At 39.7% G+C, this 66,840-nt stretch overlaps 6 protein-coding genes across 7 annotated transcripts; 4 read left to right on the top strand and 2 right to left on the bottom strand.

Annotated features, from left to right (window-relative positions):
• Positions 1–3,874: 3,874 nt before the first annotated feature.
• On the top strand, positions 3,875–7,964 carry LOC108048497 (chitooligosaccharidolytic beta-N-acetylglucosaminidase). Its single transcript, XM_017129226.2, has 3 exons — positions 3,875–4,129; positions 5,979–7,516; positions 7,588–7,964. Exons 1-3 carry the CDS (start codon positions 3,993–3,995, stop codon positions 7,767–7,769), a joined length of 1,857 nt encoding a protein of 618 aa, XP_016984715.1. The 5' UTR covers positions 3,875–3,992; the 3' UTR covers positions 7,770–7,964.
• On the bottom strand, positions 7,898–10,941 carry LOC108048498. 2 transcript variants are annotated; one of them, XM_017129228.1, is made up of 3 exons: positions 10,737–10,941; positions 9,660–10,183; positions 7,898–8,839 (listed from the first exon to the last, which is right to left on the bottom strand). In XM_017129228.1, the coding sequence occupies exons 2-3, from the start codon at positions 10,133–10,135 to the stop codon at positions 8,032–8,034; spliced, it is 1,284 nt and encodes a 427-aa protein (XP_016984717.1). In that variant the 5' UTR covers positions 10,136–10,183; positions 10,737–10,941; the 3' UTR covers positions 7,898–8,031. The 2 variants fall into 2 exon arrangements, with proteins under 2 accessions (XP_016984717.1, XP_016984716.1); XM_017129227.1 differs by having other exon boundaries at positions 9,660–10,202.
• A 1,064-nt stretch (positions 10,942–12,005) lies between these two features.
• On the top strand, positions 12,006–13,982 carry LOC108048500 (ribosome biogenesis protein NOP53). The gene is made up of 5 exons (XM_017129231.1): positions 12,006–12,238; positions 12,301–12,474; positions 12,542–12,862; positions 12,989–13,390; positions 13,490–13,982. Exons 1-5 carry the CDS (start codon positions 12,111–12,113, stop codon positions 13,884–13,886), a joined length of 1,422 nt encoding a protein of 473 aa, XP_016984720.1. The 5' UTR covers positions 12,006–12,110; the 3' UTR covers positions 13,887–13,982.
• On the bottom strand, positions 13,890–17,714 carry LOC108048499 (RNA cytidine acetyltransferase). Its single transcript, XM_017129229.1, has 5 exons — positions 17,404–17,714; positions 16,586–17,033; positions 15,247–16,525; positions 14,222–15,191; positions 13,890–14,124 (listed from the first exon to the last, which is right to left on the bottom strand). The coding sequence occupies exons 1-5, from the start codon at positions 17,604–17,606 to the stop codon at positions 13,998–14,000; spliced, it is 3,027 nt and encodes a 1,008-aa protein (XP_016984718.1). The 5' UTR covers positions 17,607–17,714; the 3' UTR covers positions 13,890–13,997.
• Positions 17,715–17,996: 282 nt separating this feature from the next.
• LOC108048465 (probable U3 small nucleolar RNA-associated protein 11) lies at positions 17,997–19,267 on the top strand. Its single transcript, XM_017129139.1, has 2 exons — positions 17,997–18,594; positions 19,009–19,267. The coding sequence occupies exons 1-2, from the start codon at positions 18,109–18,111 to the stop codon at positions 19,213–19,215; spliced, it is 693 nt and encodes a 230-aa protein (XP_016984628.1). The 5' UTR covers positions 17,997–18,108; the 3' UTR covers positions 19,216–19,267.
• Positions 19,268–24,536: 5,269 nt separating this feature from the next.
• On the top strand, positions 24,537–36,903 carry LOC123037952 (ataxin-8-like). Its single transcript, XM_044460843.1, is given in 2 exon segments — positions 24,537–24,623; positions 36,568–36,903. Coding segments are annotated over 2 exon segments (423 nt in total).
• Positions 36,904–66,840: the final 29,937 nt, after the last annotated feature.

Raw genomic sequence — 66,840 nt, forward strand, 5'->3', positions numbered from 1 at the left:
CTGCTGATTCCCTTTCAGGACCTGATGTCCGAGTTGGGCAAAAGTCATTTGGCCCGCCCACATGTGTGATTTTCCAGAGATGAGCGCGTGATAAATGTGTAAAGTAGTGCAAAACAATTGGTTAATTGGTTAGTAAGTTCTACTAAAAAATACAATTATTAAATATAAATTTTTCAGACCATATGTTTGAAAAAAAGGCAAAACGTATCCTATGGATTATAAAATAAAACTTATATTGTTTTTATCTACACAACCCATTTAACCCGATTTTACCCCCTATGCAAAAATTTTAAGGAAATAAATTTAATTATAATTTTATTTTATTTTATAATAAATAATATACTTAATAACGCAAGCTAGTACATTTTTTTGTTGTATTCAAAATGTAGGGAGTTTTCAAGTACTGGCTAATAAATAAAACCTTATAATATCGTATCTAAGAAAGAAATTTTTTTTCTAATATTTTACCAAATTAATAGAATTTCTATCATCACAGATGGGTTTCTAAAAAATAGGTGTTATGCAAATCGAAACTATCGCTTCACCCACATCCAATATCCAACATCCATCTCGATCGCCCCATTACAACACTCGCACGTACTCGTTTTTAATTATTATAATTTTACATTCTAAACACAGAAACTCACACACGCTCACGGGCAACAACAATGGGCATGGCCCAAGAATAAAGAGCGAAGGCGGCGCTATCGCATAATTCAAAACTCATTTGGAAGGCGCACAAAAGGCGCACATGGAATTAAAATGGAAATGGAATTGGAATTGGAATTGGAATCCCAGCCAGCCCAGCGACCACATAATAATACATATTATTAATAAAAAAAGAGGGGGAGAGATGCATGGGCAGGAACCACATAAGAACTAGATGTGCGAATGCCGAATACAATAAAATAATAATCAACAATGCCCAGTCACACACAAATAATGTTTTTTTTCTTGTTTTCAACATTTTCCACGCCCTTTTCGATATCATAATGAGGGTGCTATAACAGTGCGTTTTACGGCTATAAAAATGTTTTGAGTTTCGGAATTCATTAATTGGCACACTTAAAATAGATTAATTGATTTAATATTTTTAACTTCTAAACGATTTTGTCAAAAAGTTAAATTATACTTAATTTGATATCTTAATAAATCATTGTTAAAATTTGCCGTAATTACCAAACATAACACAATTTTTGTAATTATATTTAAATGATATTTAGTTTTTTTCAAGTATAACCAATTTTAGGTATGCACTGCTATACCATCCCATAAATGGAATATACATATATTTTAAAATAGTTTTCGAGCTTAGTTGTTTGTAAAAAAATGTGTTTTCCTTTTGCCTTGCGATGGTGGTACGAACTGTATGTGGGAGTTCAAGATAATAAAATAAATAAATGCGCAAACAAATCTAACTCATTTACTTATAAACTTTCCTTATCTTGTATTATTGTTCCAAGAATATTTACCACAACAACACAGCATATAGCACACCATTACTATTCCAATTCGTTTTGCAATTGGAATTACCATACTTTTAAACCGATTTGCAATGGCTTATCAATTTCTCCAGTCAATTTTCTGTTGCTATTAGTTAAAAGGCTACACATGGTAAATAAATGTGTTCAAATATTTTTATATGAATTTCTCTTATCAACGAAGCACAATTAGCATTATATTTTCTAGGAATTCTTACTCATAGAAAAAATTAACACTAAATTTTAGAAATTCGCCATAAAACTTTATATTTTCTAAGTCCAAGAAAAAATTTATATTTGCAAGGAATTTTTTTCTGAAAACAATAAAACTCTACTTGAATCAAGAAAGTGTTTCACAAATGTAGAAATTGTCGCGATAAGCTAAATCGCCCTAAATCTAAGAAAAAATGTCTATATTTTAGGAAAAATTTTCTTTTTTGTAGAATTTTTTTTCTTAAAATGGGGAATTCTGCCCTAAAATATAATTTACCATAAAAAATAGAAAAATTTTCTCGAATTACCCATAAAAATTAGATAACCCTAAAAAAAAAAAAACGTTTTCTAAAATATAGAAATATTTTCTTGAATAAAGATTTAAATTCTTAAATATGGAAAATCTCAAATATTTTCGATTAAAATAAAATATTTAAGATTTGTAATATTATTATTTAATTTTATTTGTCAATTGTAAGTAATGATTTTTATTTTTTTAATCTCTTAAAGACAGAAAAATAAATTAATTTAAAAAAACTAATTTTAACTCATTCAGACTGTATAGTTTTTGAAATACACTTTCAATATTATAGATTTTGTTTGTTTTAAATGTTGTTATTTGTTATTAAATGTTGTAAAATAAGAAATATACTAATTTTTGCATTGATCTTCGATTGCACCTACCAACCAACCTCTAGCCAAAAGTTTTCTACCAAAAGAGCAAAAAACTGGTTTCCAGTTTTAAATACGACTTCGAACCTCTTACCTAAATACATAAGTATTCGTAAATGGCTTTGAAAGAATTCCTTTTAATCAGATCAAAATAATTGTTGTTTAAAATTTCTTTTTTTTTCTGCGATTCTTTTGCTTCTATTTGGTGTTTTGCTCGTTGTCAGTTTTTAAGCCCCGATATTTGCTGTTGTTGCGGTTCTTGCACCGTATACATATGTATTTTTTCCATTTTATCACTCACCCCACCACTTCCGTATGTGGGCCACTCGCCAGGGGGTGGGGGTTTTATGCAGAGTGGGGGATATGCTGATTCCAGACCTCTGCACAGGAACAAACAGTGTGGTACTTTACCAGGAATTAGCATTAAATAATTTTATTTTAATATAACTTAAAACGATGGAATACAAGTTAATACTACAACATGCTCAGGGAGTAATATATTTTAACAATCTGTAGACAACAATTGTTTTCAAGTTCAATCAATAAAAGATAATCAATAATATAAATAAACTTAAAATCTCTTTATATGCCAAAACGCTGAAGAAAACTAAAACTGATATCAAAAGGATATGAAAAATGAATATCAATTAGAGAAACGGTAAAAATTAAGAATTTCTCATGCATATAATTAAAAGTTATTTCAATGGAACTTACAAAAAACAAGAGAGAACGCTATAGTCGGGTGCCCCGACTATCAGATACCCGTTACTCAGGTAAAGGGAGTGCGAGGGAGATGGAGATAAAAACTTTGATCATGCATAACTTTTTAACGAATGGTCCGATTTGAAAAATTTCTTCAACATTTCGATAGGTATTGATAAACACAATAAAACTGCATTTTTACTTTTCCGAAATATTTAAATTTTTAAAATCGTATATAAGCGATTGTGGGCGTTAAAGGGGGCGTGGCACCTTTTTGAAATAAACTTGCGCTGCGTAGGAACTCCTAGAATCTGCATGCCAAATGCCAATCTTCTAGCTTTTATAGTTTCCGAGATCTCAGCGTTCATACGGACAGACAGACGGACAGACAGACGGACAGACGGACAGACGGACAGACAGACGGACAGACGGACATGGCTATATCGACTCGGCTAGTGACCCTGATCAAGAATATATATACTTTATAGGGTCGGAAACGCTTCCTTCTAGCTGTTACATACTTTTGCACGAATACAATATACCCTTTTACTCTACGAGTAACGGGTATAAACATATAAATGATATGTGTACCTTTTTATTTAATATAAAGCCACGTTTAGTTCTCTAAAAGGACCTTTTTTTTTGCTGTGTAACGTTCTCTCCTGAGCCATCGCTCTCTTTTCGTTCCGCTCATCAATTGGTGATAAGCTCGGCTCTCGCTATTGTTGTTGTTGTCGCTGCTGCTGCGCTGCAAGTGAAATTTCGCCGGATTTATTTTATTCGTACTTCCCCCGTCGCTTTTTCGATTTCAGTTTTGCTGTGCTCGGCGAGCGGAGCGGTGGGTGGTGGTGCATAAATTCGAAATACCAAAATAAAAACATATAAAAGCGGGTGGCTCTTATAGGAAGCCGTTAGAAAGGAACGATGCGGTTCAGCGGCTACAACCGTTATCAGTGCTTTTGCTCCGCTTTTGCTTCGCTTCTGCTTTGCTTCGCAGTCGGCGCTGCGTTGACGCGGGCAGACGACGCCGGCAGTGACGTCGACGGCGGCAGCGCCAGCAGGTTTGTGTCCCCGCTCGACAGGAAATTCCAGCAACAACAACGGGAATTAACTTAAAAATTAGAAATAAAAAAAGAACAAATGACATTAAAATTTAAAATGGTTTTAGCTCCGAACAATTTCCCTTGAAAGTGTATAGAAAGAGAATCTACAAGATATTTTGAAATTATAAAATTTGCATTTCTCCCAAGTAGATTTGTGTCTTTGCTAGGCAGGAAATCGCAGCAACAAAAAATGTTCAATCGAATCAATTAAAAAAACAACAGAAAATTCCACTAAAATTACGTTCCGCGCAACTGAGTTACCTTTCCATTTAAATTTAAATTAGCATTCATCCAAAGCAAGTTTGTGTATCCGCTAGAAAGCAAATCACTGCAACAACAACAACTGCAACAAGTGAAACCAGGCTCAATAAACAAAAAAATTAGAAACTTAAAAAGCAAAACCAGCTGGAAATGCAACTGTAACTGTGCCAAATGCCATTTAAATGCGAAATTACATTCGACCCGAGTGAATTTCGCGAAAAGCTAAACAATCGTTGGAAAGTGTGAAAATAGGGAGAAAGTGCCATAATGAACTTATCGGGAAAGTGACAAAAAAAAATATTTTCTTCAACTGATTTTCTATACAAGTACAAATTTTAATTTTCCAATTGAAAAATGTCTTAGTTAAATAGAACTGCCTAAGTTCAGTTTAAAAGATAAATAATATAACACTTTGTGTGAGTTTTTTTTTTTTTATTTTTTGTTCAGTTGGTCATAAAGTGCAAAAAAACAACCTGATAAATAATACTCTTTTTTTTTGTTTGTTATATATTTGAAATTAGTTTTAGTTGTTTCATGGATATGTACAGATGTAAGGGATTTTACAACTGTGAGTTCAAAAAAGCATTTTTTTTGTATCCCAAAATTATGAAATTCAGAACGGTTTTAATGAGAACCAAATTGTATTGGTTTCTTAATAATAGTTTTAAAAACATATAATTTCCGTTAAATCATTCATCAATCATCACTCATCATATTTACATATACATATGTATAAACAGATGACAAAGCTCTTATCTGTTCTTACACATACTTGGAATGTGGGTATAGATAAATATGTTATTTGCGATTTTAATATTGTTTTTTCCGTAAATGCCTCGTAAAACTGATAAAGGTTTATCGTATAGAAATGCATCCATCGTTCAGAATGAAATCCATTCTGATACTATCTGTAAAACGTGCTTAAACTGAAAGATCATATAAAACTTTTTATAAAATACTTTTTGTCTGACGAAACAAAAATAATTGTATTTAATAGAAATAACAATAATAACACAGGTAACAAATTAACCACTTAATGTAAATAATTTTAATATCACTTTTTGAAAACCACTTTTAATTGTTTTGTTTCACTTTCTTTCTGGTTATACAAATTTCCCTACTTCTCGTTCTAAAAATTCCCCTAAATATTCAAAATAAACGTTATGTTGTTTTAGGAGTTTTTAATTTATTTTTAATTGATTCTTAAATAGACCGAATAAAGCTCTTATAAGAGATGGCTAGAGTGGATATACATAGTAAATAGTATCAATTGTATACTAAATAAAATTAGCTATTTAGCTACGGGAAAGCATTAAATTGTCACAGGTCTTGTTTTGGATCAATAAGAATTTATTCAGATGACAAGCTTTTTATTAAAGATACCGGATGTCACTTTGTTTTCAGTGTGGTATCCTGCGAAACTGAATAGCTAAAAAAACCCACAGGTTCTGATATAATTAACCACACCCAGTAAAAAACCTAGTGACTAGTTCTCAGCTTGCTGTGATACAATACTAATAGCAAATGGACCCCTTTGAATTTCCAGGAAGTGGCTGTGCAGTCGGACGGACATCTGCACCTCGGAGGCGGAACAGGTGGCGGGGCTGCAGTATGCACCGGAGATCTTCGAGAGCCAGCGGGACTGCCGGCTGTCCTGCGGGAAGTTCGGCTCCATCTGGCCGATGCCCACGGGCAGGGAGTGCTCCATTGCGCACGGCCGGGTGCGATTCGATCCGTGGAAGGTGCGCTTCCATGTGGTGGCTCCCGGCGAGGCGGCCACCCAGTTCCTTCGCGAGACGAACCGCCTCTTCGTCTCGAATCTGCTGAAGGAGTGCACGCGGAACTGCACGCTGGAGAGCAGCAAGCAGATCCTGGTCAGGTCGACGGTGAGCAACGAAAGCCTGGTCCTCGACTGGCCCACGGACGAGAGTTACGCCTTGGTGGTGCGAACGACGGACACGGCCACCTTCGTGGACATCCAGGCGACGACGGTGTACGGGGCACGTCACGCCTTCGAGACGCTGAGCAACCTGGTCACCGGCAGTCTCTCCAACGGCCTGCTGATGGTCACCACCGCCAACATCACTGACCGGCCCGCTTTCCCCCATCGCGGAGTGCTGCTGGACACGGCCAGGAATTTCGTGCCGCTGCGGTTCATCCGGAGCACCTTGGACGCCATGGCGGCCAGCAAGATGAATGTGCTGCACTGGCATGTGGTGGACACGCACAGCTTCCCGCTGGAGATTACCCGGGTGCCGGAGATGCAGCGTTACGGAGCGTACTCCTCGTCGCAGACGTACTCGCGCCAGGACGCCCTCAATCTGGTCAAGTACGCCCGGCTGCGTGGCATCCGCATCCTGATCGAGATCGATGGACCCTCGCACGCGGGCAACGGATGGCAGTGGGGTCCTGCCGCCGGACTGGGCAACATGTCCGTGTGTCTGAACCAGTCGCCCTGGAGGAGATTCTGCGTGCAGCCGCCCTGCGGACAGCTGAATCCTTTGAACGATCACATGTACGCCGTGCTGAAGGAGATTCTCGAGGACGTGGCCGAGGTGGGCGCCCCCGAGGAGACGCTGCACATGGGCGGCGACGAGGTCTTCCTGCCCTGTTGGAACAACACCGAGGAGATCCGGGACGGAATGAGGGCGCGCGGCTTCGATCTCAGCGAGCAGAGCTTCCTGCGGCTGTGGTCGCAGTTCCACCAGAGGAACCTCAATGCCTGGGACGAGATCAACGAGCGGATGTATCCGGGCATCAAGGTGCCCAAGTCGGTGATCATCTGGTCCAGCCACCTCACCGATCCCCGCTACATCGAGGCCTACTTGCCCAAGGAGCGGTTCATCATCCAGACGTGGGTGGAATCGCAGGACGCCCTCAATCGGGAGCTCCTGCAGCGGGGCTATCGACTGATTGTGTCCACGAAGAATGCCTGGTACCTGGACCACGGCTTCTGGGGCAGCACCTCGTACTACAACTGGCGCACTGTCTACTCCGCTGCCATGCCCACTGGACGCAGCAAGGATCAGGTGCTGGGCGGCGAGGCGTGCATGTGGAGCGAGTACGTGGACCAGAACTCACTGGGTAAGTTCTCGCACACATAGGTACTAGAGATCGACTTGGATTTAAACTAATGCACCTCCGTTCTCCCCCAGAATCTCGCATCTGGCCGCGAGCTGGAGCAGCCGCCGAGCGGCTCTGGTCCAATCCCAAATCCTCGGCCCTGCTGGCCCAGCGAAGGTTCTACCGCTACCGGGAGCGACTCTTGGCCCGGGGAATCCACGCGGATGCGGTGGTCCCGCACTGGTGCGTCCTCCACGAAGGACAGTGCCTCTGAATTGGTCGCCGCACAATTAGATTAAGCTTAAGCACCAGCACTGTGTACATATCTGTCAGTCTATGTTACTCTGTTCATCAGTTATTGCCCATAAAGACCTGTTTTTAATCCAATCCCTGCAGCTGGTCTTTAGTTAACGAGTGGAGTTATATTTTGTACATACATGGGTTACAAATAAAAAATCCCAATACTTGATGAATTCGATTTGATCATAGAAAACAAGGGCTTATTACAAGGAGAACAGGAATAGAGCGATGATTCCCTACTTGATGTAGCCCTGATCGATGGCATGCTTGAAGATATCGGCCAGTCGCTGCTGCTTGGCTGGCTGCTTGAAGGGGGTGATGTTCCAGATGTCGGTGAGGATGGCGTTCTCCTTGATCCCATCCAGATCGGCCACCTCCTCGTCCTCCATCATCGTCATCGGCAGCGATTCGATGCCCATGCCGCAGCCAAAGCGTCCGAAGTTCTTCAGCTCCTCCTGCAGCGATTCCCAGGAGATGATCGCCTCCGCATTGCCGCCCAGATCCTGGATCAGGTCCTGGGCACTCTCCAGGTAGGCGCGTAGCAACTTGTCGTAGTGCTGCTCCCTCAGCTCCTGGCTCGTGCAGGAGTAAATGAAGAAGCTCAGGTCCAGGGCCAAGGAGGAGCACCTGGCCAACTGGAAGTCAATGATGATAATCTCCTGCGATTCTCCCTGCTCGTTGTACTTGGTCAGAAAGTTGGGCGTCCAGCAATCGCCGTGCCCGAAGACGCTCAGCTTGGAGCGGGTGGATACCAGGTTGATCAGGTCGTCGAAAAGCGGTGCCTGCAGGAAGTTTTCGGCCACAGTCTCGTATTTGGTATCTGGATACACCTGCTTGATGGCGTCCTTGGCCACGTTCTCCGCCAGCAGGAGAAAGCCGGTGTACCACTCGCGGGTGTGTTCGCCGTAGTAGGTCTCTTCCAGCGATCCCGCTGCCTTCTCAAAGTTCTCGTGATCCAGGGCATTGAATGCCAGGGCCACGCCATGGAAACGACCCAGAGTTCGCATCGTCAGGAGGGCATCCTCCAGGGAAATGTAGTCCTGGCTGTAAGAGTGAAATAAAACCGCGTTTAAGATCTATCATTATATTATTCTTATACTAAAACATTAAACGGAAATTATAGGTATTTTAGAAATGAGGAATCGAACGACTTGTCCTTCCTTATATGATAATTTTAAAATACATAATTTACCCTACCTCAATTCTCTATTTTTTAAGTGTAAAATAATAGTCTTTAAATGTGATATCACATTAAGGTCTAACTAATCAATTTAGTAGAATCAGCAAATTTAACTCAATCGTAATTATTAAATTCTTGAGTCAATAAATATGTAGTATATATAGTCCCTTAAAGCGATAAGATAATGCAGATATAGAGATTAAATGCGCTCGAGTTATCAGTTAACAATAATTTTCCTATAAGTATTTTCAAAACATAATATTATTTAGTCAAATATGTAACTGAAAACAACTATATGTGCTTATACATATTAAAAAAAATATAATTAAATGAATAATCTATTATTTCTACAAAAGCAAATCCTTTTTTTGTTCTAAAAGAGAAGCACCAGTTTCAATACAAGTGTTATATCACTTTATTTAATTTCTAACTAAATAAAAATAACAACGAGTCTCATTGTATTAGTGTTTCAGATATCAAGGAGATCAATGATATTATCTTTCTTTTAGTATAACAATGGGGTTACTAGTAAAGTAGCTACCTTCAATATTAAAGAAATCTAGAAATTAATGTATCGCTTCTGGCTACAATTTCCCTAGATTGAGATAGTATTAAATGCAGAATAACCCGTATAGTCATAAAGTGGTTCGTATGTTTTTATGTATCTTAATGGGGACAACTCACCGCACTGGGGCCTTATAGCCCCTAGGACCCACATCCTCCAGGGCGATGAAATCGTTGACCCCATCGCACAGGCTGGCCAGGCACAGGGGAAACTCGACGAAGGGCTTCTTGGGCGCCGGCTGGCGGGACTTCTGGAAGGCCTCGATGGCCGGGATCACCTTGGTGTAGAAGTGGATCTCATTGCGGAAGAATATCACCGATCGGAACAGTCGCCTGCGGTGGAGATTGTCGGGCATGGCCTTCACGATCACGCTGACCTCCAGTTGCTCCTCATCTCGGCCCGCCTCCGCATCCGCCTCCCGCACGCCGTAGATGGTGATCCGGAAGACCCGGCTCAGATAGGCATCGCCCTTCTTGCCACTCGGTCCGAATTTGTAGGAGGTGTGCCGGGTGCCGCCCTTATTCCGGATGATCTCGTCCAGCGTAGCCTCCGAAAACTTGGTCGAAATGTCCGCGAAACTGGGAAAGCTGCTCATCGTGGTGGCGTCCAAAGTGTGTCTGTCGCTGGCGGAGATCGCGATCTGCTATTTGTAACAAATTAAACTATTTCAGGGGAGCGATAACACGGCGTAATCGGCAAAAACAAAAATAGAAAAGAAACAAAAAAGAATAAGTTTTCGTCGTCAAGTCGACGTCTGAATACCCTTGTGGCTATGGTAAATATTTTTATTGTTATTCGATTTAGACAAATTTTACTGATTTGATGGGATTGTTCTAATGACAACTTTGGAATTGATTCGTCTAATGGTCCGAATTTTTAAGCACGATCTATTAATCGTAAATAAATACAATTGAAAAGGTTGTATGCTGCTAAAGTTTACAATAAGCGATTAAATCGCCAAGTGATACTGATCTGAAGTATATGCACATGTACATATGCATTTGTGTGTAAATACATATGTGTACTTTCTAGAGTCGCGTTCCAAACACCTGATCAAATTAATAAGACACTTTGCAAGGGTATGCACAAAAAGGAAAAATACAAAAAAACGCAAAAGTTTGTTTACCGCGTTTTGTTTGGTACACGTCAGTTCTGCCACTGCCGCTGCCGCAGTCGACGTCGCTGCCCGCACTTACCGGCCTTTTTCCACTTCCCACAGTGCGTATTAATTTGGTGACGTTTATGGTTTTGCCCTTTTGACCGCCAGCTCGCCGCAAACACTTTTTTATTCTAATTTGGATTCGGATAGCGGGTGGTATTAAATGTAAAATAAATTAAAACGCACAGCAACAGCTGAATCGCTCTCACACATACACAAGTACACTTGCGACGATGTAAGTGTTTTAAGAATACAAATGAGTGACGGCTAGAGATGCGCCAGCCGGAGTTCCAATCCAGTTTATAGCTGGTTCACGCCAGTTTCTAGCTAGTTGATAGCCAGTTTCCAGCTAGCTTATAGTCGGTTTTTGACTGGCCTCTTGGTTTTAACACACAGTTTTATTATTAACAACAATTTTAAGGTAGTTGATATTATTAAAAGACTTATTTAGCTAAACGGGAAACAATTAAACTGTTTTCGGTCCCATAGCATATTAAGCTATCTGATAAAGGAAGTCGTAAATCTTCATCCTATGCTAGGGTTTTTATCAACATCACATTTTTCTAAGGTTGTTTCCATTTTTTGTATAACTTCCGAAAAAGCCCTGATATCCGATCATTTTACAATCTTTAGAATCCATGCAATTTGAGACAGTGATTACGAATAATTACAGTGAGTCACAAAAGTATTCGTTGCAAAAAGGGTTAACTGATAAATGCCAATTTAAAATAAGTAACCATTTTAAAATGGTAAAAAATGGTTTATGTTTCCAAAGATATATATTTTGTAAAGTATATGACGAAAAAACACGAACAGAAACCGCTTTCCATTGAAAGATATGGATGAAAATATAAATATAAACCGTTTTGCAGGTAGAATTTGGCGGCAAGAAAGTACAAAACCTGTAACATATATTATATTATATAGTAACTCAACCGAACGGTTTATTGAGCTAGATCAGCGCACAAGTTACTAACCTTTAAAGTTAAAACTGATCTATATTATTATACCCACTTATGTAGCACAACTACTATTACTAGTACTTCTACTGTATACCTCAAATCGAAAAAACTTAAAGCCTTTAAACTAACATTAAATATATTGTTTTACCCATTTACGTAGCACAACTACTATTACTGGTACTACTACTGTATACATAAAAATGGTAGCTGTAATCCTTAGATCGAATAAACATAAAGTCTTTAGACTCACATTAAATATTTATAATATTTTACAAACTTAAATATTTAAAGTGTCATCTCTAATTGATGTCTTCCATCTGACTGCTATTTAAACAGTGTTGTAGTACGTCGAAAATAAGTGTTGAGAAGCGTCGGCAGATTGCACGTGTGCCGCTCTGGCACTTGAAATTTGTTATTTTTCTTATTTTATTTTCGAATAATCCGGCGAAATGACGGCTTTAGAGCCAGCCACGAAGAGGAAGCGGATCTCGAAGAAGAACAAATCGGCGTGGCGAAAGACAGACATCCAGGATGTGGAACAGTTTCTGGAAGATCAGCGCCAGGAGGAGCGCGTTGGGTGAGTGAGCGGGTAAACAATGTGGGAATTCGGACTTTAACTGGGTATCCCTCCGTTTTCAGTACGTTCACGGACAAGCAGGACGAGGATCTGTTCGTCCTGGATGCCAGCCCACAGAAAACCAAGGCCACCGTCCTGAGTGTAAAGCAAAAGAGGAAGCTGAATGCCAAGAAGCCCATGAGGAGCCACCAGGCACTTGAGAACACATCCCGGGTTCAGGATCCCATTGCCAAGCGGTAGGTTTCGATGTTAAATCCAACAGATAGTAAACAAAATATAACAAGGTAACTGCAATCCCCGCAGTAACCATGTGCGCCAGAAGAAGAACGGCCGCAACATCGAGCTCGAGGTCTGCAATCCCACCAAGCCACGCCATCGCCAGGCCAACAGCGATCGAGGCAAGTACTACGAGAAGCTGGAGCAGCGACTGGAGGACAAGAAGAACAAGAAAGTGTCCATTGACAAGGACATCTGGCAAGAGGTGGACTTCCGCGACGCGATTCCCGGACTAAAGGACGAGAAGGGCTGGATCAGTCGCGATCTTGCCCTGCACACGGCCGGAAACATTGGCAAGAAGGTGGTCAAAACACACTCCAGTCTGCACCACAAAACCACCAAAGCCAAGTAAGCAGACCCGTTTTTCGAAATCTTAATTCTTAGAGCTTGAATATCAGTAATTTCCCCATAAAAAAAATTTGTATTCAAGTCCTAAAACGCCTTTATTAACTTATTTTTTTCTTATTCCTTCAGGAAGTTCGAGCTTCCGCATCCGGGCATGAGCTACAATCCATCGCCAGAGGACCATCAGTCGCTCATCTCGGCGGTGGTGGACCGCGAAGAAGGCATCATCAAGAAGGAGCAGCACTTGAAGCGCGTGACCACCAGCATGTTCTCCAGGGTGACGCCCGAGGAGAGGGACCAACGTCGCCTTCAGGAGATGAGCCAGGGCATCGAGGACGAGGAGGAGGCGAACGGTAAGAATACGGAGAACGCGGAGGAGGATGCGGACAAGCCCTACCACACGATCAATGCTCCCGTGGAGAACAAGAAGAAGAGCAAGCAAGCACGCCGCAAGGAGCTCAAGCAGAAGGAACTGACGCGCCAAACGGAGCTCAAGAGGAAGCTCAAGCAACAGACTGCTGATCTGATTCGGTAAGAATATTGTGCCAGATTAAAGCCGGCTGTAAATTATGCAGCTGCTTAAGTATAACGTTGGAAACACTTTCTAATTCTTAATTTTTTCGCATGCAGCATCAAATCAATTCGCCACGAGCTGGACGATGAAGAGGAAGATCTGAACGATCTGAAGAAGCGGCGCAAGCAGCGCGCCGAGAAGGCAAAGTTCGAGCCGAAGCGCTTGGGGCGGCACAAGTTCGAGGAGCCGGACCTGGATGTGAACCTGCCCGAGGATGTGGCCGGAAATCTTCGCAACGTGAAGACGGAGAGCAGCCTGCTGAAGGACCGCTTCCACACGCTGCAGCGCAACAATATGTTGCCCACGACGAAATTGGTCAGCCGCAAGAAGGCCAAGGTCAAGCGGTATGAGCGCAACAGTCACAAGGAGCCGGGTGTCAGCTATCAGGACTTGAAGGATCGCCGCAGGGCGGCCGCCGCTGCAGCCAAGGCGGCTGCTGATATCAAGATATAGTAGTTCAGTTATTAGGTTTCTTTATTTTACGGAGCTTACAACAAAATGTACTTTTCTATAGCATTAAAATCCACATTCTTTTTCCCCCAAAAAAAAGGTCATTATTTTCCTCTAGATCAGTGACTTGCCCTGACCGCGTTTCAGTTTCGGATTGTTCTTCTTTTTCTTCTTGGACAGCGGAGCGGCCAGGTCGCGATCTTCAGGCTGCTCGATCGGTCCATCCAGTCGCTTGACACCACTAAAAAGAAAGAGAGGAAGAATACGTTTCACTTCGTGTTGTTATCTACGTTTTTTTAGCAATTACTTATTAAAACGCACGGTATCTGCGCACCTACCTCTTGACGGAGAGCAGCCCGCTGCCACCGCCCGTTCCGTTTGTTTCCAGCGCCTTGGACCAGTCCTCCTCGCTGCCCTTGATCTGGAACTCGTCCAGCTGCTCGGCCTTCAGCCGCTTCAGCTCCTTGCGCTGCTGCTTGCTCAGCTTCTGGGCGGTTTGGTCCAGCTCCTTGTCGAGCGACAGGCTCAGCGGCTGCAGTTCCTCGCCCTTGGACAGATCTGCCTCCGCCAGCATGCCGCCCTCGATGTGCTGTTCCAGAACCGACCGGAAGCTTTGATTGCACCGTTTCATGGCATCAAAGAATTTGGCCAACAACTGATTGCCCGGCATGTTGAGCTCCAGGCCGAGGGCATCCACCGATTTGCCCTGAACGCCCAGGGCCAGAAGGATGCCCTGCTGCACCAGATCCAACTGCAGACCCTCGATCCTGCCCTGGAAATACAGCTGGGCAATGTCCGTGAGCAGATCGATGATTAGCCGGAACTCGGACTGCTGGCGGGCGTAGCTCTCCAGGCGCTGCAGATCGTGTGGCAAAAAGAAGACGTCCAACATAGGTTTGTCCAAGACTTTCAGGGCACTGGATTCCGTGTCCACGGACTTGTTTTTTAGAAGGGCCAGGCAGAGTTTCGTTTCAAACTCCCGGAAGGTCTTGCCCATCAGCTTCAGGACTCTCCTGCGGAAATCCTGGTAGTACAAACCCAACCAGGGCGTGGCATTTGGCGTGTGCAGCATGATGCAGCTGTGCTCGGCGGTCAGTTCGTTGGATTTCTGGCTTAAATACACCGGTACAAAGCCGGCGCTCTTCCAGAACTTCAGCAGTTCGGATGTGAGGCCGTAGGAGGTGCCGATGTAGTCCACGGGTTCCGGACTGCGTTCGTGCAGGCGCTGCAGGAGTGTGGGGATGCGACTGCGTGGACGGATCTGCTCCTTCAGCAGGCTCAGCTCCTCCTCCTCCACCTCCTCGATGCCTGGGCGGAATTCAGAGAGTTATAGAGGCCACAACAAAACCATTAAAGCACTCACCTTTGCCGGCATCCTTACTGGCAGTTGGTCCGTCCTCCAGGTTGGTGTGCTTTCTCGCATAGTAGTCCTTGAGCAACTGAATGGCCCGCTTGCCATAGCCCATCCTCTGGTAATTGGGATGCGTGGCCACCCTCACAATCCGCACGCCACCCAGCTTGGGGAAATCCCGATCGCCGTACTGCTCAGCAATGTTCCAGGGTATCAAATCGCCAGCCGCCTTCTTACCCCTGCCCAGGGAATCGCTGATGCTCTGGGCGGAGATCTGGCCCTCCAGGGCCACTTGGATAACCACTAGGATCTCTGGCAGGGCATCCATCCGCTGCACCGGACCCAGAAGACAGAAGAGATGGTGGGCCGGGGCATCACTCATCATCTGCAGATCGTTGGGCGTGTTCTTGTAGTGCGAGGATACATAAATGGAGACAAGGCGATGGAGAAAGGCCTCGGCTGCCTTGTGGTACGAAAACAGGGCATCCCTGTCCACATAGTACAGTTCACAGGCGTCGGGCGTGGGACAGCCGGAACTGATACCCGGCACCGTACTGGCATCCAGGCACAGCAGGTTGATCAGCCACTTCTCTATGTCGTCGTTCTCCTGGTAGCGAATCGACTCCTCCAGTTTCAATGGCGGCCTCGCATTGTTGTCCTTCTGCAGTTGGGAAATAAGCTTCAGGCTCAGCGATCTGCCAGTGCCTTCGTACCCATTGATCGTACTGGCCATGAACACCAAATACGGACCGATCATCTTCTTCACTAGCGGCAAGGGAATGGCAGCCGCCTCGTCAATCAGCAGCAGATCAGCGGCATTCAGCAGATGGGTATCGCTGGGCGCTATGTACTGGATCGTCTGCCGACTGCTCCTCGTGATATTGATCCTGATAATGGCCTTCTTGTAGTCGGCATTGGTGGAGCGTATAATCGTGTAGTCGGCATGCTCCTGGTACTCCAGGGCATCGAAGCCCTTGAGCACGAATTCAAAGAGCGTGATCAAGTTCTCTGGATGCGGTGAGGTCACATAAACGTTCACATAGCCAAACGCCACGGCAGCGGCAATGGACAAACCCAGGGCAGCCGATTTGCCACGCCCACGAGCCGCCGTCAAGGACATGGGCGGCTTCAGTTGCTTGTCCACCAGTGCCTCAATGAACTGGGCAACGGCATTGGCCTGATCGTATGTCTTGCACAGATTAACCAAAGCTCCGGCGGGCTGCACGGTCAGCAGGCTCTCCTTCAGCTCCTTTAGACTGCCCTCGTTGGGGGATCGACCAGCGCCAGCGGGCTACAAAGTGATGAAAAAGTGTCATTGATATTTCTAAAGGATTTCCAAAGCCTAGCTTACATTCACCGGCTCCACATTGATGGTCTTGGAGCTGAGCGGCAGCACGGTGAGGTCATCGTTGACCACCAGGCAGCGCTGGCAATCCGCAAGGGAGAGAATCAGGCGCTCGTTGAAGCGACACGTGACCGTCTGATGGGCCTCCGTGCGGAACCTCTTGTGCACATCCATGCTCATGGTGTACAGCTGCTTCAGTGACTGCAGCGTCTTCAGCAGCAGGATGATCAGTCCGCCGCCCTCCACCGTTTCAACGGTTCGAGCCAGGAGATTGGGGGTCAAGGCCTCGAAGTCCTGCAGCACACAAACGCCGTAGGTCCTTCCAAGAACCGCATGCGTCTCGGAGTAGTATCTGCCATGTATGGTAGTGGCCACGCGAAAGGAATCGAACAAGTCCGCCTCGTTCACGTCCACTTTTCCCACGGCAATTTTCTTCGCCCGCTTTTTGCCATGGCTAAAAGGTCATAAATATAAAGAAGTAATTATTGAAAAACTACATTCACAAAAACTTCATCCTATTTAACTAGTTTGTATCACTAGTATTACTGATTACTTGTTTGTATTACTAATTTTATAAAGCAGATAGTTTAATTTGTGAAAGATTATAAAATAAGATCTTTGTAAAAGGACATGCAATAGAATGGGTTTTGTAGTAAATACATTATTAGATCATAAGTTAGGATCATTTTCTGTATAGACGACTTTCAAACTCAACGGATTTAGGCTATAGCAATGTAACCAGCTGAGTTTTTGTGTGTTTTGGGGAACGCCCGTGTGCCAGAGGTTTAAGACCTTTGTGGGCCTGTAAGCTGATGGAAACCCACTTGGAAATGGCCTCGTCCTTGTTCTTGTAGCACCAGAGGACTGTGGGTCGCGCCTTGACCGTGGATTTGGTCAGGATGTCGTAAAGGATCGGGACCTGGTCGCGCGCCTTGTCCCCGATTACGATGAACATGGTGCGGTGGCCCAGCTTGACACCGTTTTCGATCATCACGCGGATCCGGTTGTCTATTTTCTTCTTCACCATCCTGCGGCTGTCCTGATTGCACTTTTTAGTCAAATTCTCCGCTTTACCGATGTAAATAATGGAAATTGCGGCGGTTCAAAATGCACGTGTGCGGTTTTGAGATGGACAGTTGGGCGATAGTCGCGGACCTGCTACGAGTCACTGTCACGGGGAATCACGGAGCAATATAATTTCGTGATATATTGCAAGCTTTAATATATTTAAAGTGATTCCTAATTGAATTACAATTATTAAAAATTATTTGCTTCTAATGGGACATTTAAAAAACCATTTCCTGAGTCCGCTAAGTGCATATAGTGATGTTTTACGTTTAAAGTCACAACATTGAAATGATTGAAACTATCGTTCCGTTGCGCATTCCCAATTCGCCCGCTGTACAACTCTGAATAAGGAGGTTTTTTCAACACTGCCTGACGCGCACGTTTTCCAACCAAAACAAACGAGATTTTGTCCAGATTTTGTATTTAATTACTGCCTTAAGAGCGTATCGCATCTTATCAAGATGTCCTCGTGGAAGAAGGCCTCGAAGAGCAACCAGAAGGTGCACCGGGAGCGCCACCAGCCGGAGGCGCGCCAGCACCTGGGATTCCTGGAGAAAAAGAAGGACTACAAGAAACGCGCCCTCGACGCCCAGAAAAAGGAGAAGACCCTGAAGCTATTGTACCGGCGGGCGCAGAACAAGAATCCCGATGAGTTCTACCACCACATGATCAACTCCAAGCTGTCCAACGATGAGCACCGCGAGCAGGACAAGAAGGACGAGCACACGCCCGAGCAGCTGGCCCTCATGCAGACGCAGGACCTCAAGTATGTGGTCATGAAGCGCACCATGGAGCGCAAGAAGATTGACCGCTTGAAGCTCACGCTGGTGGATGTGGACGGCGCCGGGGGAGGGGCGAACCAGCGGATCACTTTCGACGACGAGGGCTGCCAGCAGGCGTTCACCCTGGGCGAACGCCTCCAGGAAGCGGAACAAAAACCAAAGCCGGTAAGTGGACGTCGTAGGATTTCATGTGGGTATCTTTCAAGGGAAACGCCAAACTAGAGGAGGCTTCTTGTAGATTTCTTCTATAAATATGGATTTTGGTTGTTCAAATCACATAAAACCAACCCACTCTAGAGCGTCGAAAAGTCAGGACAGTTCCAGATGTTGTTAAAGCTTTTTAAATTAACCTTTATTTATAATAACTAGCCCCGTTTTATTTTAAGTAAGCTAAAAGGCTTTAAATTGAGAAAACGCATTGATATTATAGTTTAAAAGCAACTTCTAGCTTGCCAGGGGTAATTTTAGAGGATTCAATATGTCAAATACCTAAGTTTCTATCTTGAGAAAAGGACTAATGGTATTATTTAAAACAAGAATTTGAGAACATAATAATTTAACAATTTTCTTTTTTTTTAGGAAACATCGCAGAGCTCCGACAAACAGCAGCGCCTCAACGAGCTCAAGAAACGTGAACACCGTGAAAGGGAGCTGGGCATCGTCCAGCAGAAGATTCAGCTGAAGAACGCGCTGAAGCAGCCGCGTCTTCTGAAGCCGAAGAAAGTGAAGGACGGAACCAAGGAAAGTGCGCCCGTTTATCGATTCCGCTACGAGCGAAGGAAATGAGCACTGTTCGCCTTTTAGGTTCTATATATGTAATAAAGAAATTAAGATTCAATTGGATTTTTGTCATGTTTTTAAGGGGGATGAATGTATATAATGAACCCTGAATACAATTATTTCTTATTAATAGCCTGATAAAAAATAAAAATAAATAATAATTGTTTTGCTTACAATCAGACATACTTAATGTGTTGTGTGGTTCAGCATCAATATACAAATAATGAAATTATTTAAATAATCGGAAAAAAGATGATCATGATGAATAAAAGAGTGCGGAAATCGAAGTTTTAAAACATTTTGCAAGTAAAAGGATTGAAGCTATACTTTATTCGTTTTCGTTAAAAACTGAAACGAATTTAGATCGTCCCAAGACTCAAGCCATTCAATTTTAATGCATGTTTCGTTAAGTTAGGAGCGCTTAGCCAAGGCATAAGCCAGGCATAAAGTTTATGGTTTGAGTCTGTGATCACCAGTTTTTGGACTAAAAAATATAAAACAATCTACAAATTACTTACAGAAATTAATAAATATAAAGAAAATAGACACAATCTTTTAACCCGTAGGCTATAATTTTAGAAAATACTTGTCTTAAAGTTTAGATTTATTATGTTATGAGAAATCGTCTCTTATGAAAAGGATTAAGGTTTACCAAATATTATATTATTCTTATATTAATTTGCACGTTTCTTGGCGGGCCAATTTACATATCATGTTTTATCTTTTTGGATTTTGGAAGGCTATTTTTTGTATTGCAACAAGAAACTGCCTTATTTATTGTACATTCAAAACAAAGTTTTATTCATAAAAATGAATGTTAAGAAAGGATTTCAATGTTCAATTGTAGATATAATTTTAAGAAAGAAAATTTTCTTGATTTGAAGGTTGTTGTCATTATGATTTTGGGTATATTTGAATATATGACGAACTCCTTTTTAAACCATATGTTTCTATCTTTAATTTTTTGTTAAAAACAGTTTTTTATGGAACCGGTTGCACCTTTCTCTTCATTTTGAAAGTGGAAACCGCAGGCGACAGACGGACGGGCAAACGTGCGCCGTATCCTTCCATTGTTGTCGGTCCTTGTTGGCACGATAAAAACATATGACACCATTTTGATGAGTCGCGCATTTTGGCACGCCAAATTATGCATAAAATAGATGGCTGTGTTGACACTCTCCGCAACAATGGGTTACTCGGGATCGAAGGGGATGGAAGGGATCGGATCGGACCGGATCGGTGTATATCTCTGTAGTGCAGCTCACCTAATCGGACTTGTCACGAGGGCATCACAACAAACCGGGTTTTCGGGGGGTGGAACTTCAATAGTAACGCAAAACCTGCACAGATTTTTTAACTAGCATCAATTGGGTTTGTAATTTGAAACTTAACTGCCGAACGAGGGGTGTTCGGAAAATGGGAGTGGGAATGGAAATGCGATTGCGGTGGGCACATGTGTGTGACTGTTTTGGACGAACTCAACTGGGGTTGTGTTCAACATTTTGTTGTTTGTTTTCCCTGGGAGGGCAGGTCAAGGTTTCGCTGAATTAGTTGCCTCACAATAAACTTACAAGTTTCAATTTGTTGCGATCAACCAGAATACTGCTACAAATAAATAAATAAATTACATTTGTTTCTGTATCAAATGTTATACAATTTGAATACATTCATTTATTTATGTTGATTGTGTGGTTTTTGGAATATTTGATATATTTTTAGGTTGCTATTAAATTGCAACAAGCTAAAGAACCTATAGTTCTTAAAGAAAACAATATTCTTTAGTCTTCATAAATTGTTTTAAAAATCGATTGCTTTGTATTTGAAACAATAAATATTTTTGACTCGAGTTTAATCCATTGAAAGATAATAAGTTTAAGTCTTGTTCGGTTTGTCTTTAAGCTTGATATGCATATTGTGAGTTAATCTAGTTGAAATGTTCATAAGTTCATAACAGCCAATCCAAAGTTTTTTCACAACTTCCCACGTTGCCTTTCCCGGAATCGGAATATATGGATGTATGAAGCGGTGTTCCCAAAATAGGATTATACATTAATTGTAAGCTCGTTAAATCCCGTTGAGTGTGAGAATGAATTGCGCGAAATAATTTTTTTTTTTTGGGCGCACTTTTCCGCTTTAAAGAAAAAAAGAGAAAAGAAAGGGGAGTGAAAAGGGAAAAGCGGGGAAACGGAAAACGGGAAGCGATTCTCATGTCAAATGCACACGATTCACGCGTGTCGGGGGCGGCGAAGCGGTGAATTAAGATATTTACGCTAACAAAACCATCAATGATGGAAGGTTGGACCGATCCCCGGCCCCCTTTTCATCCCAGATCCGTCCAGATAGGCGGGTGGAACGGCCGGCGGAAGCGGGAATCCAGGACCTGGACGTTGACATCTCCTGAGCAACTCAGGAACACGCGCTCGGTTGTCAGGTTGCGCTTATCACGGCGGTCCAGTCGCCGCACTTTGGACGGGGTGTACCTTATCGGGGTACGACTGTATGACGGCACAACGGCACGACTGGCGGGACACGTGCGGTCACGTGACCGGAGCTACAAACTTTTACACGTGCGCCAGCACCACCAGACCTAAAAACCCAGACGGTAAGGCCACACAGAGAAAAAGATTGTACTCAAAAGGTATAATTAGCCATGAAATTGTACACCTGAAATACATCAGAAATCTAGAAGTAAACGTTGGACACTCTGCGTATTTTTTAATTAAATTAAATAACTTCTAACAAACTGTTAAATAAATTTTATATATATGTAACAACACAATGGAAAAATACATTTTTTAAGACAAATTAATTATATCACAGGGCCTAATACATATGTGTATATGTATGTTTTAAGTAAAGTAAATTTTTTTATATTAATTTAAACGGCTTTAGAAATATAACAATCTATTAATATTTTGTTGGGACTTAACCTTCTGTGTCTAATGTCTTAATGAATAATAATTACATTCATTTATATGATTTTTATATATTTACAATATTTAAATCTTACAATAACTAAATAAATATTTGATTTTTTAGATTTTAATGGGTTGCTATTATTTTAATTAATAATTATTATAATTATAAGTAATTCTACTCATTTATAAGCGATATAATCGCAATGTAAGCCCCCACATATTATATGGAGTTTTTCGCTCAGTGCTGTTTCCGTTCAATGTCACGGTTAAGGGGGCGGAATGCAAGTAGAACGTGGCTATGGGCGTGGCACTTGCTTGGGAACAGGATGAAAGGGAAATGTGCAGGGAAAAGGGGTTTGGAGATGTCATTTGCAAGCCAATTCCAGATTGATAAACAAATTAAGGGTATTTGACGAGTGGGCGGTCCTGGGGGCGTGGCTGGGAACTAAGAAATGCTGCGACCAAGCGATTGCTAAATGCAAAAAATCTATTATTAGGCTGTCAAATAAAACATTACAATTACATTTCAATTGTTTCCCAATTCGTTTAATAATTGTGAGAAAAGTGGCTGCGAAATTAAAGTTTACAACTTTATAAGACTATTTGTTTGAGCAATAAAAAAATTAATAACAATATAATTTAACTATTTAATAAAAGGCTGTAAATTAGCTAAAGCCCGTAGGAATCCAAAACGGATATAAGTCTAATAAAACAACAAGAAAACCATAATCTATCTGCTTTAGAAGTATCGAAAACTATGACCAAAATTTTGTACTTGCCAAAAGGCAAATATTTTTATTAAAAAGTGGACCAAAATGTTGTTTAAGATAGTTTGTAAAATTGACATATCAAATTTAGGAGCTCTAAGAAACTTTGATAAAAGACTTTAAAACAAAATGATTGTTATTCTATTTCAAAGAGTTTCCATCGTTACAAAATAATATAAAATTAAAAAGCTAATCAAAATGCCAAATCCTGCCTCTGGCTTATTACTTTCATCTTTTTGATTTCGACACTATAGTTTTTTCAAATGCTATCTTTTTCTTTTTGCCTAAGCAAACTTTTCAAATTGGTCATGGGAAATGGAAAACCCTTTCCCCGACTTTTCGCCAGACAAACTGTCTGTCATCATCGTTACAGTTATGATTTACCTGCCCATTTAGGAGCCCTGTGTGTCACTCCAACCCCATAAACCACCCCGAAAAAACCCTAAATGAAAACCCTAACTCAAACCCGAAAACGGGCACGCGTCAGTTCGCAACGATCCCTAACAATGCGGGAAAAATAAAAAAAGGAGCAGAGGACACAATCGAGCCCAACCTGAGCCATTAATATAAACGCCAACTGGCAAGTCAACAGGCGCACTAGACAAATCCCATAAGCAAATTCAGTTTACGCAGTTCAGTTCAGTTACCCCCCGGAGTGTAGACCCCTCTTCAGACCCCGGATCCGGGAATTTGGGAATCCGGGGTTCTGGAGGGTTACCCCGCTCAAGTGCAACCCTGTTACTTTTGGGTAAGTCGGAAGGAACGGAACTCGCACATGGACTTTTTATTGTGCGAGTTAACTTTGAAGTGTCGCTGTTTATGGGCAACGGAAGTCCTCGTCTGCCTTCATGGGAGCTGTCCTTCTGGCTTCTTTCTGGACTTATTTGGCTATTTTATTACACATTTTAACAACTACCTCATTCACTCTTAAGGCTTTCATGGAACTTTGCCCCTATTATATCTTAAATTGATTAAAATTAATACATCTTTACTATTCTCAAAAGAAAGCATTGGCAGTTTTGCCCCAATTTCCACTTAGGAATTCGAGTTTTTATTATTTAAAGTGTTAAGAGATAAACAAAATATTAAAATAAATCAGGCAGGTGAAAACTATATATTTATACATATTTAAAATAAATTTAGTTAAAATATCGTTTTATGGTTGATACGATTATTAAGCCATTTGTGTTGCCCTTCAATTTTTGTATTAATGTTATATGTTATTAATATTCACCCAATATAATTATTTTTGTATTTAAAATAGCACCTTGCCTTAAAGGTACTTGATTATATTTTTCATTGTTTAGCTAGTTCTAATTCCCAATTGAGCCACCTTTTGTATGGCAAAACTGTCGTTCCCTGGTGGTCCATCTACCCATCTATCCGTTCATCTGTCAGTCAGTTTGTTCCCGAATCGAGGAGTGTGAGAGTAACCCCTAAATTGACCTTTAAAACTCCCAAATGCGCAATTTATCATTTCCTCACCAGAAAACCCCGAGCACACTTCCAAAATTCCCAGTGCGAAGGGGGTTTCAGCCCACGGATGAGGATGTGGATGTGGATATGGATGTGGATGTGGATTTTTGACAGGGCGGAGCAGAGCAGACGATGTCGACGAGTGCCATCAATCGTTTAGACCACGATGGCGATGGCGATAGCGACAAATCTGATACGAGATTGCGAGGCGGATGCGGATTCAGATTCAGATGCGTCCCCGGTCGAGGATTATGTGCGTGTAAAGCGCACACCCACAAAAATGCTACCCTTTCCACTGGACGACCAACACCCATCGACCACCGACATTCCCCCCGCCCACAAAAAAAACTTGGACACACTCGGCAAAAGATAACTCAACACTTTCAGCACTTAATCCCTGGAATTATGTACCTTTTCTTTCAGTATGTGAATTTTAAATTTATTTTATCATTTAACAATGGACCTAGTTTGTATAGAAAGTGGAGCTTACTTGTACGACGACAAACTTAGCTGATTTTAAACGTGTTAATTGATTTTCTAATATGTAGTCTTACCAATGTATTCAAATTTCACTGTTAACTGGGCAAATACAATTTGTATAATCTTCAATTTATGATATATCTATCAAATATATTTATGCTATGTTATGATTAAAACGAAAATGTGGTAGATAATAATACATTTGTATTGAAAATTGATTTATTTTTTCGAGTGCACCTTGACTGATGTGAATGGGCAAAGTTTTGGCAACACTTTGAACCCGTTTGGGGGCATTCGTCAAGCTCGAAGCGACTGTCATTGCGGTCAGGAGAAGTTCTGGCTTTTTGGGTGCCGGATGGAACTTGGAATGGGATTGGGATTGCGATTGGGAATGAAAATGGGAATGGGAATGGGAATGGAAACTACAGGATGGAGTCGGGGGAACTTACTTCTGACCAAAGGTGAGCAAGGCAAAGTTCATTTGGATTTATTCCGGTAGGAAAAACGCTTGGTTTGCAAATTAGAAAGGGTCTTCGCTTAATTACAATGAGAGATGCAGAATCAAATGGTTTAATACACCATCAAGATGTTAAATGTAAATGATGGTCAATAATATGATTTATGATTTACACAAATATTTTATTTATTACAGGTAAATCATAAAAAGAAACGGTTCTTTTATTATATAAAGTGTTATACAAATTTTGCATTAGATAGTTACATAGTAATATACATTTTAAAAATGTATATTTGTGATTGCAATTTTTCATATATTTCTATTACTTTAATAACTTTTCATTTTAAGTAATGCTTCTGCCACTGTTCATAGCCCTTAATTTGTCTTACCTTCCTGTTGCCGTTCCCTCCCCTCACTTTTAGCCTCTTGTTGATCCTCTTAAAATCTGGTTAACCATTGTAAAATATCCTACCCAAAAGTTGCATCCTTCGACACACACATTTTTTGCGTGTTAGTTTTTGTCATGTAGAGCCCAACAACTTTGGCTGGCTTTTTGGGTTGGATTATTGGTTTGGGTTGATTTTGGGTGAGGGATTTTGGGTTTTGGGGTAAAATGGTAACAAACATTTGAGGTCTAAGCGGGGGGAGTGGGGGGTGTGTGTGTGTGTGTGGAACATGTGCGAGCGTGTAACCCATTTGGTACACCAACAAAGGGTCGGGACACGCCCACAGACAATCGCCCACCGCCCACCGCCCATAGCCACCTGTTCGCCCATCACCACCCCCTCAGCGGGCGGCCTTCAGTCCTGTTTCCTTTTCATTCTTTTTTTTTTTTCTGTATGTTGCCCTTTGGCTCTTCCCTCTTTCGTACTATTGTTTGGCTGCAAGGAAAGTGTGAACAACATTTTTCATAAATTTAACCAAACATTTTGCGGAGGAGGAGTGGCTGGAACAATGAAAACAATAGAGCGAACAAGAGCAATAACAATAAACGATAGATATTTACCGCAGCAGGGAGGCCGCCCAGAAAGGGAGGGGGATGGGGAGGGGAGAGGGGGGTGGTATTTCGAGGCGAAGGTTATAGCGAACCCTCGAGTCGTTCGATCCACCGGGGACTGGTGGCGTCCCTTTCGCACGCATTCGGCCTTGCCGGGGGAGACAATAACAAACCAATTACAGTTAGATTGGCCGCATATTAAAAATCGAATGAGAAACACATCTGTCGCTGTTGTGTCTGGTAACCCCGAACCCTCATCCTTGTAAGCCCCCCTCCCCGCCAGACTAGCCCCTCCCCGCGCCCCTGGGGGTATGCACGGTGCAAAAAGATGTGTTACTTCCTGAAAACCATGGGATGCAGAGAAAAACTACACTAGTTAATTGCTTTAAGAATATAAAATGTATATCCTAAAATGAACATAAATCATTTTAAAATTCTTTACTTATTATTTCTGTAATATATACATTTATTTTTAAATTAAATAGCTTAGATTAATTTAAATGTTAACAATGTACTAAAATTAATGGAATATTTAAAAATGTTTAAAAAAAACATTTATTATAGATACAAATATTTAAAGTAAGTTAAAAAATAACTTATTAAATGAATTTGAAACTATTGTTTTCGGTGTACAGCTTCCCCTTGGTCCGTTTCTTTTCTTTTTTGGCAACTGTTTCGAAAAAATGGTTATAAGCGAAAACCTGCGGGGTTGTGAATACCCGAAGGGGAGGGCGGTGTGAGCGGAGGGGGCGTGGCACCCAGCGGGCGATCAGAGGCGGCGGGTTGCGAGGGGTGGGGGGGTTTTTAGCAGGGGGTGAACTCGACAAAAAAGCAAACTACAAATAAAATATGATTATGAAATGATTATTATAATTATGCTGGCATCTTCACAGATGTTGTTGCCGTTAACTGTGACCACGCCCCCACACACATCGCGCCCCCCCCCCCCCCTGCCGACCATCCCCCTTTTGATTCTACCCAAAAATACAGGCGAAACCCAAGCGAGCTGGTTAATAATAAGCTGAAATTAGGGCGTGCTGGGCAAAAAGTCCCCATTCGTCCCTCACCAACCTGTGCACAAAGAGAAAATACTTGATAGTTCCCTTAAATGTACTGTCTATTTGTAATGTCATATTTAGCTAATGTTATATAGGTTCTATAATGTTGTAAAGAAAGACTTTTTCCATATCTTTCCGACATCATCAAGTAACATCATTATTTAATAATATGTTTAAGGATTGTTTTTTACATATTTCCTTTTATATCTCAATATATATTTTTTAATTAGCTGCACTATGACAATTATTCTTAACTTATTTTAATATTTACGGTAATTAACACTTTATTTTAGGTATATTTTTCAGTGTATTTCAGACTCAAAGCAGAAGAAGCTCCTTCTTTATTTTGTCCCATAAAAGATCTCTAAAAACCAGCACGTCGCAGAATTCCCACATATTTTCATATTTGTTCCTTGAAAAAGCGTGGGTGAAATAGGGGGGCTGGAGAAAGGGAAATGGAAGGCTAAAAGGGGCGTGGCGTGGGAGTGTGAGTGTGTGTGTGCCTTTGTGTCCTTATTATTAGCAGAGGAGGCGTTGAAAATCCTCTTAAGGTAAACTGTGCATTATTAATGAAGTGCAGGACTCGAAAACAGCGAAAGGGAAAACGAAAGGATGGCGAAGAGGTGTCGTATTTGTTTGGGGTTTCACTTTTGTTCATCGGGGTCATGGGTTAAAACAATGGCCACAGCACAATATTATAGATGGGAAGCTTTATGTCAATAGTTGATCCATTGGGTGGAACAACGTTGTGGCAATGCCATTTTTTAAACAAATTGGAGCCAAATGATAAATTATAAATTGGCTGAGACAATAAAAAGTATATATTTATGCATTTTTATGTTTATAAAAAATTTCTTAGTGTTTTATTATGTTTAAGGCACTACAAAATGATTTATTTTGAATAAAAAATTTGAATGAAAAAGTAAAATATTTTATGGCATATAAGTGGTTTTGTTTTATTATGTCCACCTTTACAATTAAAGTTTAATAAAAAACTTTTATAATATTTAAGAATCTCATTACTTTTGAATTAGTTGTACCTCATAAGTTATTCTTGTATATTTCCATTGATTATTTTTAATTCTAAACTCTAAAAATTACAAAAAATTACTTACTATGCCCTCCTATTTTCGCTTGAGTTTTGTAAACTATACTATTATTTATAATAAAAAAATAACAAGTAGTGCCACGTTAAAAACCAACAACGTGTAAAGCAAATGAAAAATCGGTGGTACATATATTATTATTATTATATTATTTATACTTCATCAAAATCATTAAAATTGGAACTTATGAGACTATGTTTTACATGTTAAATTCCACTTTGAAAACCCTCATTTAAAAATCAATCAAAATGTCCTGCGAAGAAAGCACTTCGTTGCCAAGTGCCTTTCCAGGATAATACTCGGTTCGGTCCGCACTCGATTGGGGGAAGAGATCCTCTGCCGACTAATCGAATTAATTGCTTAGACCCAGTGAGGCTTATAACCACCTAATCAGATGAGAACCGCAGATGAGAATTTATTCCTGGCCGCATCGCAATCTGGTTATAATCTCGCGCTGATTACAATGGTCACCGGCCTTAGCCTTTTTATTTTTTTTTTTTTTTTTTTGTTGGTCCGGGGAAGTGAAGTGCGAGATTGGATTTCGCCCGGCACCCACTCTATTGGAATAGCCTCCCCCTTCTTCGTTCCGCTGGAAAATGTTCAATCAAGTGAAGTTTTTCCAAGCTCCGGAACTCAAGTCAATAATTCACCTGTTCAACTCGCCGCTCGTGTCCGTTTTTCGGCCACTGTTTAATATTATAAGTAATTTTTAGCCCCGCCCCCCTCGCAGGTAAAGCCCCCCGCCCTTTTGTCGTGGAGAGGGGGTGGGGGGTGAGGGGATTGTGAAGCGTTTTCGCCGCCTGTTTTGTGATGTGGAAACGATGCGCATAAAATCAGCGGCGCGTATGGCAGGAAAAGGGGGTTGGGGGTTGGGGCAAAAGGGGGGAGGTCTTAAGAGAGAGGAATAGAAGGAAGGGGGGGGGCGAGGGGACGGTGGAATTGGAAGGAGCAGGAGGTTGTCGACACCAAAGCAGCCTGGCAAGCTGGCCACTAGATTTCCCACACTGGGAAAAATTATGCAATATTTTATGTATACTACTAAAATTCAGCGGAATGTGTGCTATTGAAGACCTTTTTAGATAAACTTAGTTTCACAATAAAATAAAATAAATTTCAAAAAACCGAAACTGTGATTTTCTTTATTCCAATTACTTTTTATCCTTAAGGTTAAGCTACAACCATCTTTAAATTTAAATATTAAAACAATGCTATGTATTTACAACATCGCAAAATATTTGAGATATATGAACTCAATCTTATTTTATTCTTAGCTTCACAAAAAGTGGAAAGGAAGGTTAATTTTGATATTCACAAATTTTACTGATAGTTAGTTTATAAACCACCAAACAATTCGAACATATCTTTCGGGTTACGTGTCTATTTTTTGTACCAACTAAATACTAAAGGGTTTTGGTATTTTTAAGCTCGTGAAGTGCCACCTGTTTTCTCGCAGTGCCTCCGTCCGTGTTCGCCTGCCCGTCGTATCAATCAAAACAACGCGAACGGAGGCCCAACCAAGTGGACTGTTGGATGGACGGGTGGATGGATGGACAGACTGATGGTTGGAGGGATGGATGGATGGATGGACGGATGGATGGACGGACCTAAGCCAAAGATTTGACATGGATCAGTAATCTAATGCCAGATTACGTATACGCATGGCGGGACCCGCAAACTTTGGACCCTGCCAACCAAACCAACCTCCTTGTCGTCTGTCTGCGGCTCTGCGGCTACGTATCTGAGTATCTGAGTATTTGTGCTTGAGTGTGAGCGAGTCAAGTCCCCCAGATGCCACGCCCCCCATCCCGGACAGCCGCCCCCTCGGTGGGGCGTCTGAAGCCAAAAGAACGACAAACGAATCCAAAGCTAAAGCCAAACCAAAACCGAACAGAACAGAGCTGAACTGAACTGAACTGAACTATGTATAGCGAACCGAGACCCGGCATGAATGAATGGATGAATGAGCTCAGCCCGGCTCAGCACAGCTTCGAGGAAGTCCCGAGGAACTGGGAGTTGGAAACAGGGAGTTGGGAACTGCGAGTTGGAAGCGAGGTGATGGGAGCCTGGGAAAGGCGCAGGCACACTGCAAACAATTTTGGGGGACCAGATGGCCATTTCCTTAAAATACAAGACTATAGTCTACTATAGTATACTATCCCAAAATCTATTAAAACTACCATTATCAATAATAACAACTTTGGATGTTACATAATAAATAAATAATAAATAAAATAAAAAAACTTTCAATCAATAATTGGATCACTTTTTCGATAACTGATTTTTTTCGGGTCTAAAATAAATTTTAAAAATATGTTTATTTAAGTTTTGTGAATCAAAGGAAGCTACAAAGAAAGCATTTTATAAGATATCTTAAATGTGCAACTGAAATAAGTCGAAATACAGTTTTTAAAACGTGTTTTTTAATATTTGCTGAATCTTGGCATCCAATTTATTTGAAAGCTTTAAGTTAACAAACCAAACAAACCAAAAATATTATCCGAGTAAATACCTTACCCCTGACAACATATACATTTAATTTTATAAGTGCAGAATTTTATTTATACAACAAAATTTCAAGCCTACCAACTTTTCTCTCAGTGCTTGACTAACCATGGTCGTTGCTGTCAGTTTGTTCAGCCAGTCGAGAGTTTATATCGATGATGACTGCGCTGATATAACGAAGGAGCTCCATCGTTGGCTGTCTTTCGTCTCTCGTCTGAATCCGAATCTGAATCTGAATCCGAGGGTTCGGCACTCACACTCACACACACACACAGACACAGGTGCGGCACACAGATACAGACACTCACACACACACATTGGCAGACAGCGTCATTGGCGTTTGGCAAGTTTTATGCTTGTTTGGGCCCGATTTCGGTTAGCCCCGTCGTCAGCGACCTCCGTGTTACCCTCGCACAAAGTTATTATTCAGGGGGGAGGGGGTGGAGGGGAGAGGGGTGTTTGGCAGGTGGGACCGGGGTCAAAGGTAACCAGTGATGGAGATGCCACACATTTATTTCTTACCACGATTGGGCTCCGCATTAATGCTCACACAAACCCTGACAAAACACACAAAAAACTAAGGCCAATAAAAAAGTCTTTTGGATTTTGTAATGAAAAATTAAAAAACATTTTGTATTTTATTACAACGAAATACGCTATTGTAATAACAATTATTTTAAAGCAAAATTTAACTATCGTCATTATTTCTTTGTCTATATTTATGAAATAAAATACATTTTCACTTTTTACAGTTGCCCCTCAAAGTATCTACACATTTGTGGGAATAACTAGATGGTTATTTTGGAGTTCAAAGATATTATTCCATGGAACTTTACTCCTGGACCTCTGATATGGCAGATGGTAGCTCCGATTGAGCCCCAAAAAGACAGGCTGTCTGTGTGTCAGATATCCTTGAATATATACATATTGATATGACCAAAGATAGGCCGACGTTCACTGAAGGACAGGAAGAGGGTTCGATGGCATGGCCGTCAAAGCGTGGCAACCACCAATGCGACCCACCCAGAAAACCACCCAAAGAGACCCCCACCCCCACCCCCACCACTTGCCACGCCCCCCAGTCTCCATCACAGTTGACATGCTACGCCCACAAGCAGAGGCCCCAAATATATACGAATATGTATAGATATTGTACATTTATATATTCGTGTGTCCATGTAAAACAAGTGGATGTCGGCACTGGAAAAAGTTAGAACTACACAATATTACTTAAATAATTCAAAGAAATAATTGTTATTACTTGCTATAAGATTTACAATTGAATGTTGCCATTATATTATGATTTTCTAATTAAAAGAGTGTATAAAATATAATTCGTGAGAGGAATACAATATTTATACCTTGCCATTAAACCTTAAAATAAATAAATCTTGAAATATCGACATTATATATGATATTTAAAATCCAAATATTTAGTTATTATTGCCTGCGTCTTAAATTTTAAAAAATAAAATTGTAGTTAAGGTGAAGGTATTTAAATCGCTGCAATATTATAAATATTATTATTATTATTCTTGATTTGGTTTAAGTATTGTACTTTCTTTAATATTTGAAATTGTTTTAATGCATTTCTTATCTTTCCAAGATGGAGTTTTAGATTTCTCACAATATTTATTTACAGTGCACCGCTTCGAACTATATTTTGTTTATATCCGGCTGGTATTTTTGCTGTGCTCGGCTTTACTGCCAGAGAAGTGGGAATTTGCCTTTGGTGCTCCAATTTGGCCTTATCCTTGTCTGACTGTTTGCCCGCACCCCCCCCCCCCCTCCCCTCTCCCCCTTTTCCTTTTCCATTTCCATTTCCTTTTTTCCGATCCTGGTACGTGACCGAATCGTCGTTGCACGTATTTGCTGCTGCTGATTTGTGGAACTTGCCTCCTTATATAAGCATAATTCCTAGAGCAAAGTTCGATTGGCAGCGGAGGAAATATGGAAGAAACAGGGGGAACGGGGGCACGGGGGTCACCTGATTGACATTAGTTATTGACATTCTTTCTTTGCCTGCGAAATGCATATTGTAAAGTGCAGTTTGATTCGGTTCTAAATCCAATCCAGCTTGTCAACTGCTTGAAAAAAGATCATAAAATGGGAAATAGGAAATTAAGTTTGCGACTCAATTTTGTTACAGCTAGATAAGAATCGTATTCATTTCTTTCCGCTTTTATTTACACAGAATTTTTAGGAACAGAGTCTTAAATTATTTATTAGACCTCACATTTTAGGATTAAGTTTCTGCCAGCCATCAAATTATTAAAAACTAGGACAAAAATACTTAAAATAGATTTCCCTAGGGTTCACTTTTGAATGCAGATTTTTATTTTAAAATCAAGTTTACCATATTTGTCTATAAAATAGTGTATCTTCATACTAAAAATAGTGTCTCGTCAGGTTTTCCGTGTTGTTTTCCCATTGGCAGCATTAGCATATAAATATTTGTGGGGCAAATGGGCGGGAATGAAATAAGGGCTGTGATTCCAGTCGCATCTCGTGGTTGGATTCTGGATTCTGGATTCAGGATTCAGGACTCTGGATGCTGAAATCTGGCCCCCAAAACGCCTGCGACTGTGATTTATGCCCCCCCCCCATTTAGATATATATCTTGTAACGATGGCAAGGACTCTGGTTTACCTTTCGCCAGGATGTCGGGATGTTGGGATATGGGGACGTGGGGGTGTCGGGGGAGGGATATATCCATCAGGCATTACTTTTATGTGGCAGTTGTGCTGCCGAGGCGAACTCGTAAAAGCAACGCAATTTCGCATTCACCCTGACACTGACTGATGTGCCGTTGCTGGAGGTCCTTGGGCCAACTCCTGGAACCTGGATCCTGGCCCCTCCCCCCACCCCCTCCCCCATCCCCTCCCTACAGACTCCGAATCCGAGCCTGAATCTGAATCTGAATCTGGTTCTGCTTCTGGTTCTGGTTCTTGGGCCTGTCATTCATTTCTTATCTCTCGCCTTCGCCTTGAATGTGTCTCTAGGCTGTCATTCTGCTTTCGATGAATATCTTCCACGGAGGGTGGGGGGAATGGCTGCGGAGAAAGTGGGAAGAGTGGGAGAAATGGCTGCGGAGAAAGTGGGAAGAGTGGGCGGGAAGTGCACCGGCAGAAAGGTACCCAAAAATGTCAATTAAAATGTAAGATTATTATAACCAAACAGTTAGGAACTTAAATAACTAAAGTTCAACAAAAATGTGTTTTTTTAATCAACGAATTTTTTTATTGGGCTAACAAATATATCGTAAGATCGTTTAGTTTTCTTAAGTTGGGTAAAAAATTGTTAGGTAAACATTTTACACACCCAAATATATTTTTGGTTAACTATCATGTTGTTATAAAAGTGGATTCAGGGTTACGTTTCCCAAAAAAAAAAAATGTCAAACGTATAAGTGAAAAACTATTTAAATTAGGCGTTTTAATCTTTGATTGTGATCCTGTTGGTTGGAGTCTTTAAAATATTTGTATTAAGCCTTATTCTGTTTTTCTCTGTGTAGACGCAGGGAAAGTGGCAGTTGGAGTGGGAGGCCAAATGGCAGCTACACAGTCGTCATCGTCAACGTGTAATCATCATCGTCATTGCCATCTCCCTCCTCATCCATCTATCCATCCACATCTACAGTCACATCCACATCCACATCCTCATCCTCAACTACATCCTCATCCTCATTCCCGGCCAGCAGCCATCTCCATTCTCGTAAGTATCAGAATCAGGAGCGTTGTCGTTGTCGTCCTCGCGAAATCGTTGTGTTCCAAATAGCCTCATTGAGTCGGGCCTCACCCAAAACCACCGCCCAACTCCCCCTGCACCGAGAGAAAAATGCTGTCATTCAATTATAATACAAAAAAGTAAGTCGCTTAAACTTAATTTAATACAAAGCTTTCTTTATATAGCCGTAAATTGTCTTTGCTTTGCAGATATTCAACCGTTTCTACAAAAATGTAGTAATGTCTTCTATATTTAATTAATGATATATTTAATACAAAATATTACAAAATATTTAATAAAGCTTATCGTTGGGTTTTAAAGGCGATAAATATATATTTTGAATTGGTTTACTCTTTGGAACATTTACGTTAGATTTTCCCTATTTTTATTATAAGATAGTCGTTTGTTACATCGGTAAAACTATGTTCAGTGACTGAAATTCAAACTGTGCGTTTGGCAGTGACAACAGCAACATCTTTAGGAGGTAGTAATACACTTAACAAAAAAAGTTATACGTATTTCAAAGGTGAGCGGTTAGAGAAGGACAAGTATAAAATTTAATTTTAGAATTCCGTATAATTAGTTTCTTAATGTTGATCATGGTAAATTTACCCTGATTAGATACTTACTTTCATTCCATAATCTGTGCTTTCAAAGGTAAACTGTGGTAACAGAGTTATTAGCACCTTATTTCTCTGAGTGTACCTATAACTTTGGCAATGGCTGTACTGTAGTATCAGCTCCAACATCGGCGGCAGTTCCCGATGCTCTTGTTATTACAACAAGCACAAGTTTTTATCACCACCGTCACCCCCAAAATGCCAGTCAGCGTTGCATCGTCAACAGCAGCAACATGGTATTTCGGTTTTTCGGGGGGAGGTAGGTAGTACTTGGGGATCCGGGATATATATATATATATATATTTTTTTTTTTTTTTTTTTTTTGTTTAAGGGAGTGGGGGTGCTATTGCTGGGAGCCATGAGCCGTGAGCTTGAGATTTTCGGCTTCAGGCCTCGGGGCAACGTTTGTCCTTGCTGTGTGTGCTCAGCTTTTTATTTTTTTTTTGGAGTTTATGGTCTTTGTCACACAGACAGAGACACAGAGAACTCACACAGACACGGCAGCCAGTCAACTGTTATGTGCTCAGCCATTGAAACGTTTTATCAAAACTACCCATGGCACACAGCCTGTGGGTGTGGGTGTGGGTGGGGAAATCGGGATGGGGGCCTTTTCCCAGCCCGGAAAAATAGTTGAAAAGCCATAGAACAGCAACCTGTCGTCCGAATCCGAGTTCGGACTCGATTCTCGACATTTCCAAAGGGGAATGGGTCCAGAACCAAGAGGAGAGGGGTTTCAAGAGACCTAACTGAAGGTTACAAAGAAAACATTCATTACAAAAGAAGAGTTTGAAGCCATCATTTTACTGCCAGAAAGGAGGCAAATAACTATTGTATTTAAGGGGGCAAATAACTATTTTATTTAATGTTACAAACAATTTAACTAAATATTGTACGGCAAATATTAAGAAACAATGAAAAATTTAGGAAACAAAATGAAAATTTTAATTTATTAGCTTACCACAATATTTTAAATATAATTTAGTGTTTTTTTAACAAGGCCTAAATTATTATATGTTTTAAGGTCATGTTTCTTAAACTTAGCCAAGTATCCTTAGATGCATTGCAACTTTTTGTTTTAAATACGAACTATTAGAAGAGTAACATTTTGCTCACAGGATTTTACTTGACAACTTAATAACAATTACGAACTTAGAAACAATTTTTGTTGGTTTTTAAAGGCAACCCTCGTTATAATAGTTTTTTTATTCGTGGCCATGACCGCTGTTTGTTTGTTGTCGTTGTGCCTTTCAGATCTGGGAGCAACAGCAACATCAACAGCAACAGCAACCACAGCGGAGCCTGATATTGATGGCATGTCGACAACAACACATGCAGCAGCCATGGCAACAGCAACAACTACATAAAAAACAGCAGCAGCAACTGTATCAGGAGCAACAGCAGCAGCATCAACTGCAGCAACAGTACCATCAGCAACAGCATCAGCAGTACCAAAAACAACAGCAGCAGCAACACTAACAGCAACACCAACAGCAACACCAAAAGCAGCAGCAGCAACAGCAGCAGCAATATACAGATTGCCAACAACAGCAGCAACATCATCGGCAGCAGCAGCAACAACATGAGTGACAACAACACTGCTGGGCCACAAGGATGTGTTGCAACATGCAATTGCAACTGGCAATGTTGCACATTGGGCATTCAGAGTGGACTGGGAAAGCTGGAAAATCAGCAGGTTGGTGTTGAACAGTATATATGGCAGAATTTCTGTGCGTTACGAACACAGCGAGTCAGTGAGAAAGAGAAAATAGCAAAGTCGACATTTGTATTCGCATAACCTTAAAGGAAATTATAATATATTATTGATATATAATTGAGCATTAGATTATTCTAAGGATTGTCATTTTGTTATAATATTCCATATTCCATTCCAACTTATAACAATGTACATCACCACATGCAACCGGCAGTCGATTTGAAGAATTAATCATGTTGACAATCACAAAGAGAACTTGACTCTAATTATGAAAAAACATAACTGGATGGTTGCCTTCATTTTCACTCGGTGGAGGAAATGAAAGACCAATCAATTAGACAGTGGCTTAAATTTAACGAGGACGGAAGCTAACTTCGGCAAGCCGAAGTTTTAATACCCTTGCAGACTTTGCCGAAATTGCTAAAACTGAAAAAGTAGCCAAAGGAATAAGGTATACATAAATAAACTAGATTTTCATCGTTTAATGTCAATTGCTTTTATACTGCAAAAATGTCATATAAAAATAGAAAAAAAGGGATACTTTCGCAGCCTTTAACTATTTTTCCTACGGAAGCTATAAGAAATAGACGTCCGATCGGCAAGCGCTTTTACCCTAATCAAGATATGCGTAAATAAATAAGACTTGGAAAAATTTATGTCAGTAGCTTACACACTACGCGAAAAATTCAGAAAATCATCAAATTTGGACCGATTACACCCTGTTGTTCCTATGGGAGCTGTAGGATATAGACGTCCGATCGTCACGTGCTTTTATCATAATCAAGGTATGCATAAAAAAATACGATTTGGAAAGATTCATGTCAATTGCTTATATACTGTGCGAAATATCCTAAAAATCATTAAATTTTAACCTATTTCACCCTATTGTTCCTATGGGAGCTATAGGATATAGACGTCCGATCGCCAAGCGCTTTTACCCTGATCAAGGTATGCATAAAAAAATAAGATTTGGAAAGATTTATGTTAATAGCTTTTACACTGCACAAAATATCTTCCATTCTTGAAAGTTATATCCGATTGTTCCTATGGGAGCTATAGGATATAGACGTCCGATCAGCACGCGCTTTCACCTTGATGAAGGAATGTATAAAAAAATACGATTGGAAAAAATTTATAGCAATAGCTTTTACACAGCGCGAAATATTCTGAAAAACATAAAATTTGGACCGATTTTACCCTATTTTTCCTATGGGAGCTATAGGATATAGACGTCCGATTGCCACGCGCTTTTACCCTGATCAAGGTATGCATAAAAAAATACGATTTGGAAAAATTCATGTCAATAGCTTTTACACTGCGCGAAATATCATCAATTTTTGCTAGATATATCCGATTGTTCCTATGGGAGCTATAGGATATAGACGTCCGATCGGGGCGATTTTCAAACTTGATCTGCGTACACATGTTTTAGGACGCGTGTGAAAGTTTCAGATCGCTAGCTTTTAAACTGAGCTAACAAACGGTATTGAAACAGACGGACAGACGGACAGACGGACAGACGGACATGGCTATATCGACTCCCCTATTGATCCTGATCAAGAATATATATACTTTATGGGGTCGGAAACGTCTCCTTCACTGCGTTACAAACTTCTGACCAAAATTATAATACCCTCTGCAAGGGTATAAAAAGATACTGTGATCTAAGGAACTACTGGCAATCGGTAGCGTTTCGGCCTTAAAAAACCAAAATAGCTCAACAGGCGAATACTAATTACAGCCACTTTGTAGGAGTCACTTTTGTCAGGGTTATTCTGAATTTGTCCGACCTTCAGGAATGGAATCCACCGGCTTTGCCGAAAATACATAGCATCTCACACCTCAGAAACCTTGGATATTTCGCTCACATTTTTTCTCCCCCTTTTGATGCTGAATTTAGCCTTCAAAACGGGGGATATCCGAGTTGGCAACTCCAGGATTTTCCTCCACATTTCCCATCAGCTCTATATTCCGGTTCTGCTTGCGGTAGCTTAAAGTATGGTAATTCCTTTGGCACCACCCAACCTCCCAACCTCCCAACCTCCCAACCACCCACATTATCCTACACCAAGTCAAGCCACAAATGCGACTTTCGGTTCAGGTTCAGTTTCAGTTCGAGTTTCGGGTACTGGGCTCTTTTTTATGGCATAGATTATCATAATTATTGTAATACTTTTGCATGGCTTGACTTTGCCGGCGAAACCACCACCACCACCACCCTCCCTTCTGGGCTTTTGAGCTTCAGTGATTTGCATTTTTTTTCCAGCTCTTCCTTTTCCCATATTTATGTGCGCTCGGCTAGAGATGAAGATGGAGACAGATATGGGAAATGGCAGAGGGAAATCGCTGCGAGGGTTATACGCCAGCACATAGATAGATGACCTGTGCGCCAGCGAGGTGTTTCTGCAGCTACTGTGCCACCAGTAACAACAATAACAATTCCCCCGGGAGCCAAGGCGATCCCAGAAAAGCCGAGTCCACAAGTTAGCATCTGCTAGGAAAAACGCTGTCAGGGAGGAAGGAGCACGAAGATGATGATGTGGCCGAAGACGCAGATGATGGGCCCCAGGTGGCGACTCGATCTCAGCCACCAATAGCACATGGCTATGGTTGATAACCCACTCCGCCGAGTCGCTCAAAAGATCAATCAAAGCAAGTGACTGTCCGATTCGGGGTGATGCAGCATGTATGCTTATGAATATGGCTAAAACTATTACAAAGTACCAGACACATTCGGTTGCCGAAAAAAAAAAGATTCAGTGGAGTAGATCCGACTCAATTTATTTTTCTAATTATATCAATAATATTATAATCGAAAATACTGGAATCCCAAGTACCTAAGTAGTGTACTTAGGATATCCAAGAAGAACCAGTTGGGTGGACAATTAAAAATTTGTTATAAAATTTCACTTCCATAGTTTTTTAAAAAAATGTTCGTTCATACGTCTTATGAAATATATTTTTGCCAAATATCGAAAAAAACCTGATATTTAACATCGATTTGGTAAATCAGAAGGCGCTCAGGCACTAATGGAAATAGAATATGACTAAATTTATAAATAGTCGATTAAAAGAATCAGTAAATTAGGTACGACACGCACCCTTTGAGACAACCAAATAACTTGAAAGGGCAGAAGAGTATGACTAAAATTATAACAAAGTACTGCACCTACATACCATTTACATTCGGTAGAGGAAGTGAAAGACCAACCGAGTAGGGAATTGTTAAAAAGTATGACTAAAATTGAAAAATATACTGGGATGACCATGTACCATGAGCAAATGATAAAAAATCAGTCCATTACGGAATAACAAGAATCGTAAAATAAAAAGTAAGGCACAGAATGTGGTACAAAGGCTGGCACATAGCAGTCAAGATAGTATAATAAGGAAAAGTTTAATTTAAAAATATATATTTGTTGTTCAGAAGAGAAGATATTCGAGTCGCGACTGAAGAAATAACTACAAGATATCGAAGTTCATACCAATTGTCAGTGTCAAACGAATTTGCAACACTGAGTAGTAATTTAGAGTTGCCTCACACTTTCCTATCGAACGTTTTGCAACACATTTCATAGCGTCACACTATTTACTTATGGACTTAGACTTAAAATTCTAGTTTTAATATTTCCAAAGCAGCAAGTTATGACTTTTAGGTTAATAAATGTGTACATGTGTAAAATATTTAAATGGCTTTAATAGTAAATTTTTAATTAATTGTTGCGAGTCTTGTGCTATGATCATTGACCCATAAAATGTTATAAGCTTGCAGAAAATATTTAAATTACACTGAGAAGTGCATAAGCAACCCATTCATTTAGCCGGGAATAACATGTATTGGACTTGCCGTACTTTCGATTTATTTCTGAGGGCTGTGATTTTGTTTTTGATATAATTGGCTTATCAGAAGTTCGCTTTTCCCCCAGCAACAATTGCCACTTGTGTCGGTCCCGGAGTTTTCCCGCTGCCCGTTGACTTTGGCATTTGGCAATTGCATTTAGCGCCAAATCAAATCGTCTGATAATCACGTTACAAAAGCCAAATGCGCCGAAATTAAAGCCAAGAACGCGGCATGTGGGCTCGGGATGAGGGCGGTGGACGGTGGACGGAAAGGGGTGGGAAAAGCGGCTGGATCTGGCGAATGGCAACTGTGTGAGGCGCGCAAGGACATCGAGGGCTCGAGATGTCGACGGCAGGCGACAGGTCAACCCCAAATAGAGCTCAAAGCACCAGCCGCGACCCCTCGACCCCTCGACCCCTGCTGTGATTTTCTGCCAGCTCGCAAAACTCCCGCTGGGATCAGAGAGATGCGCCGCGGCGCCCAACTCGCTGGTCGCCGCATCTTCCTTCGTCCTTCGTCCTCGGTTTTTGGTCCTTGGTCCTTGGTCCTTCGCCCACCGCACCGCTTGTCGCTTGGCTTTGACATGCTCCCACTGCCCGATTTTCCATGTTCCACGTTTCCCGACCTCAAAACCAGGAAGTGATGACACAAAGTGCTGAGCTTTTCCGTAGAATTTTCGATTTTTCAAATACATATCTTCTATTCAAAATTTTTGGTGGCAATTTTCTTTTTTTCCTGTATCTTTTTTCCAGAATCTTGTGAGTTAAGTGTGAAACCTTTTTTTAGTATTTGGTTTTAAGTGATATTTAATTGCTCGGTAGACACATTGATTTTTGGATTGTTGCAGTGTACATAGTGCTGTTAGGCGCACAATAAGGCATATATTTTGACCTATCGGCTCTAATTTGGGCAGCTATAGCTTCTCAAGCATAAATGCAAGATTTTTTGCTTAAATCAATTATTTAAATAAAAAATAATATTGTGGAGTATGAAAAAAACAATAAATTAACAATAATATTTTCTATTTTTTGTTAACTACCTATATAAATGTATTGATATATGGTATTTTAAATTACTGTGACCAGCTCATCGAATCATATAAATGCATACAAGCGAGGACCATGATAAAAAAATAAATAAATTTTAATCGACACTTTATTTGATTGAGAAATAGTAACTCGTAGTCCAGAAATCGGCCTTAAAATGTTTAAAACTTAGTTAAACTTTTCCATATTTTCATATTTGGTAAATCGTAAATTATTCGTCTTATCTTTTTTTTGAGGGTGAAATAGAGGTCACTGAGGTCCCTTGCCAAATCTGGCTATTTTTTGGCAACTCTGTCGCGGAGTGCAACTCTAACCATCCGCCTGTTGTTTGCCTTGCCGCACAGGGACATGTGCAACACTCCGGGGCATATATGTGTACATATGCCATTCACTTTTTCGAGTGTGTATTTCACGGCCCGTCGACCGCCCATTCCCATTCCCATTTCCCATTCCCAATCCCATTCCCCCGTCCAATTTCCATTCCCATTTCTAACACAGGGCCACCCTGCCGTGCGGTCCACCCCTGAAATCGTCGAAATAAAAAGGGAACTATTTTGTTTGTATTTAGATTGCATTACTAAGCAAATTGCGGAAAAATTAGCGGCTGATTTGGGGATCATCTAATTACAAGGGCACAGGGCCAGATGTACGGGAAAAGGGAAAAGGAAAATGGGAGAGGGGAGAGGGGTGTTCAGATCCGTGGACAGAGACAGACATCGAGACAGGCTATATATCACATTACCCTGATTTACCGCGGATGCTGACCAGAAACGGCCATATGTGCCCTTAAATGCATCTGTATCTTTTTTATTTGTCCGTCCCTCAACAATTGCCTCACTTAGGGTGAGGTTGCTGCGTTTAAATCGACCAGAGGAGCGATTTCCTTTATTCGATTCGAAAAAAATGTTAACAGGTGAAACTGAGTTGAAGATATAGTCAGACACATTCCTACACATTCAGTGAGCAAGTGAATTAAATAAAAAAACTGGAGGCTCTATATTGACATCTCCCCCAATCGCATTTCGATGGCAAGGTTATGGGGCAGCCTTTTCAAGTCTAAAAATATAATATTTTCAAATATAAGTTACATCTTCTTTGCAACTGCAAAAATATTTACAAAGCAGAATGAATTTAATAACTTATAACAAGAAGAAATTATGAGAAATCTTTTCAGTTTGCACATCAATATGCAAGTGAAAACTTCATATATGAGAGCGTTTTCCCTTAAAAGTAGATTTACGGCGTTTCTGCCATAATTTCTCCAATTTCTTCTTTCATAAGAAGTAAACCTTTAAATTCTGATGGTAGCCAGTATTTAAAAAGTATTTATGTGATTTGTATGCATTTTGGAAGGCAAGTTTTTGAATCTTAATGAAAACTCAAATGCCAATTCGACTTTATCATGGATACAAAAATAACGGAGAACAATGAAAAAAAGAAAAAGGAACGCGGAACAACGCTTATATTTATAAGGAAAATCAGCAGAAATGAATGGATTAAAGAGTGGTGGTCATCAAAGGCAAATTGGATGATCAAACTAATCAAAGTTTTAGTAGCGACATTTTTAATTCTCGAATGATTTTGTATTTTATTAAATTTTGCATTTTATTAAATATAATATTTGTGCATCGAGCCTAATAATTTACTTGTTGACAAAATATTCTTGTTTTTTTCAGGAACAAATTTATTTTTGACTTGAAACTTCCATAAAGATGAATATATTAATTTGAAACATGTTTCAAAACTAAAAAGTACCTGGAACAACATTGTAGCAACATTTCTATTTGGAAGTGAGAAGTCCTTTTAACATTTTTTTTATATATGGTTTTTCCCTTAAAAAAAACAAAATCCACAAATAATTGTGTACTTTGGTTAATTTTTGGATAACTTAAACTTTATTCTGTGTAGGCAAGTTTCTTGGTGAAACAGATCATAAAAACTTTGCCATGTTTGATGGAAAATAACTAGCTGCCATTTCTGTCTCTTTTCCCCCAACTGCCTCCATCTCACTTCCTCCGTTCAACTTGTTCAGCTTTTTGTTCGCAGTCAAAAATCCACTTGAGTGAAAGTTAAACAAGTCGGCGAGGGAAGAATCCCTTGGCTCTCCACCTTTTCTAAGGAAAATCGGGTTGGGGGAAAACAAAATGGGGGGCGGTTAGGGGGGTGAGTGCCACATTTTCTGCTGTAGTATTTCCGTTTTCTCAGTTTTTAACAAAACACAGCCGCGGGCGATTTTCCAAAAATGATTTCGGAATGAGTTTTTCTTTGCCCCGAACTCCTTGAGCCCCCCCTCCCCACCCCCACTTCGGTATTTTCCAGCCCCATTTTCTCCCTTTGTGTTCGGTTGTGTGTGTGTGTGTGCAAAAGTTGCAAAAGTGATTCGGGCATAAAACAGATAGAGAAGGACGTCGGCGGAGGATTGGGTGGACAAGTTGGGGGGGAAATGTGGGTGGCGAATGGGGGACAGTCAGTCAAGATGGCTGCCAGCTAAGTTGTTGTTCCTTCCAATGAAGTGGAAGACGGAAAAGTCGGGGAAAGTCGTTGCAGAGACATTCGACGGCCATCGCTTGCTACCTGGGCCAAGGCTCAATGACAATTTCCCAGCCAAGCTAGAAAAACTCCGGGGGAAACACGTGTGCACCGAAAAAAAAACCTAAGATTTGTAATAAAATAAAAAAAATTAAATTACTTATTTATTCACATTAAGGTAACTTGCTCTAAAAGAATGAAAGCTGCCAACAAATAATATAAAGTACAAAAATGTGGAGAAAAATTCTTAGAAAAATTTGGTTCAGTTTGGTGACAGCATTTTTAAGTCTTGTAAATCCCTTCAAAAATCAATCAACTGGCTCTAATGCAGTTACAGTTCAAATTATAACCGCTTTCGATAGAATAGTAACAGAATAATAACGATAAAAAAAATTAAAAATAATAATAATAATTTGCAACTTTATTTTCAGTGTGGGTGGTAAATATAATGGGGAAATTGCTTCGACTGGGTTTCAGTTTGCTCCGGCCACTTGGCGTGACTCCTGTACTTAGCTACTTTCCCCCACCTGGTTTTTCCTCCCCCTCCCCGAATTTCCCTGGCGATGGGGGCAAATAGGGCGAAACTGACTGGCTGCTTTTGCCACTCGAAGATGACGAAACATTTCACTATCCCCACAACTGATATGTTCTATGCTGGCCGAAAACATTTATGTGTTACGTTCATGAATTCCTAACATAGGACATTTTCAATTTAAAAAGTCCAGTAACTATATAAATAAGGATTTTTATAGTAGTTTGTTCTTAAAGATTTTTGTTTATGAAACACAAACCAAACAATTCTTTATCGACAATTAAACTACAGTCTATCTGCCATAAATCGAACTTCCCTAAATCGAAGTCAAACAAATTTTATTGGCAACATGGAAAATAAATGCTGCTAAAGCTAAATCCAGACCTCTAACTTTTCTTTGTTTGTAGATGGAGGTTCGACTAAAGATAGTCTGGAGTTTAAGAAACAGGAGCTCGGAGTTCGAAGGCTTGTTGCCTAATTACTTGGTAAAACTATGTTTTAAATGTTTTTGAGTAATTTCCAAAATTGTATTGTGTAGTGTGCTGCCGGGAAAACAAGATCCTTAAAGGCGGGCATTTAAGCGGCTCATGTTAAATGGCTGAATCCTTAATGTGTGCAAGTGTGTATATATCACCCGCTGGCGACAGGTAATTGTGTTTCAGTTGCTCCTCCTTATTTTTTCCTGGGCAACAATAAAAACGATGACAATGCCACTTTTTGTTGTTTTCGTTGTTTGTTTGTTTACCAAGTGCTCGAGAGGGGGGTTTTCCTCTTCTTTTTTTTTTTTGGGGGGGGGATGGGTGGATTGGGTGGTGGCCAATAGCCTTGAGAGCCAGTGCGTCCTTCAATCTCCATTGCTTGGGTTGCTGCTGCTGCTGGAAAACTCATTCAAAGTTGAACGCAATTTTTCTTTCCTCCTCTATTCACACGCACATGTGTGTTTGTGTGTGTAAGTGGGTGGGGCATTTCCACCCCACGACTGGGGCGGCATTCATTTCCTCAGCCGTTTTACCTTGACGGTCTTTATGAGACTCCCACAACAGCCAAAACGAAATGTGTATGAAAATAAAAAATGATAAAAGTTGGCAGATAAAAATTACACACGCACACACACACACACTCACGCAGCTGTGTTGCCAATTCACCTGCATACAAAATGGCGAACAACCCCCTCCCCCACCCCCATTTTGTGGTACCTCCGCCTCTGCGGAGTGTTCATCCTTCGTCCTTCGTCCTGGCACCAAAACTCAATTCCTTACCCCATCTTAAGCCCCCCTTTCGCCACCCCAAGAACATCCATGTCGAGAATTGTAATTTTTCCTGCTTCATTTCCTTTGCCATTTTCGCTTCGTTTTTCCTTTTATTTTTTTCCTGTTTTGGCGCCTTCATTGAGAATAAGCATCGACAGCAGGGATACAGTGGGTTAAAGCGGGCAAAACGGGGTTAATAAATAAAGTAAAAAAAACTATCAACGAGCAATTGCTTTCAAAATATTGAAAATTGTACAGATTTTTAAAGGAAAGGTAGCCCGTGAATGTAAATTGTGTATGAAACTTGTTTTCTTGTACATGTGCGAATTGGAAAATAATAAAAATATAGTTAACAAAGGTAAAATCATTATCTAAATAAATAAAACAACTGCTTAGAGTGACCAGTCTTAAAATACCATCTAAAACCATTTGGTATTATGGCATTTTGGCACTATCGCACTAGTAATTTTATTGAATTCAAAATATGTTCTACTAAACCAATGTGATGGAGCTTATTCCCTTTCTGCATCTTGATTCCGATTCGCAGCTCCTGGTTCAATATAAAGCTTCTTTCTTTTCAGTGCCATTTAATATTCCACAGACCCCACAATCCGGAATCCCCTCCATTTTCCTTGCTGAGACGTCTTTGTGCCCATTTCCTTCAGCATGTTTGTTGTTGTGCTTCGACTACTTGAGAAATTTTTCATGATTTCCTTTTTTTTTACCCTGCTATTTTTCTTTCTCCACTTTGACTGCCATGGTTTCTTCTTTTTCCGCTACTGCTGCCATTTCTTATTCTTATAAGCAATGAGTTGTCTGCTTTCCACTTGGAAATTTCTTTTCGTGTAGGTGTATATAAATACAGAGAAATAAATCTTAGGAAGTGAAGAAATGCTTTCAAAAGAAATGCTCATTGAAAAGCGAGAATTAAGTTTCAAAAGAAAGGTTTTATAATCGATTTAAGTTACTAATTTATTAACGTGATTTTGGTTTGTAAATAAAAGAAGTCATATATTTAAGAAACCTTTATTTGCTTAATATTTCTAGACTGCTGCTGTGCACAGAATTTACTTGTAGAACATATAATATCTGTTTGCAGAACGAATGATTTAAGGTGCACGTTGTTTGAGCATAAAAAAAAGGCGACGAATGTCGCGAATGCAATTTAAATATTTGCATTTCGCTGTTTTTGTTTTATTCCACTGGAGTTTCCGCTGTGACGCTGGTAAATCGAGGGAAATTCACATGGCACGGCACGGAAAACGCATTGTTGTTGGCCGATCTTTGGAGGGGAGGAGCGAAAAATGGAAAATGAAAAACGAAAAATGGAAGGTGCAAGCAGCAGATTGCGAAGAAAACTTAAAGCTTTAAGGAATCGCCAGCTGCGAAATTGCATTACTGAGTAGTTTTCCCTTCCAGCTGCTGCCGTTGCTGCCGATTTTCCCTCCATTTTTCCCCATTTTCCGACCACCCACGCTGTCTGTTGCTGGCTTCATTTTATTTTGCGCGCAATGAAATTGAAGTGAGGCAAGGAGCAGGAGCAAAACAGCAAAAACAGAAAGCAGAACACAGAAAACGGGAGCTGGGATATACGAGCAGGGACATTTACAGTTAACTTCATAAAGAAAATTTAACGAGCAACATCCTGTACATGCGGGGGAAAAGCGGGGAAAGCGGAGAAAGCGGGAAAGGGAGGGAAAAGCGGGGGAGCGCAACAAGGATGACGACAACAAGATAAAATGCATGCTCGGGAAAGGCGAATGCAGAAAGGAGAAAGCGAGACACGACAAAATACATTATGCGACAAGGACAACTCGGACGGGATCCACTCAGAAAAATTATGCTAAGCAATTCAATGTGTCAGAGAAAAATATACAGAACATGAAAATATATAATATACAATATACAATTCCGAAGATTTCCTTTTCTGTCTCTTAACAGTTTTCTTTTTTGTGCAATCGATTAAAATGCAAGATAAAATGGTTTCGATAATTAATTTAATTTATTGGATGACAGAAATCATAATTTGACAATAGGAAAATGTCCACATTATGTTCAAGTTCGGAAACTTGTTGATAACCCTTAACCATAAAATATTGCATTTATTGTGTTTAGAAATTAGTAGTATTTTAAAAATTTAAATTTGTAGGCTTGTTTTATTGAATTCAATGTTAGGCGTAGCTTTTTATCAAAGAAAAACTATGGAATTTTTCAATTTTAAACCTACTTTAAACGTTTATAAAGTTGAGAGAACGCGCCTAAGCGTATTTTTTATGAAAAGCCTTTGGTTTTGATTGCCAAAAAGCTTTTGCAGTGTATGACAGGGATATGGACAGGCCATGAAACGGTGGCAAATAGAAGGCCGCCATCTGCCCATCAGACGCTCATCAGGTCGCACCCTTCACCCCCTTGCCCACTGCCCCTGTGCCCCTTGCCACCTGCTCCTTTCACCTTTCTCCATGTCCCCTTCTTCCCTCTCTCCTACCCGGCGTACTCCCTCTCTGTCCCCCAGAAAGAGGCAGCTGCAAATCCTGGACGGACCGAGGGGCGGGGCACAGAGACAAGGGGCAGGGGAGTGGCAGTTAACGAGTTTTCTCCTTTCTCCGTTTTGATGACGCCGAACAGGGTCCTTGCAGCTAGCGAATGGCCTCTGAAACAAACAGTTTGTTATAATATTTCATCTTATCGAACCTCAGCGCTTGCACAATTATTTTTAAATTGAAAAGTAAAACCCTTCATTAATCAAATAATAGACTTGACATAAATGTAAAGGTTTTAGCAAAAACTTAAACTATTTATTACAGATTTAAGAGAGTCATAGTTTTAGTTTTTCATTAATGATTACTGTGCCTTGTCTAAAGTAAATTTATTTGAATTTATTTACCTTTACCTTTAAGTTATTGCTAACTTACTTGAAAACCTTCACCATATTTCTACTCTTTTTTGTTTGTTTTATTACCTAAATCAATAAGAATTCTTTAGCTGAAAGTGTATGTAATGGTGCATTCTGTTTTCGTTGGCGAGACTACCTTCTGATTTTATATTTGTTGCTGCCCTAGTAGTCGCAGTTGTTGGTGCTCTGCCTGCTACGCTTTAAAAACACGATTCCGAGGCCTTCGCAACAGGATTCAAGGGGCCCATCGTTCATCGCCCATCGCCCATTGCCCATCGCACATCGCCCATCAACGGCGTCATCATCAACATGACATCCTGGCAGTCAGCCCTTCCACTCCCCCCACTTTCTGCCCATCCCCTTCCCCTTCCCCCCCTTTCTGCCCCGACCAACCTGTGTCTATCAGTTTGTGTTGCTTTTTTGGGGTTAGCCAGTGACATTCCCGGCTGGTTGAGTGGGTTGAGTGGTTCGAGTGGGAGTAGGATGTGGTGAAGTGCTGGAGTGGGTGGTGGGTGGAAAATGCGAAAATTCAGTTATGAATTCATTTCGAATTGAGGTAACATGATTACCGCTATGATGATGCTCTTCCGCTTCAACATCGTCAATATATTTCGCTTGAGCTGTGTTTATTTACGTGCCCTGCTTGTCGGGAGGGGGTTTTTCGCAGGGGTGGTGCCGGGTGGCCTTGGAGAGGGGGCGGGGGAGGGGAGGGGTGTGGACAGCCCGAAATGAGATTTTGCCACGCCAAGGTGGCGCTGCTCAAATAAACGAACGCCTCGTCGAATTTGTAGCTCAGAGAGACAACAACCACACCCAAGCATCCATACTTCGAAAAAAAATGAATCCAAGTTGTTATACAAAAAAATGTGGACTTAAAAAAAAACAATAAATATAAATGATAACCAATAGCTAATATTCATTATTATTTACTAGGTGGAAGTTACTGATTTTGTTATCCCAAAGATTTTGTTTTACCCCTTAACATTTCCATAAACAATATTCTTTTGTTTGAGACCTTATTAAAAATCAGGAATAAATTTATTGAGTAAGTATTAACAACATTCTGCAGTTAACAACCACCTGATTAATCAATAGCATTTGTAAGAACGACAGTTAAATTTAAATCTTATTTGCAGAGGTTTTCGAACTTTCCTTTAGATACTTTAGTAATAAGGCATATTGTTATTGTATATATACAATATACTTTTGTTGCAATAGTTTGCTATATATAGCACTCCGGTTAAAAATGACATTGTCTTCGATTTAAAATTTGGCAATGTTGGCGGCCACAATTTTTCTGCGAGTGCGGCGGATGCAGATGGCTGGGGAATGGAAATTCGAGAGGGGCGGGGGGTGGCTGTTTCAACCCGGGGGGAGTTGTTTTCCCGCTTTCCCTGCAGTTAAGTGGGGGCGCGCGCGCATCATCTACAAAATGGCTGTCAACAACAACATGGCGTATACGCGTTATGAATACGCATTGCTTGTTTAAGTCCCTGTCGGTGTGCGTGTGTTCAGGGTGCGGGCGTGTGTGTGTGTGTATGTGAGTGTGAGTGAGAGTGAGGGGGTGGGCGGGGAAACTGACTTTGCCCCAGCGGCACTTCAAGTACTTAAAATTTCACACTTTTTTTCTCCAGCTCCCAAGCTTTCCCCCATTTTGTTGTTTGCCTTGTTTAAAGCGAAAAAGTTGTCGCAATTTAACTTGAACAACATTTTTCCGGGCTTTTCACTGGTCTTTTTTTCTTGAGCGTGGAAATAGGTAAAGTTTAAATTGAGTCTATACCAGCTATACTATATATAATCTCAAAAGGATACCTACGGAATTGAGAGATGGTATCAAGAATGTTATTTTGATAAAATGATATCATTTTTTATTGTGCTCACAGGGTTTTTATTAGAGGATAAGATGAAATTGATTTATACAAGTTTTTTGATCCTTTATTATGTACCAAAATAATAATTTAAGAACTTAGTTTTTAATCAAGATTTTTAATCAGATTTCATCTGTGTTTTTCAATTATAAATGAACTTAAGATATTTATGCTAAGAATTGGTTAAAGCTAGATGTTAAGTGCTACGACCAAAGTTATTATTTACTATTGACGACACGGCAATTAAATCAATTTAAGTTTCATGAAAAGCCATAAATAATCTTTAGTCACTTCTCAGTTTCATTATTCAGATTCTCCTTCTAAGGAATTTCTTTAAAGGCATTCAAATGCTCTCTTAAATATGCAGAGTTTTCTGGGTAAATATATAAATATAAAATTCTTGAAACACTTTAAGCTGTTTGAAGTTTATTCACCCCTCCCTCCAACCACCCCCTCCCCCCCTTCGTCTGTCTGCGCTCATCCGATTTTGTAATCATTTAGCCAATGCAAATGCTGCAACTTATCACATGCAGAACAGCAACACAGCAGTTGCCCAAAAATTGCGTAATGCCAAAAATAACCAAAACATAAACCCCAAACGCACACGTACACACGGCCACACGAAAAGTAAATAAATATGCTAATAAATTTTTCAAAATAAATCTGTAATAGATAGCAGATATGCGAGGCAACCAAATAACCAACGACAACTAAATGCAGTCCTAAAGCCCCTGCTCCTGCTCCTGGTTCGCCCCTCCCCCTCCCCCTCGCTCGTCCACCTGTTCCGCCCCCGGCACGCCCCTTGGATAAGGCCATCCCGCTCGCACTATAACCAAGCAACATGGTAAAAGTTTTTAATCCACGTTTGGAAAAATTTTTCACACAAATATTTACACAACTCTTCGCTCTAACGATTTGCGCAAACACGAGACACACACACAAACATACACAGATACACTCGCACACACATGCGCAATTTTTGATGCCGATAAACACATACACACACAGAGAAAAACTATATCAAAATAGTTTCTTCCGGTTTCGAATTTTACCAAGAGCTTAACTGATATGATATATTTTTCATTTTTAAGATCAAATACTGATATTCTTCTGCAATAACTTTTAGTAAAAAAATAGGTTTTCAAGGGTTTCTTCGTCGTAACTTGGCCAAAATAGGTCCCACAATTGTAAGTTAGACTGTCGTGTACAGCTGACGATCTATGTTATCGTTTTCTAGCTGATTTGGAAAAAAATTTTTTTTGCACATTTTCACATTTTTTATAAGGGGTAACATCATGTTTTTTTGCAAAAATGGTCGAAAAATAAAATTTTTCAGGCTTGAATGCCAATTAATTGGGATTTTTATTGCGAGTTCAACGAGGTATGACATTCCATTATTAGAGTATTATTTTTATTGTTATGGGAAAATAACTAAGATTTGTGGGAAGAAAATTCAATTTTTTTTAATAGGAAGTTAACAATCCAATCATATTTTGACTAATTGTTGTCAAGTCCATTTTTGGTTTTTTCATCATTTTTTTTATAGATTTGATTGCAAATTAGGAATCGATTAGGAATCGTATGATGAGTTTACCGAGGTATGACATTTCATATTTTGACCACTTCTAGTTTACTGATACTGATTTTTTCATTAAATGCCCAATGTTGTGCCTATAAAGTATTGCAGTCTTATAAATTTACCAAGTTTTAAAAACGATATACAGATAAATTTCAGTGCACAGACAGTCAGACACAAACCCACACACAGTTAGACAGACATTTTAATGTTTGTAAAGCTTTTAAATGCTTCACACACATAAATTTTTGCTCTTCTGTTTTTCCCACCCTCCTCCAACTTTTCCCTCTTGATTTGCTTTCTCCTTTTTATACTCCTTACTGCAACTGTGTGGTTGTGTGTGTGTGTGTGTGTGGGACAAATGGCAAAACAAATAATAAAGCAAAGCAAAAATAAATATATGAAAAATGTTTAATAAGAATTTTATTTTGTGATATTTTTAGAGACAAAAGAGGATTGAATGGTAGGCCATCAACGGAGAAAGGGAGTTGAGGGCCGTGGAATCTCTTGTTGATTTTCATTTTTGCTGTTTGTCTGCTAAACACAAAACAAATATAAAGCTGTGTAAGGAGGGGCGGGTGGAAAATGGGGGAAGGGCAATTGGGGAAAAACGCCACCCATTTTCTCTCAACATGCGGGAAAAGTCAAATAATCGAGGAGCTCATGTGAAAAATTGCGAAATTTTATTGAGGCATAAAGCTTTTTCCCATGGCAAATATTAACCATTAATAAAGCATTAAAATTTCAGAGCTCAATACGAGCAAATCGTGAAGTTTTTGGTTAAGATTGTTATAATATTAAGCCTTTGTCTGATGAAAATCAATTGGTAAAATTATATGGCAAATTAAAAAAATGTAGTTGGTATTAAGAAATAATAATTTATATACGCTCTCATCGATTTTGTTATCCAAAAAATATCTATAATTTATATTTTTTAGCAATCCATTGTATTGCTATTCTACAACTACTTTTTTAATGTTTAGCTGAAGTCTAAGTACTAACAGTTTAAATGTTCCTTATAAAAAAACCAAGCAATTAACAGAAATCGGGCAATTCATTCACCTAAAGTGAATTAAAGGCTTTTTTGTGTGAGAATAAAATTGAAGCCGCACTAAAAAACGAATTAAATATGCACGAAACACGCAGGAAAGGCTGCCATTAAGTGGATCGGCGGTTATAGAAATAGATGTCTACACAATATCCATATATAGACATCATATTTATGGCCTTGTGTGTGCGTAAATAAATGATGAAATTTTTATTGGTCGTTTGGAGTTGTCTTTGGCCGGATTTTGATTGTTTTTTCTGTCGATCTAAGCGCATTTTGTGTTTGCGGTTTTCTGATTTTTGCTGAATTTCACCAACAAACGAGTGTGTGTGTGTGTGGGTGTGTGTGTTAGTGTGTGTGTGGCCCCACAATGGCAACAACATACAATGAATATTCATATTCATATTCGGGAGTATTCAGCATTGGATTGTAATAAAAGCAAAATCAACACAAAAATCGTAATAAAATCAAAGCAAACAATGCCCCAAATGTGAATGTGAATGTGAATGTGGGTGTTGTGCAAAATCGTATCTGGGCCTCTGTATACTCGCAGCCATATTCATAAATATACATGTGTATCCTGTGGGCTCGTCGTCCCTTTTTCGTCCTCTGTTTGCACAGCCGACGCCATATTTAATAACATATCAATGACTATTTTATTTGGCCCGGAAAGGGTCGGTGTACCCATAAAAATCGCCTCAAATCGATGCATTGCATTGATGGTTTGAGTTTTGAAAATATTGCAATAGCCAATTTCATTTTGTCGCCGCGATTGTTGTGCCTCCAGTTATATGGAGTCCAAGTTGAGTCCAATAAAAGTATCTAAGCCTTTGTTTTGATGGGGTAAATAATATTCAACAGCTTTATTTTATTGGTTTTTCTATAAACATCCCTGATGTTGCTTTAAATATTAAGTTTTTAAAGCTTAGAATAAGGAAGTTGGTGAGTTAGTATGGTTTTACGCTGAGGTATTATTATGAAATTACTCTAACCGTTTAAAATGATCAAGTAAAAACAGTAAATGGCTTAAAACAATAAACATACATCATTGTTCTGGTGTTTATGAAACCGAAAAGCAATAACTGAGTTCTACAATTTATTAAACACTTGACCTGCAACGAAATCCAATCTAAAAGTGAGGAATTCTAAGCCATCAAACCCCATAAAGTCTCCAGATAAAATCCATCAAATCGAGCGCAACGGTGCCAAGCCACTTGCCCCTTTTTCAATCCCCCAGATGAGGTTAACCCCCAATCCCCCCGACGACTTAACCCTTGGCAACCACTAATTGCCAGGGCCCAGGCGCCACGCTTAATTACACGATAATTTCGCATGATTTTAGTGGAGCATTCAGGGCAAAACACTCGCTATATGATGGATATACGTATACCCATATATATATATATATATATATATATATATATATATGCATAATATGTGGATGGGTGGTGCACTTGTTCCCGGGAAATCTTGGATTGACCGCCGAGCATAAAGCGTTTAAATGGAGCGTGCCGCTGCTGAATTTCAGCTTATTTAATGCAAATGAAGCGACCCAATCCGACTTCCAACCGAAGGCCATTTCACAGTCAAGTCTTCGTAGTGTCTCTAAATAAGTGTGTGTGTGTATCTGTGTGTGTGAGTATGGGTGTCTGTGTGTGTATGGGAGTGTGTGCCAGTGTGTGTGACAGGCATGTTGACGGCGCCTGATAGTCATTCCCATTCCCCAAGTTCAATTCCGTACCCCTTTCCACGCTCCATTCTATTCTGCTCTGATTCCTGTTCTCCAGCCGGGTAATACCCTGTAATTAGCGGATTCTTCAGACCGTCGGTTCATTTTTGTTATTCTAAAAGGTGTATCTTTTTCTAAATTAAAAAAGAAATGATTTGATTAATTATGGAAAATTATGCAGATTAATTGGGTTACCTGCTTTGATTTTCAAACTATTGAGCATTTGGAAAATTTTTTAAATAGAAAACAATATACGTTGTTTTTATAAAACCTATTATTTTGTTATATCTAAGAAACTGCCCCAATTTCTTATATTTCATATAGATTCTTTTACATAAGTTGGCACAACAACTTTACTTAATTTCACAAAAAAAATGTTTGCTGCATTTAAAAAATTTTTGAAACAGGTTCTTGTTTTTGTCAACAGTCTTTTCTTTTTTTTTGGTTTATTGAAGATTGGTAGTTTGATTGCGAGTGTAAAGCTGTGCCTTTTAATGATTCTAAATCCATTTACAGCCTTTGTCGTCTTAGAATTTTGTACATTTTGCCTTTTTTATTGCTTAGTTTATCGGCAGCATGATAAATGAAAGTGGGTATCGATTGGGTCTGCAGTCGCAGCCAGTGAACTCCACTCGATTCAGCTGCAATCTAGCCCAATCTATCTGCGTAGACATCTGAAAAGGTGGGGCTACGTGGGCTGATGCCATTCTGCCATTCTGCCATTCTGCTTTTCTGCTTTCCTGCTCTTGTGCTCTTGTGCTTTCCTGCTTTTCTGCTCTTTTGCTCTGATGCTTTGGTGTCGACGACACGTGTTCGCCTTTTTCGGAAAACAGACAGCGGACTTGATGAAAGATATAGACAGGCGGACAGCTTTATTACACGAGCTATGAGCGAATCGCAGCCGAAGATACGCGTGTGTATCTGCAGGATGCACATTTACATGCCCTGATATCTGCAAGTGGGTGGCCTGGATATACGATTGCGGTGGAAATACTAGTGTTCTTATTAACATCAGAATAATATTAATTTTAATTCATTCAAATTATTTACTTTCACCAAAAAGGACTATGCAATCATATTATACGAGGTCTATTTAGATGCAAAAAAATATTTATTGAACATTGTATATCTTTTCAAAACGAGCCAATGAAGTGCTTGTTTTCTTTTAATTTGTATGCTATTAATGTTGGCATTAACTACTAATTTTTTTCCTGTGCACCTTTGCCAACGGTGTGGGTGTGTGTTTGCAGATTAATGTGATGGGTCCGCTCGTTTCGATCAATATTGAAATGAATGCAAATTGCGAAAACATCTTATTGAAGCCGGGGCCAAAACAGATGCATTGATGCAGATACTGCGATACTCGGCTAAATCTAAATCCCATCCAAAGCTCATTATGGAAATTACGGAAAGGTATTGGAGCTACAAAAGGGGGGCAAAAGGGGGCAAAAGGGGGAAAAGGGGGACTTGGCTGAGAATGACAGTCCAAAGTCTCGCACTTTGTTGCCTGGGCAGCTTACATGCAAAAGCCTTTTGGTATTTGGCTATTGTTTTCCCTAAATAGAGATTTAATGGGATTTATCAATGAATTATGGAAATTTCAAGGGCTACCTGGATGGTGTTAAATTTAATTCAACTTTGTGATTACAAAAAGTATTTTCTTTAATTTTGTAACTAAAAGTTTTCCCTTTTTATCTTTTTTTCAAACCAATTCGATATGTGGCCAAATATTAATATATAATATTAATAAATAAATTTAAATTTGAACTCAGTTAATCGATTAGTTTAATTTCTTGGGTCATCAATTGAAACATTGAAATATCCCACTTTGAAATGGGTCAACAAATTGGATTGACTAGTTAATTAAGTGAAAAATTCTATGGCAGTTTTTTGTATTTTGTGGCCCAATTTCTATTTTTTATTTATATTCAAAGTTGCGATTTGGCGGGGACGAAAGACATATGACCATTGCATGTTACGTAACACCACGAACCCTTTGATAGCTACTATCTTTTTTTGTTTTTGGTTTCCCAACGACCATATCGAATGCAAAGTGACAGTTGAGCAAGTTGCCAGCGTTTTGCTTCGGTTATCTGACGTTCGTACCCCTGTCAAGCCCCCTGCCACGCCCCCGTCTGTGCCCCCGCCTCCTCCTCTTGCCACCCCCTTTTGGGCGAAAGGTGTCAAAGTGACAAGGCCTTAATACTTTTTCGTAACAATTTTCCAGCGTTACGGTTTTCGGTGTCATTTCGTGTTGGCAGGAGGGGTTTTTGGAGGGGATGGCGATGGGATTGCGTGCGGCATGCACTGACCCCTGCCACTGTACCCCCACCCCCTTAAATAACCCCCTCCCCCACCACTATTAAGCGATCGCATTTCGGACCACATATTGAGCTTATCAAATATTAACACATTTTCAAGCGCTGACATTTTAGGCTCCCACTCCTTGAAAGCTTTCTAAAGCCCCCCCCCCACGTAACACCCCCTCCCCATGCCACGAACCTGGCGGCTTCCGCTGTTACGTGGCATGTCCCAAGAACCCCCTCTCCACTACTTTTTGCCCCACCTCTGACACATAGACATGGACGTGTCCCTGTTTCTTTTCCTGTCTCTCAAGCTTTGCTTGTCTTTTTTACCCTTTAAAAAGGCCTATAGAGCCTTAAATCTGTAGTTTATATTAACACATACTTTTAAACACTAATAAATTAATTTTATTATACATTTTATTTTTATTTATCACAAATACAAAAGGTTTATTAGATTCTTGCACTATTTGTATATTAAATATTAATAAAATTTAACGAACTCTGAATATGTTACACTAAAATCCTCACAAGAGATAAATATTAAAATCTAACTTAGCTGGGCTTAAATATTATAAATGATAATAACACCAAACTTGGCATATTGATGTATTATATGATTTAAGAGTATCCTACAGAATTTGATGAGAATTAAATACTATACAGTTGCAATATACAAGACTAGGGTATTCCGATTTCGGAACCCCGTGGCCAGACTTCTTGGTGCGTCGCCAGTTGGCATGAAATGACATTGCGTGCTCACTTCCAAATCGCTGGCCAAGAAAAGGGGGTCCTTCGCAGGGGGAAGGGGCAGGGGAAGGGGCTAGGGGAAGGGGCAGGGGAAGGGGAAGGGCTGAACTCTGACAGCCCAGAACAGTAGCATTGCATGTGTGGACGCGGCTGTGGTCGTGGATGTGGATGTGGATCTAGATGCGAAAGGTGAACGGAATGGGTCCGGGACATGCACCTCGATTCCAGTCCATATGGATGGCACTACGGGTTAACGAGGGCAGGTACAGAAAACAAGGAACACAATAAATGTAAGTATTTATATCTACAAATATCCTTTATATTGTTTTTACTATGACATTTTAATTTCCAATAATAAGATGCATTAAAACTACAATGCTACAAAAGCAGCATTATAGCATTACTTGAGAATAAGTAATTACAACTTAATATCTTCATTTAATTATAAATGCAATTTAAGGCATTAGTACTTGCTGAATTGAAAATATCAAATACAAAACCATTTGATCAAGTGTTAATTCTAGTTGCCTTTATATTTTTTGTGCTTATGGAAATTAAAAGTAAGTAAATCATTTATAAAATTTTATGAAAACTTAAGCAGTTCCAATATTATGTTTGCAATGTTTTAACAGGTTAACCTTATAATAATGTAAAAGCTGTAAAATAAAACAAAAATGACTTGAGTTGGAATTGCGCCTCCCCATTAACTTGTTACCTAAGTTTATTGTGACATAATAATTGTTTTACGAAATGGAGAATGGAAAACACACATCAGTCAAAAGTTCAACCACAGAATGTAGAGTTGAAATAGCTAATCAAAGAGCTCCTAATTTTGTGCACACTGAAAGGCAACTTTTCGAGTAACCACTTAACTGAACTAATAAGCAGCATAATGGTTGTTGCTGCTGCCGCTTTTGTTTGGCATTTGCAGTTGCATCGTTTTAATGACATAACAGGGGGACAACAACCCCCCTTCCCCCCTTTCCACCCTCCCCCATTGTGGACCCCCTCCCCTTGAAAAAGCCCAAAGTGTCAGCGTTGTGCCGAAAGCGGAATCCTTTGCCATCCTGCTCGTTTTCTGACACTTGTCAGACGAAAGGAATGGCGGACGGACCCTGGAAATTGGAGTAGGTTTGCGTGTCAGCAACAGTAGCAGTGGCAGTACCACACACTACCGAATCCCCCTGCGGAGCCCCCCCTCCACACACGATCCTCCTGGCCATCTGGACAGACACTGGTCGATGTTCCATTCGGTTCCGGCTCCTTTTCGGCCCTTTTCCCCTTTTCCTCCTCGTCCTTCGGCGTCCTGTCTGCCATCACAACTTGAACTTTTCACTTTGGCCCCAGCCCCCGGGCGCCGGCCCCAATTCGCGTTTTTGGGTAAGGACCTCAAGAATACCCTACAAAATTAAAGCCCCTTCCATCAGAAACGAAATTACGAAATAACAATACAAATTTTTCGTATGCCTTAAATAAAAAGTTTCCAACCCAAGTTACATTTAGTTTGGACTTGTAAAAAATTTTAAATTTAAAAACATAATTTTAGCCAAAGTATTGCATATAAGCATTGTAACTATATTGAATATTTATTGAAGAAATTGTGAATATATTGTGCTGCGGAACAAAACTATAATTTTTGGTTTTTGTTTGCTTAGCATTATCTTGAATATTAGCATTTTTGTTTGCTTAGCATTATCTTCAATCCCAGCCGATTAAATTCGAATTGGATTAGCTTTAAGGCACTTACTTAGGGTATTCCCCGGTCCGTTGATTCCACTCCACTTACCACTAGCACCCCTTTCTAACCCTTTTTCATTTTTTTGTTTCCAATTTCGGGCTCTTTGTTCGACTTGCTGAGCTGCTTTTCGACAGCTTCAAATCAAACATCGTCGCTTTGACTTGGCTGTCATTGCGTGGCACGCACATACCGCTCGTAACGCTGCCCCGCCCCCAAAACCCACGCCCCTCCTTCCCCTGGCCCAGTGGAACACATGACGATAATTGTGGATTCGTAATTGTCTCAGGTTTTGATCGAAAATTGAGTCATTAGACGGCGCTTATGGAGGCAATCAGGTAAACAACAACAAGCTGATCGAAACCACAACAAAAACCAAAACTAACAGTAGCTGCACGGAAAGGCCAGATATACGATTTAAATATATAATTATCTTAGGGTTTCCTAATATTGAGTATTTTTAATATATATATTTTTAATATATTCTCTGAACCTTTTTATCTTATTATACCCTTGCAGAGAGTATTATAATTTTGTGCAACGCAGTGAAGAAGACATCTCCGACCCTTTTACATTACCAAATTTAATCCGATTTCAAAGTGGCATACGTCTAAAGACTTGTGATTGTATCTTCTAAAAATCTGCATTCAAAATTTTCAATTTAACGTTGGTCAAATTTTTGACCCATTTTCATGTTAGTTATTTCTCATTTTCCGATGTGTTGAAATAGAGTGACTCAAAATTGGATTTCTAGAGGTCATAACTTTACCAAATTTAATCCGATTCCAAAGTTGCATACCTCTAAAGACTTGTGATTCTATCCTCTAAAAATCTGCATTCAAAATTTTCCATTTAACGTTGATCAAATTTTTGACCCATTTTCATGTTAGTTATTTCTCATTTTCCGATGTGTTGAAATAGAGTGACTCAAAATTGGACTTCGAGAATTCATAACTTTACCAAATTTAATCCGATTCCAAAGTGGCATACCTCTAAAGACTTGTGATTCTATCCTCTAAAAATCTGCATTCAAAATTTTCGATTTAACGTTGGTCAAATTTTTGACCCATTTTCATGTTAGCTATTTCTGATTTTCCAATGTGTTGAAATAGAGTGACTCAAAATTGGATTTCTAGAGGTCATAACTTTACCAAATTTAATCCGATTCCAAAGTTGCATACCTCTAAAGACTCGTGATTCGATCCTCTAAAAATCTGCATTAAAAATTTTCAATTTAACGTTGATCAAATTTTTGACCCATTTTCATGTTAGTTATTTCTGATTTTCCGATGTCTTGAAATAGAGTGACTCAAAATTGGACTTCGAGAATCCATAACTTTAGCAAATTTAATCCGATTCCAAAGTGGCATACCTCTAAAGACTTGTGATTCTATCCTCTAAAAATCTGCATTCAAAATTTTCCATTTAACGTTGATCAAATTTTTGACCCATTTTCATGTTAGTTATTTCTGATTTTCCGATGTGTTGAAATAGAGTGACTCAAAATTGGACTTCGAGAATTCATAACTTTACCTAATTTAATCCGATTCCAAAGTGGCATACCTCTAAAGACTTGTGATTCTATCCTCTAAAAATCTGCATTCAAAATTTTCCATTTAACGTTGATCAAATTTTTGACCCATTTTCATGTTAGTTATTTCTCATTTTCCGATGTGTTGAAATAGAGTGACTCAAAATTGGACTTCTAGAGTCCATAACTTTACCAAATTTAATCCGATTTCAAAGTGGCATACCTCTAAAGACTTGTGATTCTATCCTCTAAAAATCTGCATTCAAAATTTTCCATTTAACGTTGGTCAAATTTTTGACCCATTTTCATGTTAGTTATATCTGATTTTCCGATGTGTTGAAATAGAGTGACTCAAAATTGGACTTCTAGAGTCCATAACTTTACCAAATTTAATCCGATTTCAAAGTGGCATACCTCTAAAGACTTGTGATTCTATCCTCTAAAAATCTGCATTCAAAATTTTCCATTTAACGTTGATCAAATTTTTGACCCATTTTCATGTTAGTTATTTCTGATTTTCCGATGTGTTGAAATAGAGTGACTCAAAATGGGACTTCGAGAATTCATAACTTTACCTAATTTAATCCGATTCCAAAGTGGCATACCTCTAAAGACTTGTGATTCTATCCTCTAAAAATCTGCATTCAAAATTTTCGATTTAACGTTGGTCAAATTTTTGACCCATTTTCATGTTAGCTATTTCTGATTTTCCAATGTGTTGAAATAGAGTGACTCCAAATTGGACTTCTAGAGCCCATAACTTTACCAAATTTAATCCGATTCCAAAGTGGCATACCTCTAAAGACTTGTGATTCTATCCTCTAAAAATCTGCATTCAAAATTTTCAATTTAACGTTGATCAAATTTTTGACCAATTTTCATGTTACTTATTTCTAATTTTTCGATGTCTTATAATAGAGTTTAATAGAGTTGTTAATATTGCACTGTTATAATTTATTTTGAAGTGGAAAATAGACGAATCAAGCACTTGATTTAATTGTTTTTTTCGGTCTGACTGTTTTTTGGAAGATGTTTCGATTTTCGCAGTGCTCGCCTTATAAACGATCTGCCCCGTCCACAAAAATTCACCCTGATGATGCCAACGCGTGTCTAAGCCAAAAGCACAGAAGCATTTATCACAACTGCAACGACAGTTACAGTCGCAGGCCGAAACTACAATTACAGTTTGTTGCTCAAAATTCTGGACATGCCAACATGAGTGATGATGAATGAATGCCTGATGAAGGTCCGTTGGAGGGGTGTGATGAGCGGGATGGATGGGATGGATGCACCTGACCACGCCCACACACCTCTGCCGCCCCTCTGGCACACCGGTTTAAATGCCATTTAATGTTAACAAATTCATTTTTGGCGACAAACGGAAACGGAAACAACGCAAACAGCAAATTCTCACACACGACCAGGCACAGTGGGTTGGAAAGGCGAAAAAGTGATTATATTTTCTGCAACTTTAAATTAAATTATGTCAATGAAGTTTTTCAGCTTAACGAAATGGAAATTATTCATTCCCTTAAAATGAATAATACAAATTTGACTAAGTATGAACATACATAAAGCTAGCATCTTAAAAGTATTTTTTCAGAGCAATAAACCTGAATTGTGAACAAAACATTTAATAATCGATTCCTTAACAGATGTACGGATAGCCACCTAATGTAATAAATTCTTCGACTACACAAATGACAAATCAAGTTATAGGTATTGGGAATATATAATGGGTGTTTAAAGTACAACTCCATCCACAGTGCGGATGTTGCAGAAAATAGTAGCCTGGCCTCTTCACGTCCATCATTCACGTCCGCCCCCTTTGACCTCCGCCCGACCTCCGCCCCCGACCATGCCCCCTTTTGGACGACGGGCGGCTGGGCTGCCAACTGATAAACGAACGTCACACGTCAGGACTTTGGGCGGTTGGCAGGACGAAAAGGACAGGACCAGAGGAGAAACTCGTCCTGGCTCGACGCTTTTGTGGATTGATGGCCCAGGACAGATTGAACGCCTCACACACACACACACCCACACACACACACACACATACAAAACACACTCACTTACAGGGCAGCTACTGATGGACATTTAATATGCGTTTTAGACAAGCCACTGGCACACGAGTGCAGTGGTGTGCGTGCAGCCGCATCCGTGTGTGAAGTGCAACACATCACAGGGCAACGCTCATGAGTACAGTGAAGCCCAGCCGGTGTTGAATTTTCAAGTCATTTGGTCTGAAAATACAGAAATTACGGTGAGTTAAAGGTCTGATTTCGAAAACTCTTCTCTAGTGTTTAGTAGATATAGAAAAATATCGAGTTATTATTACCAAATATATGATGAATGCAGAATTTAAAAAAAATATAAATATTTTAACAATGTAATATATATATCGATATAGCCATATCGTTTAAAATTGAATCTTACATTTTTAAGCAGTATCTACATTTCAACATAGTATTGATAATAGATATTATTAATGATGCTAATATCGATACTATAAAAATATGTCCAAACATGTTGAAATACAATAAAAATGATTGAAAAATAATTAATTAGTCAGACCTGTTTTAAATCATTTTTAAATAAGATTCCGATATGCCTTAGTTTCTATAAGTTATGGTAAGATAGTTATTAAATTCAAATAAAACTTAAAGTTATAAAAATATGAACGGAATGAAAATTGGTTATTGCTTAAATGCAAAAACAAACAGTTTCGGGTGGTAAAGAAATATGCAATGATTTTGTTTAACTAAAGGTGAGATATTTTATTTCTTTGAGCTAAGTGTTTTGTCTAAAAATAACTATTTTACTTTGTATTGGCACATTTAGGTGTCACATTCGGGGCTTCACTGTTGCGTGTATGCCTGTCCATGTCCATGTCCATGCCCATGTCCATGTCCATTTCCATGTTCGAGTGCGTGCCCCGTTTTGCAACGCCTGCAGATATATGTGGCTATATGTATGTGGCCATCTGCGGATATATGTATGGGGCTATATGGCTATATGGCTATATGGCGAGCACGAAATTCGTCATGGCCACAGTTGCTCTTGTTGTTGGTGTTGCATGGGTCTGCTGCAGCAACAACAGTGTGGCATTGTTTTGCATTAAATGCTATCTATGTTGCCGTGTCCACTCCCCGTATGCAACCCCCACCGCATTGTTTTGACCCCCACTGGAAGCCCCCTCCACGACGCCCCTTTCATTGTTCGTGGTCGTGTTTTCGGTCGTAGGTGTGAATGCGCGCACATGTGTCGAACAAAAGGCACTGACTTGCAACCAACCCCCTTTCCCATTTCATCGCCCCTTCCCCCCCGACACACCACCACCCATGTCCATGTCCTGATGTGCATGTCCTGGGCATCAATAATGTGTTGTCCCGATATTAGCCACGCATATTAACTTGGCCGGCGATTAAAGACGATGCCGCACAGATGAGCTCCTTGCTAATGGTCACGAGATCCCACACTCACATTAAGGAAATTTAACAAAAAATACAAGAAACAAGTGAACATAATAGACCTTTTTTTATAAAAGATGTATACCCTATTAAGTACGTTATAACCAACGTCGAAATAGGATAACACGAATGAATAATTTATAAGCTTTATTCAGATAAATGAATATTTAAGTTCTATTAAAATCATTTGAGTCTTCTAAACCACAACTATTTGTAAGCTTAACCCATTTCAAATCACGTTTTTTTGGGGGAAAAATTTGGACATTTTTTTATAGAAAATCTGAATTAGGACTTATCATAAAAAAAACGAGTTTTTTAAGCATTTTTTGGTTGTAACACGGCCAAAATATGCCGCACAGCTAAAAGACTAAGTGTTTTGTGCAGCTCATGATCGAATCTAACAACTTTCATCACTCTTAGACAAATTTTTTTTTGGCAAATTTTCGTATTTTTTGTAAGGGGTACCTTCACGTTTTTTCGCAAAAATGGTCAAAAAATATAAATTGCCAGATTTGAATGCAAATTGAATAGATATTTTATTAGAAGTTCTACAAGGTATGACATTCCATTATTGGACTATTATTTTCATTGTTATGGGCAAAATACTATAATTTTGCGAAAAATTGCTACGTTTTTGGTAGAAACGAGAAATGAAATTCTGTATTAAGACCATTATTTGCCCTGTTTTGCTCAAAATACCTACAAAATACAAACCTGTTTTTTAAGTCTCAGAATTATGAAATTCACTTAAGAATTTTGTATTGATATTCTTGATAAACGCATAGCCATCTGCAGAACGTGTTATCCCTTTTTCAAGATAATACAAATTAAATTTGTTCTGTAAATAGGCCCAGAAAACTCACCGCATAATATTTTGTTGTTCCAAAGTCAAAGACAAGATTTTGTTTAATTTTTTTTTATTTTATATATATTTTTTCTCATCAAATGTTTCTTTCATTTCCGTTTTTTGTTTGTTGCTCTTCATCGTTTTGCTTTTTATTTAGGTTTTGTTAACAATTTGTGTTTATTTATTATTGATTTTCCCGCCTTTTGCTGCGCTTCATTCCTATGCGAACTTCTCTGCCGCTTTTTATCGCTTTTCCCACACTTTTTAGCCATTATTATAATTCGCCTTTGTTGCTGTTTCTTTTGCACATTTTATTTTTAATCGCTTGATGAATATAAGGATTTAGTTGTTTGTGTTGTGGTTGTTGTTTCGGTTCTTTAATAAACTTACGCATTATGCTAACACTAAATACTTTTTACAATAATAATAATAATTCGCATCATCATAATAATAATCAAAATTGTTAGCTGGGGGATTTTTCTCTCGTTTTTTTCGCTGCTATATCATTATAATTGGAAATTCATATATTTATTTTCATATACCTTTTATATATATGTGTAATTTTGTTTAGGTGTCATCCTTTTCTAGGTTTACAATTAGTTTTAGCATTTTTCTGCTTTCTCCTGCTCCTCCATTCATTTTTTATCCATTTGTTTATAATAAATTACGTTCGCTTAAGTTCTAAGACCACAAAAAAAAAAAAATAGTTTAGTTTAGTTTGCTATGTGTTGTTTTTTTTGCCGTGTACGTGTGTGCTGCCGTATATAGCTCTTGTATATATAATATCTGGTTTATTTAGACTTAGGACCTAGTACATGCCTAGTTACGTTTATGTTGTTAGACAACGATTATAATATATATC

This window comes from Drosophila rhopaloa, unplaced genomic scaffold (assembly GCF_018152115.1).
Source record: "Drosophila rhopaloa isolate 14029-0021.01 unplaced genomic scaffold, ASM1815211v1 contig_3, whole genome shotgun sequence".
Lineage (NCBI taxonomy): Eukaryota > Metazoa > Arthropoda > Insecta > Diptera > Drosophilidae > Drosophila > Drosophila rhopaloa.

Bases quoted from the DNA above. Each gene is read 5' to 3' on its own strand.
- LOC108048498 (XM_017129228.1), bottom strand. From the start codon at position 10,135: ATGAGCAGCTTTCCCAGTTTCGCGGACATTTCGACCAAGTTTTCGGAG. The intron at 8,840-9,659 runs GTGAGTTGTCCC...TCACTCTTACAG, and splicing joins GGCTATAAGGCCCCAGTGCG to CCAGGACTACATTTCCCTGG.
- LOC108048497 (XM_017129226.2), top strand. From the start codon at position 3,993: ATGCGGTTCAGCGGCTACAACCGTTATCAGTGCTTTTGCTCCGCTTTT. The intron at 4,130-5,978 runs GTTTGTGTCCCC...TTGAATTTCCAG, and splicing joins GACGGCGGCAGCGCCAGCAG to GAAGTGGCTGTGCAGTCGGA. The intron at 7,517-7,587 runs GTAAGTTCTCGC...GTTCTCCCCCAG, and splicing joins CGTGGACCAGAACTCACTGG to AATCTCGCATCTGGCCGCGA.
- LOC108048500 (XM_017129231.1), top strand. From the start codon at position 12,111: ATGACGGCTTTAGAGCCAGCCACGAAGAGGAAGCGGATCTCGAAGAAG. The intron at 12,475-12,541 runs GTAGGTTTCGAT...CAATCCCCGCAG, and splicing joins CAGGATCCCATTGCCAAGCG to TAACCATGTGCGCCAGAAGA. The intron at 12,863-12,988 runs GTAAGCAGACCC...TTATTCCTTCAG, and splicing joins CACAAAACCACCAAAGCCAA to GAAGTTCGAGCTTCCGCATC.
- LOC108048499 (XM_017129229.1), bottom strand. From the start codon at position 17,606: ATGGTGAAGAAGAAAATAGACAACCGGATCCGCGTGATGATCGAAAAC. The intron at 16,526-16,585 runs GTAAGCTAGGCT...ATCACTTTGTAG, and splicing joins TCAATGTGGAGCCGGTGAAT to CCCGCTGGCGCTGGTCGATC. The intron at 14,125-14,221 runs GTAGGTGCGCAG...CTTTCTTTTTAG, and splicing joins GGGCTGCTCTCCGTCAAGAG to TGGTGTCAAGCGACTGGATG.
- LOC108048465 (XM_017129139.1), top strand. From the start codon at position 18,109: ATGTCCTCGTGGAAGAAGGCCTCGAAGAGCAACCAGAAGGTGCACCGG. The intron at 18,595-19,008 runs GTAAGTGGACGT...CTTTTTTTTTAG, and splicing joins CGGAACAAAAACCAAAGCCG to GAAACATCGCAGAGCTCCGA.